Source organism: Candoia aspera, chromosome 3 (assembly GCF_035149785.1).
Source record: "Candoia aspera isolate rCanAsp1 chromosome 3, rCanAsp1.hap2, whole genome shotgun sequence".
In the NCBI taxonomy this organism is placed as follows: Eukaryota; Metazoa; Chordata; class Lepidosauria; order Squamata; family Boidae; genus Candoia; species Candoia aspera.
Window position 1 is genome coordinate 50,562,858 of NC_086155.1, and position 72,089 is coordinate 50,634,946.

The window sequence follows — 72,089 nt, forward strand, 5'->3', positions numbered from 1 at the left end:
CCACCACATTATACATTTTCTCTATGCAGCTGTGTAAGAATACTGTTTCCAAAGAAGTGACAAAACCTGACATGACAGATTTTTTTTAAAAAAATAGCAATGCTTGCTTTTCCTTCTCTTGCCAGTCTCCTACATGAGCAGAGAACCAGCCATTTATTGTTCTTCCCCCATGTACCAAGATAATTAGCGTCAAATGTAATTAAAAGCTGATACATTCACCAGGTGCTAGATAGTAATTTTCTCCCAGGCTGTATGCTAGCTCCTTTGCTTCTTGTTTGTGTCAAGGGATAATTTGCCTCTCCCCCGCCCAACTTTTTTTTTAATGTACCTACATATAGAAGCATTGTTGTGATCAAACAGCCTGACATCATCATTATGGCGGGATTCTATTGGGCCCTTGAGGTGACAGCTTTGCAATGAAATATTGGTGTCTGCAAGTAGTTGCACAGAAAAGGTATTTCAGCTGCCAAGTTTTTTCTAACTGATGCACTAGGAAAGAAGTTGTAGTTATAAATCATCTCTCTTCTAAGTCACTTTTAAAAGTCACCTATTTTATATTGATGCCAATATAGATGGAATATGGAATTTAAAATTTATACATGGAATCAGTTGCGTTAGAATTCGATGGGATTGGCTAATATTGTATTTCTGTTCTGCCACTTTACCTTGTGAGATCTTAAAGGCTTTGAAATCACATCTGCTTATCCATAAAACTATTGTCAGGTCATATATTTAATTTTGCTTGAAAGTTAGGTCTCCTGTATGATTAAATATTAACCCAAGAAACATTTTTTTAGTGATGATACCAACATTAGTAAGTGTCTAATTAGGTCTCTTATACTAGACCAGACTTATTTTTCCCCTAATATTGTCCACTATTGTCCAGCAGTGGGAATTCAAGATCCCAGATAGAAATTGTGTTCCTGTCAATTGCTACCTAACCCTTTTAACTGGAAACACACCAGGGACAGCGTCTAGAACTTATGCAAAGCACGTGCTCTGAGCTATGGTCCATTCGCTAATGAATTTATCCATCTTGTAATGTTTTCGTGAATTGCAAATTGAATGCAGTTTCTTCTAAAGTTGTTCTCCAGCTCCTAATTAAAATAGATTCTGAACATGATTAGCCAGTGTTTAGAAGACCAAAACCATTACCACCTGCTTTGTAGGCACATGTGTAGAATCTCTCTAGATGAATTATTTAATTTCAGTGAAACTTCAATTGATTTCAGAAAATTAAATGTCCTGAGAAACTAAGCAAGATTCTTGTTTGTTAGTATTTTTTTCAAGTTATTCAAGTAATCTTAACTGTTTCTTGCAAATTACTGTCTACCTAGATCTAAGCCTCTTGTTCACTAGTCCATAGATGGGGATTTTGAATTGCCAAGCTACTGTCTACCATGGAAAACTGTGATAAAGTGCAAAAGAGATGAAATAAAACTGGATTCCAAAATACAAGCGATGACAAAATAAAGTAAAATGAATGCCCCAAATACTATCAATCTATATGTCTCCATATTATAAGCTGGCAGAGAACCTTCAGCAAACAGATGACTTTTTTTTCTGAGAGCCTACTAAGATAGCTCTTAAATACTGAACTAGGATATTTACTAGAGGGACGCGGTGGCGCTGCGGGTTAAACCGCTGAGCTGTCGATCGGAAGGTCGGCGGTTCGAAACCGTGCGGCGGGGTGAGCTCCCGTTGCTAGTCCCAGCTCCTGCACACCAAGCAGTTCGAAAACATGCAAATGTGAGTAGATTAATTGGTACCGCTTCGGCGGGAAGGTAACGGCGTTCCGTGAGTCATGCTGGCCACATGACCCGGAAGTGTCCCTAGGGACAACGCCGGCTCTAAGGCTTAGAAACGGAGATGAGCACCGCCCCCTAGAGTCGGACACGACTGGACTTTACGTCAAGGGAAACCTTTACTTTACCTTAGGATATTTACTATCATTAGCTTTAGCATAGTGACTTATAAAACAGAATTAACTTAGTTACTGGAGTTTTGCATGGTCAGTTGATCTTGCATATGCACTAGTGTGTGTTCAGACTGTCCTTTACCACATTCTGCTTAATTATGAACATTTTCCCCTCAGAAATAACTATTTCAATGTGGGCATATAAAACCACTTTAAATTCTAACCATGTGCTTTAAAAATGGAGTTGTGCTTGGTCCTAATGACAAGCAGAGGATAGTTTCACATATTCTTGACTGTCAGGAAAACTTTCTGAGTATCCCACTCTTAGTGTTGGGATAGTAAAACCCAGCAGCCAATCAGGCCTACATACTTCTCATTATACATATTCTTGACAAATTATGGATTATGATAGGGCATAATGTTCATCACTTTTGCTCATTTAATATGGCTTTGCCAGTGGCTTTAATGTTTGGTTTTATATCCATCTTTACTGAAGCATTTAGTAAGGGTTGTCTGCCTCATAGGCTTCTTTCAAAAGCAAAATTCTATATATTAAGATGGAAAGCAGACTCTAGGCATTTTTATTCTTCCTGTCGGTAGATAGTCCCATCCTTCGTCATATTGGTCCTTGTGGAATTGTGATCAAATGAAGTTAGGAAATGCTGAGCCATTAAAAAAAAAATCTAATGTCCTGTTCTATGGCTCCACCAGGCAAAGATAGTAATATTAATAGTAGCAATAATAATAGTTATTATATTTATATACCATTAATATAATACATAAGGTGAGGATCATCAATCTGATATTATGATATAGTAATATGTCAAAATAATATCAGATTGATGATCCTCAGCTTATTACTTGAAAATGGAAGCAAGTTATACACAAACAGAATATAGTTTTACTCATCTTCAGGGATACTCCTTAAGGCTCATAATGTCATTTATTTGCACTTGTTAAAAAAATATAGTCACTAGCTCAATTATAATTAAACATGCTTTCTTGTAGGCATGAAATGATGGTTGGGGATGTTCATTGGAGGAGATATGATTGAAATGAGTCCTTCATTTATTGTGATAGGACTGGGCTTTTAGGATTTTGTTTCTAAGCCCTGACCAGACATTAGTGATCCTGCTTCTAGATCATGCTGAGATATCCTTGAGAGTCCATCTTTTCCCAAATTAAGTTCTACTTTTGTCATTCTTAGAAGTCTACACAAACAGCCTTGTGCAACATTCTGCTTCCCAACCTTTGTGGCCCTGGCTAGATCTTCTTGATATGACCAGGTCTATTCAATCATGTTCTAGTTTTGGTTACTACCATGAGAACAGACTCTCAGTCTTTCTTAATGACATTCTCATCTATGCCTTTTCTGTCATGTCTCCCACTAGAACCTCTTTCCAGTGTGTATGCTTTGAATTTAGGGTGGTTCTCAAGTGCATTAGAAAATGTTCTTACTAACACACCCACTTTAGGCTAGGATTACCTAGGAAATTAATAAACTATCACCATTGGCTGATCTGAGTGTGACTATAGGCCATGCAAGCATTAGAGGAGTGAAGGCCTTCTGCCAAGGACTCCTCTCTTCAACACATGAACAGGAGAAAACAAATAGAGGTTTGAATATATGTCCACAAAATCCACAGAATTCCAAATCTTCCTACATTATCCTGTGAACAGGATAACAAGGAAATAGCTTTACAGATATGCACTATAGCACTTGGAGGATATTTTAATGAGTCATTCCAAAGAAAGATTTGTTGTAAACCAATGGAAAAGAAGGGGAGGGGATGTGCAAATAATATATTTTGTGGGAAAGAAGAAAAAGGAAATACAAAAATCAGAGTGAGGCTGAAAATTAAAAACAAATAAAATCATTCTAATTTATAAAACAATCTAAGGCTTTCCAGAGAGAACTTGGACTATCCCACAAAGAACAATGCCCTTGTGATTGCAGATCAAGCAGGAAAGAAGTGAGGAAGGGAAGAGTTTTGACACTTTCTGGCCCCTTTGGCAACTTGTCTTAAAAAACAGTACAAAACATTGCCATCTCAGATGAAAATTAGTTCAGTCAAATGGCTGGTCTATACTTCCCTCTGTTCTGCATAAGTGGTTGGGAAGATTAGAGATACTCAGTCCTTTCCACTTCATCTTCTGCTCAGCCTTAGCTCTTTCTTTTTAGACTGGGATTACCTGATCTTTTAAAGTGAGAACTACAGAAGGAAGGTAGGTAAAATAGGGGCAGCATCTGGTGTCAGATTCAGAGTTGGAGTCATGTCTTGAATTAAAACGAATCAACAGTTCTAGGATCCTAGGATGATAGGCTGCCCCATTAGTGAACTGCACTGTACAGGTTTGAATAGAATTTTGACTATCAGAGCAAGTGTAAAATTCTTTCCAGGAATCTTTGGATTTATGAATAAAGTTTGCTGAAAAGCCTATATTGATACGATATTTCACATTTATGGGAATTTGACACTCTCTTACTCACGAGAAAGAAAGCCTGACATCATCATCTGTTCTGGGAGATCCTTTCTTGCATGAAGAAAATGTAAGAAAAGCTTTAACTCTGAAGTGATCTAGATCACATTTGTTTAGAGAGTGGCACTGCATTCTAATAATTCTCTATTTACATTACCAAAAGATTAATTAGCTCCAGCTAGATGAGGTTATTATAAAAAATGTAATTGGGCTGCAGAAGTATACTAGAAAATAAAATTCAGGATATTTCTCTGTTGAGAACTTTACCTGCCAAATCATAGACATTCAAAGTATCAGTGTTGGTCTATTGAAGATATATGAGTTAGTCACTCAGAATGGCCTTTGTTTAAAAAGTGCACGGAGGGCAGCTGCACCGAATAATGTCCAGTTATGTCTGCTGCATATTTTCAGAGGCTCATCACCTTCTGATAGAGAGACATTTATCACTAGAATTCAGCATTCATTAATGTTTCCTTTAAAGTCAAGAACTCAACAGAAAGGAACATTTACCATAGCACTACAAAGCCATTTAACTATTGAATTAAATATAGAAACAACATGATCAGTCATTACTCCATTTAAAATATGTTCCCATTTTGCCATACCCTAAAGTAAGGGTGCAAAAAAACTGCAGCCTGGGGAATCTATATTTCTTTTGTGAATTCCCAATGATTGCCCAGAGTGAGTAGGTCCAACTATTTGCTCTCTTTGCATTTCTGGGATGTTTGGGGGATTTTAAGGGACGCTATGGATGCATTAAGCCTTGCAGATGCTTAAGGCACCTATTTTACTTCTTAAAATTCCTGTAATCTGAGTCCCACAATGGGCCTTGCCCCACACACTTTTGGAGTGCAGTCCTCACTGGAGGTCAAACAGAGGCTGAATAGTCATCTGTCAGAAATACTGGAGCAAATCTTGCAGTGACCAGGAGATTAGATTGGATGAGATCTAAGCTCACTTCCAGCTCTAGGATTTTGTGATCTTGTGATGCTATGTCATGCAAAGCCTGGTGCAGTCCTCAGTCTTAGGAAGTTGTACACTCCTGTCCTAAAGCAGTGTTTCTCAACCTTGGCAACTTAAAGATGTGTGGACTTCAACTCCCAGGATTCCCCAGCCAGTACAGTCACATGTCAGATTCTTACAGCTCTCTAGAAAAGGAAACTGGAAACCTCCAATCTATCAGCACTAAAGAGGTGATTGATGACCCAACTCAGCTGATCCAGAATGTATGAGTGTTTCAGAATACCTAATTTCTTCACTCTTATTGCAACTCTGTATCAGATAAGACAACACTATTTTGTAGATGAAAACTGAATCTGAGAAGTGGTAAAGATTTACTCAAGTATTCCCATGAAGACTGTGACTAAATAACATTCTATCATTTTCCAGGTTCTGTATTCCATCTGTAAAATGGGGATATTTGTGACCTGTTATCTAAGAATTAGTTGAACCACTGTAACATAAATTTCAAAAGATTTTCTAATAATTATCTGCATGTTGTTCTATACTTATAAATGGTACTCTTCATTAGCAGTAAAACTGAGAAGAGAGAAAAGGAAGTATATTTCTCTGAAACAATTACTGGAACATTTAGGAGAAACTGAAAGCTAGATCCAGCCAAAAGAAGAATGGAAGCTGGAGGAAATTTCCATAGCGGAGTTTGAAACCCAGCAAATAGGGATTTATAATAGAGAAAACGATAAAGCTGGGAGTCTAGTAAGAGCCGCTCTAATGGATATTAAGTGATTTGTGATCCTGTCACTTGCAAACACAGCTGTAAATAGAGGAGAAACAGAACAAAGAGAAAGGAAAACGCTGATGTGATTTAGTGGAGTCCAATGAAAAATGGGCTGAATGTTCTTTCCTAGGTTGGGGCACTTAAGGAAAAAGCGGGGCGGCAGCCATTCACATCTTTGAAGTACTCCTTGCACTTAATCTCATTTAGCTCGTCAATTAAATGTTAAGACACAGGAGAAGGGCATTTTCTCCTTTGGATTCTTTGCAGATTGAATCGTTTAATATACAGTGTAGCAACTCCATGATCTCACAGCTATTGCATCAAAAGCAATGAGGCAGAAGGTTAATAAACAGAGCCTGTCTTCATTGCCTCCACCTGCTGCTTGCTCTTTCACTTCTGTTCCCCTTTCTGGTGCCCATCCTCCTGTTTTCATTATGCCTTTTCCATTTCATGTCTTTTCAGTGCTTTTTTCCTCCATCCTGTCCTTTCTTCCAATTTACACCTTAAATTTTATTTTCAATGTATAGTCGTCATCATCATCATCTATCCCTGCAGTTCCGGTGTGTTGTTTCAGAATGCCAATGTGCCTGTGGATACTTCTCTTGGGACCTACCAAGGGCCAGTTAACTATTTCCTTTATTGACAACCTAAAAGAAGAACAAACCACCACATCATCACAGTGTCCACCAATTTACTTGCTTCAAAGACTAAGAATAAAAGGGAAATAGACTTGCTGCAGAGTAAAAGGGCCAGCCTCCAGAATCTCCTGTACTCCCAAGAATGATTTGGCCGCATTAAGCTCCATAAATCTTTCTGGAAAGAAAAAAGTTGGGCATCTGCTGATCAGTGCTTAGTTGGTGCCTACTTACCTAGAAGAAGGTCAAAGATATAACAGATATAATAAGAAGTATCCTATGGCGATCATAGCTAAAAGCTCTTGACAGACCTCTCCTCTTTGGCTAACATACATTTTTAAGCCATCTATGCAATTTATTTATTTATTTAATTTCTATCCTGCCTTTATTATTTTTATAAATACCTCAAGGTGGCGAACATACCTAATATTCCTTCCTCCTTCTATTTTCCCCACAACCCTGTGAAGTGAGTTGGGCTGAGAGAGAGTGACTGGCCCAAGGTCACCCAGCCAGCTTTCATGCCTAAGGCAGGACTAGAACTCCCAGTTTCTAGTCCAGCACCTTAACCAATAGACCAAACTGGGTCTATGATTTAACCGTTGACCTGCTGATCACTATTATTCTTGTTTTGTTTTATTCATTTTTGCTACTCTTTCATCATCTACACTGTATAGCCATATCATAGCTTTTATTGTCCCAATGTTAGTGGTAAGTCTCATTCTTATAGTTAGATTATAGTGTTACAGTTGTACAGCTTTGTGTTTCTCACCTCTAGTAAAGTGTAAAATAACAGATTAAACATTGATATTAATTTGTTATTTTATATCTTTAATTCTAATTTCTGTAATTGTATGTAGCATGCTTGTGGTACCAGTGAATTTCTTATATTATGAATATAAGTAATATATATAGTAAATCTATAAAATATGACAATATAACCTAGATTTTTTAAATTCGTTAACTATTTCTAGTTTATTTTTGTTTTGTTTTATAACACTCTGCTTAATTGCTTATACTGTATCACCACATTTTAGTCTTAACTGGACAATCCCATGAACCCATTGGGTCATCCTTTGAGAGAAAGGTAATGCAGTCTGATGTGACCAGAATGAATATTAGATTTTAGGCTAATTATATATATTTTTTATGCCAATGCTGGATGGTCCTGTGATCATCTAAAAAGAGCATATATCATAAATATAAAAATAATTGTGGCAAATGAACTTCAATAATAAATTAATATTTACTTACCTAAACAGAGAAACAGAATGACCATGGGCAGGCAAAAAGGCAGTGGGAGTAGGAGCAACTTCTGACTTCCTGCCAGCTTCCCCATTGACTTTGCTTGTGGGAAGCCAGCAGGGAGCATTGGAAATCACAATCACGTCACCGTGGGGATCCTGCAATGGCCACAACTTTGCAAATAAAACTGGTCTGCACATTGTGGAAATTTCAGTTCCACAGGAGTAATGGGTCCCAATTTTTTAAAGTATTCTTTAAGTCAGCGAATTTTAGGTACTTTGATTAAAAAATTGTTGCAGTATAATGCACCATTTGGGCTAACCTGAGGCAACAAACAGACAAACAGATAAACACAATGAGAGTCTTAGTAGTATATAGACAGTTTTAATATCAACAGCAAATACAATTTTTGTAGTTAGATCTTCATGTTATAAAGGTTTACAGTTCTGTAGAAATCCATATAATTGTATTATTATGTTGTTCTATACCTTAAATTCTAATTCCTGGAAAAGTTGCAATTCTATATATTTTATACTGGTCTACAGCTAACATAAAATTACCTGACTGAATATTCCTGCTAGATTGGATTACTTAAAAGAAACACAAACACAGAGAGAGAGAGAAAAGATCCTTTTAAGGGCAAATAGCTCTATTGACAGGCTTTAGCCATTATAGTTAAATTGAATGTATGGAGACAAAGAAGTAAAAAGATAAACAGTGAAAGACTCAAAACTAGGTTAATCAGCATTCACAGCATTATTAATCTTCCTATACAGGAAGCTACAATGGGATAACAAGAACACAAAGAAGCTGCTAGCCATAAACAATCTTGGCAAAATGATGTTCTTCATGAAGAATTGGAAACGACTAAACAACAGAACAACAAAACTCTGGTGTGAGTATAATTCTTTAAGTTGAGACAGGAGAAAAACATCCATCTACTGCACTTCCATACCTGGGTGAATTCTATCCTAATACTTCCTTTGAAAGTAACTCTAGTAACTTTAGAGCAAGGATACCTAATATAGTAAAGAAAAACTTCCCTGAATTACAATCTCCTAGCTCTATAGCATGGCAAAGCAAATATATAAAGTTTCTGTCAATTTACCCCAAGAGAATGGGAAGAAGTGGGGAATGCTGGCTGGGGAATTCTGGGAGTTGAAGTCCACACATCTTAAAGTTGCTGAGGTTGAGAAACACTAGTCTATGCAAACTTCTTTTGCTCAAATGCAAATTGTCTTTTCCTTTTCATGCCATCAAGGCTCATCCTCTTACAACAGGGCTATTCCCATCTTTTTATTCCATTTATACCAATTGTTTGCTACAGAAAGCTATAGGTGAATTCAGTGATGATAATGATGGTTAATAATAGGCTGCACAAGCTGTTAATTAGAAGTTATGCACTGAAGGCAAAATTGAGTATGGACCCTGCTTCAGTACTTTGGATAATAGGCCATTGGATTCAGATTGCTTTAGGCATGACCATGACCCACTTTATTTCAGCACTGAAACAATGCCTTGCTTAGGAAATCAGAGGTTTTTATGTCTCCACTGGCATATAGAGGTAGTATATAGAGAAGTAGCCTCTCAATATATTTTTTAAAGTAATTCTGACAGTGTGTCAAAACAAACTTTTTGACAGAACTGTATGACATTTTCAGCCCCAGCTGGATGTGCGTCCCATTGTCAGAGGAAGAAAACTTGAAATCACATCTAGCTGTTACTGAAATAAATGACAGATGGAAACTAGGCCTCCTGCCCCAAAGAGCCCATTACATAGTGTGGGAGAAGAAAAAGGCACAAAAACAGATAATTGAATTCAAAATATAGAATTATTTTGTGTCATCCTAAATGGTTCCAGTCTCCAGTCCAGCTTTCTGAGCAGAAGCCTGAAAAACAGGATGAGCCTGCATGTATCAGATAAATAGGAGAGGGAGTGGTTGGACAATTAGATCTCTTTTTGCCATTGCACTCTAGCTTTTAACCTTTGAGGATTTTTTTTAAAAGGAAGTCTGTATATACATTTCTTACAGAATTGGATGAAATGTTCAGGCATAGCAGACCCTTCTGAGAGGATAAATCCTGTAAAATTTCAAAGAGAAATGCAAAGTTGTGCCAGAGGACTCAGGTTCAGTCCCCCAAAATTACCCCCTCAATAAACTTTCCTTTAGGAAACCATGCACAGCTGCAGCACCTAGCAAATGGTTGCAGCACTTTCTTTCGATTGTTTGGTTGAGGAAAACAGCTTGTTGGCAGAGAAGGAGGAGAGGTATGACAGTGGCAAGGACATGGAGACCAAGAAAAGAAGCAAGGAGGAAAAGGAAACAGTGGGGTCAGGGGGAGGAGGAGACAGTGGGAATGATGGGCAGAGGAGGTGATTTGGAAGGAGTTAGACATAAAAGAAATAAGTAGAGGAAAAAGGAGGAGGATGCAATTGTTGATAGTGCTGGAGGGAGAGAAGCTGAATGGTGATGATGGTGGTTTCTTAATGCATCTTGTAGCACTTTGTCTGAAAGTGCTCCTCAACCTGAAAGCAAATGGGCTGTGCAAGAGCAATATTTATGGTTAACAAGGAGATTGGTCTCTTCCCAGTGTTCCCATTATATATAATGCATGTAAGTTAAAAATGAAACTAAAGTAAACAAACAAACCCTAATTAAACTTCCATCTCCCTCCTAATTTTGCCAGCCTGCTTTTTGGAGGAAAAATGTACCCTTTGATACACTGTCTGTACAGTATCTCTTTTATGATGGATCCAGGAGCTCAGAAGCACCCCAGTTCAGTTTAGGCTGCTTCAGGGAAGCCCTGATGATTCACTCTGGAGCATCTGTTTTGTGGTTGCTGTTGTTGTTGTTTTGGATCTTGGCTACATCTAAAGCACATGATTCTTTTTCATATGAATGGGGTGAAGGACTTCTATGAAAGTTCTACATGTCCCTAAAGTATAATCTTCATAATTTCCTTCTAAATCCATCTCACTCTGTCTGCTTCCTTCTTGAACAATGTACCCTTTGATACACCACCTACTTTCCAGATTAATTCCTTTGTTCCAGAAGATGAGAACTAATTTATTAAGAACACTTCCCCCTTTCCTTCAAGAAACTTGTTTCCATTTATGTTAAGTCAGATGGATCTCTCATAATTAGAACAGTGTGCCCCAGTCATCGGAAGAAGGAGCAAAGAGCAGGATGTTACAGTAACCCTGTGGGTTTTCTGTGGGAAATCTATATGGCTGATCAGTACTAAAAAGAGAATGTTAGTCTAAGAGGACTCTGACTCATCAAGACAATGTGTATGTATGCAGTTATGCTTACCCATTGCCATATGCCTCTGGCATCTATTAATGGCATCATGGTGGATGGATCCCTGCCTAATTTCTATTTGTAATTAGTTCTAGTGCTAGCAAGTTATGTCAGTAGAAAACAACATATGTGGCCTTCAATGGGCTGCATCAAAGCTGCTCCCGTTGCTCGGTGCCACTTCTCTTTGGCAACTGTGGGCTGAATGGAGTCCCTGAGCTCTGCATCTCATTGCTTATCTGCTCCCTTGAGCCATTCATTTCCCATCACTATACATGGAACATAGATTTAGTATTGGACTCTTTGCCTGCTAAATAAATACCAAGTAGCTGTGAAGCACAAGGTATTGTGGTGATAGAGAAGACATTCTGAGCAAGTTCAGTAGGGGGTGATGATATTTGCAATGCAAGCAATTGTTGTTGAACACCCACCTTCATTGAGTATAAATGGAATTATTTCATTGGCTGACATTCAGATATCTCATTCATTTGCAAGTATGGCATCTTCTCAGTCTATAAAGCCAGGGCTGGGACTACAGGCTTGGCCATGTTCTGCAGACTGCATTCCTTTGCAGCAAATGCATTTAACTGAACTTGTCATGAACGGTTTTTCTATTCCCCCTTTCTTTTCCCACTGTTTTCCTCAGCCCCTCCCTTTATGCTACAGCCTTTCCAGGGAGCAAATAAAACCCGGCAATTATGCAGAATGTTAAGAGAGAATATTAAACCATGAGAGAGTTCTGCTGAGGATGTAACTGCTTGGCAAACAGAAATACAAAAGCAGTCTATGAAATTCAGCAAATTGCCTTTTGGATAAAGGCATCCATTAACAATGCACTTAGAGCCCTTAGAAATTATCTGAAGAGAAATCATTTTATTTTTTTCCCCTTCTTCCTTTAAATAAAAAAATAAAAAAGCAAATGAAAAGGTTTTAAAATTGCTTCTAAGGAAGGACTCAGCCTTTACTTTTGGAAGATGCCAGCAGCGCTTCCTAAATCAATTCCACTGTCAGATTATTTACTTATTTATTAGGGAGATTCTAGTTTGTTTTTGCCAGTATGCTTCACTCGATTCTGGTTCACACACCGTGCTTGCTAAAGCATAATGCTGTTTGTTTATTTTGGTTTAAGATGCAATGTGAATTTATCCCAAGAAAGAAACAGTGGCTTACACACCAAATGAGAGCTTATAGAATGGCTTTTGTACATCATGCTAAGCAAAACAAAAGTAAAAGAAAACAACAGCACACTCTTTCACACCTTCCAACAAATCCTTACAGCCCTCTGCCTTCCTGTTCTGATCTGTGCACAGGTAGGCTGCAAGGCCACTGAGCAAAAAGCTGTACAAAATTTAATGATATCTCTCTTCTCCCACATGCTCATTTAAGGCATTAAAATGCACAAGAGAGTTCATATTCTATGCCTTTTAAATTTCCTTTTACAAAATCTGCATCCTGGGAATGTAATTTTTTTTGTCAGGAACTTGTATATGTTCTTCAGTTTGAGAAATATGAATAATTTCTTGTTTCCTGCCTGATTTATCCTGCAACACTGAATATGTAGATATTCCACTTTGCCTATTCATGAGGCAAGGCAAGAAGTTATTGAGAGTGTGTGGTTCATTTTTCTGGTATAGGTAGATAAAAGGTTAACCAGCTATTTTCTTTTAAGGAAAGCAGCCAGAAAGCTGAGAGGACAAAGGCAGTAAAGAAATGGAAAATGTAAACCAAGGAAAAGGAAATAACCAGTATATAAAAACAAAAGGAAAGAGAGACGCTGGTAACCTTTGTGAGAAACTAAATGATCATTTAGCAGTTAAGCACAGAATTAAATTAAGAGAAGCAACTTACTGTATCTCCTATACCCTCTGTTCATACAACTTAAAATGTTAATTGTTCATAATCAACTGGTCCTTTGAGTAAATGAGGGACAGAATGTAAGAACAGGAATGTGCTGCGCTTTAGAACTAAAGCTAAAAAGGTACTTCAGAGCAGGCTTTGATATGCATACTGCACTTCTTGGTACCTTCTGAAGCAAGCTGCATTTTTTTTTGGGGGGGGACTCACACAGTAGCCTCTGAATCCCAGGGATATATGCAATTAAGGAGATGCCAACAGGGTACAGCATGCTACTTCGGAATAGGCATGGTTACACTCAAAGCACCTCCTTAATTCAAGCACATATTTTCCTGGGATTGCCCAGCTGCTCTGTGAGCCCAGCAAAAGTTGCAGCTTCTTCATGGAGGTGTCAACAAGTGTAGCCCATGCTTTCTCCAAACCACCTTTTCAGCTTTGGATCTGAGGTGAGCATCCAAAATAATAATGCTCCCCGCTTCTCCATTTAAAATGCTATGCTATTAGAGGGGGGAAATGATAAGAGAGAAATTAGCCTCAATAGAAAATCAAACATTAATATAGGAACTCCATTTCTCATTTTTGGAGTGATGGCAGAGAAATTTTTAAGTATATTTACTTAGCTCCAAAAGAATTTTACAAGCAGTTATGACACTTTTAAGCCAGTAAACCCAGTTTCACCACAAAGGTCATTGAAACTTCATAGTGGAGTCCTGGGTTGCTGCAGTGTGCAAGTGCTCATCTGAATAATGTTCTTACACAGCTTCTCTTGTGGGAAGTTGGATTGTTACTTTGGTAGTGGAGCACTTGGTTGGTGTGGGTAGCTTTCCTGTAGACTTGTGATTCTAACTTACCATCATTTCCTCTACTGATGAGGATGTCCAGGAATGGTAGTGAGTCGTTGTTTTCTTCCTCCCTTGTGAATTTTATTCCATTAAAGATGTTATTGATGGTTTTGTGGGTTTCTTCCAGTTGTTTCTTTTGTATTACAACAAAAGTGTCCAGACACCAGAAAAAAGAAAAAGAACATCTGCACAGCATCTTCCAACAAAATGGATACCTGCTCAACTTTATCAAAAAGTGCCTCACCACCCAACCCACTACAACCCAACCAATGGAAACTATGAAAAGGATAACACTGCCATACATCAGAAACATCTCAGAAACCACCAACAGACTGTTACAACCACATGGCATCACTGTAGCACATAAACCAACTAAAACTCTTCAGAACATATTAAGCAACCCAAAAGACCCAATAGCCCAAGAAGAAAAAACAGGAGTTATTTACAACATACAATGCAAAGACTGTAACAGCCACTATGTAGGACAGATAGGCAGAAGACTAGCAGAGCGCATCCACAAACACCAACTAGCAGTCAGAAGACATGATGAGAACTCCTTAATCTCACAACACATGGACAGACTCAACCATAGTTTCAACTGGGAAACTGTGAACATCCTAAACCAAGCCAAATCCAAAAACGCCAGAGAATTCCTGGAAGCCTGGCACTCAGACAAAGCAGCCATCAACAGACCCATAGAGGTAAACAACATTTACATACCATTCAGAAGAGACTAGAAAAGCCCAAAGACCAGTACACTCCCTTGCCAACAATCAACACCCAGATATGCAAAAATCAACACTAGGATTAACACCAGATGAACCATCAAACAGCACAATACACCCTAATCAAGGAACTATTAACTCAGGCAATCAACCAAGCAGCAAACAACAGCCCAATCAAAGAACTCCCAAGGAGAGAACAGCATCCCTACCAACACAAGCAGGGCAAGCCACTGTATATAAGCTGAGAGCAAGGCCCACTCCCTCTTTGCACTGAAGATGTTGCCTAGTCTGGCAATGAAATGTCTGCAAGAAAACAACAAGGCTCAGAGAGCACCAAGGACTCTACAGTTCAACCCTGAGCTACAAATATTTGCTTCGATTGAAACTTCATAGTAAACCATTCAGAATCTTATTCAGTACTACCTGATTGGTAGGCTATCCAAGTGACCATTGAAATGGTTTTAAAAATGAAGCAGGGTACAAATGTTGTTGTTGTTAGTTGCTGCCGAGTCATTTACAACTCATGGTGACCCTATGTATAACAGAACGAAATGCTTTTCCGTCTTGCACCATGTGCCTGACTGTTCCAATGTTTGCATCCATTGTTGTGGTAATTGTATCAATCCATCGCACTGAAGGTCTTCCTCTTTTCTGCTGGCCCTCGACTTTACCAAACATGATGTCCTTAGATGTTCCCTAGAGGCGAAGATAATTAGGCTTAGACTCTCATACTTTGGGCACACTGTCAGGAAAGACCAATTGCTTGAAAAGGGTACAAATAGCCTTTAGAAAATCTCCACCAAATTAGTGGAGAAAAGAACTTGAGTGAACAATTTTCTTGATTTCTCCAGGAGACTAAGAAACAATTCTCTGCCAATTTCTGAAGAGCAAACGTCTCCATTAGCAATGACAGTAAGTATTACTGAAGGAGTTAAAAAAGAAGGGAAAAACTTCCCTTATAAGGCCTTTCCCTGGCATTTAATGAAACTTGAGAAGCTTGAAAGAACCTACAGCTGGTCACTGGGCAAATGACTGAACTGTGGACGTTAGGATGCTCATCTACCTTTTGGTTACCTCATCACTAAACAAAACCAAGAATAGCATACTTCTACCTCCTCTGAAATAATTTCTAAAGCAAATATTCTTTTTTGAATAAATTGAGAATTTCAAGGGAGAAACAGCATTTTTCTGGCTGAGAGTACTTTTAAAAGAAGAATTAAAAGAATGTTATGGCTATGAGACTGAAAATACAATCTCTGCATTCATGGGTAATATATCTCTGAATCTGAAGTGTCAAGAAAAAAAGGAACATTAAGGCCCCACTAGCAGGTTTCCTGAACATATTTGGCGGTTAGAGATAGAATGTTGGGAAAGGCAATTTTCTGTCTGATTCAACAAGGCTTTTCTTATGTTCTTGGTTTTGGTAGAAGGCAGGCAGATGCCCCTAACACTTTAACATCTCTCGACTACAAAAACCAAGAAATCAAACATCTCTGAAAAAGACAATTCAGTCTGAACGTTTTCTGACTGCTTTATTATTTATTTTGATGGGATGCCATATCTCTATCTATCATCTACATCTAATATAGTTGTTCAAAAGACTAATGATAAATTTCAGGAAAATATTCTCAACCTCTGAAATGTATGATGCAATTTTTGTCTTCATTTCTTCCACCCTTCCCTTCCTTCCCCCATCTATTTCTCTCCCTTTCTTTTTGTAAAAAATATTTCTTCTGTGTTGAGAACCTAAAAGAAATCTCATTTCTAAAGTAAGGTAGCAGTTTCTGCTAAAACATGAATTGGAATGAAAGCTTTGGGAGATATAAAATGTACCATTCATCTCAACTGAGAACAGTTCCAGTTAACACTGAATCCTTGGTTCTGAGGTCCAATGGAAAGAGTCTCAAATTTAATTTTGGTTCAGCTGAACAGGGTTTAGCCCTTCTATAGCTTGCTGATCTGTGTGATTATTTTTGTTACTCAATATTTTTGTCCTATATCTAGGCTGAAATTCAATTTCCCTCTTTGCTTGTGTTCATCTCCTTCCTTCTCTTATCTTACTAGCATTTTATGAAGTTTTCTTTCAGAAGCAAGCTCCAACCTCAGGAAGAAACATTGGCTCCTTAGACAAAACGGCACTGATCTTCTGTGCAATTGAATTGTCTCTGGATAATATCTGGCTTTTTTTAGAGCACAATATTTTTTATTTGAGTTTGGATTTTACTTATTTATAAACCCTGTAAAAGAGGAATGTATTTATGTGCACAAACTATCACATTTTGTTTATTTATGTTTTCAACTAAGGCATGTTTAGGGCAACAGGATCAACTGGAAGGCTACTCTAAGGACTACCGGAAGAACATTGAACTTCACCAGTTGTGCAGAGAAGATGAGGAAGTGCTGGGAGATCAGCAGCAACTTATTTGACATCAAATAGTAAGAAAAATCTTCTTTCTCATTCATATCAGGTGTTTATGATGCTTAATCTGGATTAATTGATGTAGACATGTACTTCATGTCATATTCATGTCATCTCAGTATAGGACTCATAGGAATGTATGGAGTATTTGTTACTGGAGAACTTCTGTATAATAAATGTTGGCCATGCATGGCATAAGTGCCATGCCATTGAATTTCCAAAATGTTGTCCTCCTTGAACAACTGCATCAGGTTTTTTCATCTTGGTTGCAGAAGAGTTCAATGGACAAAACTGTCATTTTGCAGTCTGATGCTAGAGCTCCACAGGGTTTGGGGTTTGTGGGTGGGTGGGAGAGATATTCTTGCTTATATAAGCAGCATGGGTCAAACTGTTGCTTCACCAAACTGCAACTGAGCGATTGTGCTTTCTTCCCACAGATACACCTAGAAGCTGTATATAACATTCTCTAATCATGGTTGAGCAAAGTGGCTGGCTGTTAACAACTAGCTACATGGTGCTGTTGAGAAGATTTTGGTTTATTGGTCATGGATTGCACTTCCTACCTGAAGAACTCCTGACAAGAGACAGGCTACATCTTGTAAAAGCAGAGAAAGATGTGTCTGATGGGTCTCTCACCAGTCTCATCAGGAGAATGGTAACCCAGAGCAAAAGGGGTAGGGTGGCAAAAGCTTAGAACAGAATGTTCAGTCAACAATGCAAGAGACAATGGGAAAAGCACGAGGGATGGGGGACTTAGAATTTGGCAGGAAACTACAAAAGCAAAGCTTTTGCTTAGAAAAGCAAGGGGCTTTTCTAAGCCACTTATAATCTCAGATTGCTACTTAACCAGTTCACAGAGTATGGGAAAGAAACAGGGAGGACTTGCAATCCTGACATAGAAGGACAACATCAGTATTATTGAAACTTGGTGGGGTGCAATATATGATTGGAATATAGCCTTGGAAGGCTACAACTTCATCAAAAGGAGCAAACTCAACAGATGTCAGGGCAGCCTTGCTCCAAATAAAACGCGGACTCACTTAAAGGGTTTAAGGATTTCCGGGTTTATTGAAACAGAGTGCATGCGGAGAAAAAGACGGGAATGTGGGTGTGGTATCGGGGTCTCCCGTTTATACCCCGGTGGCAGACCTTGTTCTCCTCCACCCCCTATTGTCCCCCAAGCCAGGTCCGGATGGGTGATTAGCGTTGGTATGGGTCCGACAATGGGCGATTTGGGCGATCTCCGACGTTCCCCTTTGTCTCCTTGTCTTTGTCCGGTGCAGGTGCGTCCCCCGGGGTAATGGGTGGGAGTTCTCCCAATCTGTTAATGGTTTCCAGATCCTGTCCTAGGTGCGATTCATTTGTCCTGTTGATTTATTTATGGGTTTGGGTGCTTAAGGGATGATGTGTGTGTTTAAAGGATAATGGTTATCCCTTCCTCTTTCCTGATGTGCATGTTCCCCGTTGTGATGCACTTATGCCTTGCAACGGGGAACATGACAACAGAATGTTGCAATGTTTATAAAGAAAGCAAGTGGTCTCTTTATGCAATAGAACTTCACAAATTGGAGCATGGAGATCCTGTTTGGAGCATTTGGGTAAGAATAAAAGGAGAAAGAACCAATAGTGATCTCTTTATAGGAGTTTCTTATAAGAAACTAGAGATGTGGGAAATATGGAGAAGACCTTTTGGAGTCAGGTGACCAGATTTTTAAAGAGATGATACTGCAGTTTTCAACTACCCTGTCATTGGTTGAAGAAGTAAATGTTGTCTCTGTCTTCAAAAAAGGGAACAACAAAGACTCAGGAAATTACAGACTGGGCAGCTCAAGTCTATACTGGGCAGGGGGCTTGAGTAGATTATTAAACAGCACAATTGCCCCAGGAAATGGTATGTTTACTTCACCAGAGGTCTTCAAACAGATGCTAGATAGCCATCTGACCACAATTATTTAGATGTTGCTGCACTGAGCAGGGAGTTAGACTAGATGACTTCTGAGGTCCCTTTCAATTCTATGATTTTAGGATTTAAACAATTGTGAAAATGCATATATTAGGAAAAGTGTATGCATCTATATCTATATCTCACAGGGGAAAGTTTGGACAACACTACAGTATCTCCCTCCAAAAAAAGAACTTGCGAAAAGTGTGCCCACAACAAAAATGTATTTCAGGAGAATTACACACAGAGTAAGTATAAATATTTGTATGGACTTTCCAGTATTATTTATAAGCACCAATCTCAAAGAAATGTCTTTGTTTTAAAGATAGCAGGGGTGTCTACAGCAATCATATGCATTGCATACACATAAAATTGGGTGGGACTTTGATCACCCAGTCAAGCCTGCCATTTTGACGTCATGGACAGAAGCTGTGGATGCTTTGAAAGATAGCAAATATGAAATATGTCGTCATGTTCCATCTTAATGATTCATGAGATTTCACAAGTTATTGGCTTTGCCTGTTCCATCCAGTTTTTAAACTAGTTCCATTCTATTCCATTTATTTGGTACAGTCTCCTGTCTCTAGTTAGCTCTAATTGGTGGAGCTGTTCAGCTGCTTCATGCCATGTTTTTCTCTCTATTCCAACTATCTAGGAAAAATGGCTTCCAAGATTCCAAGCAGAGATCTTCCCATCACTAACTACCTGATTCAGTAATCTAGTGATGCTATAGATTGAATTGCAGATGTGACCCACAATGTCCCCATACATATTTGTTTTTGTTTTTGATCCATCCTCTTTCTTTATCCTCCCAATTCTACTCCTGTATGCCTATGTGAAAGGAAGTTTCAATAAATAATTGTAGTAATGTTGCTAATATGATCCATCTTAGAATGGGTTACATAACTTGGTGACCTAGCAAGGCCATTCACATTCTAAAGCACAGGTTGCTTTAACTCTTCACTTTAAGTGGCAAAAGGGTTTTATATGTCCTGTAAGAATATAACATGGGTTTCCATCTGAAAGGTATGCATAAGTAAAGGAAGCTGCTTAAATAGAAGGTGGTTTGATCCATCAGCCTTCCATTGCAGCTTAACACTGAAATAGAGGAACCTGAGAGGTGTGAAAAAGGAGGCTTTTGTATGTTAGTATCCCTTGGAATAATTCAGTTCACTGGCAGCAGCTTTCAACAGGACTAAATAAAGTTTAAAAAGAAAAAAAAAAGAAAGGGAAGAAGCAATATAAGCCAGTTTGAGAGGATCAGTTGTAAATTGAATAATTCATTCCAGATAGAAAGGAGTATTAGACATGTCAGTCTTATTTTGATTTTATTTATAGACAGGAACTTTTGACAAGGAAATTGCCAGTAAACTGTTTTCATATTATTTTTTTTGCCCCACTGCCAGAGAAATAATCAGAGAACAGATTTCCTTCAGCCATTCAAAGGGATGAGAATGTTTGATGGATTTCTGGGTTGAACATGACCTCTAGTGAACTTTTATTCAAGCTCAAGAGGAGCAGGTTCTTTGAAGGAAATAAACATCTGTCCATTACATGGGAACACAACACGGTCAAGAACAAAACAATATATAGCTTACTTGTTCCTTGCTTTCCATCAATGCTTGACAGGATTAAGGCTATGGATTAAGGAATAGATATCAGTGGGGTCTATATTGCTGTGGCATGGCAACATAGGAAAAGCAGAATGGAGCACTGAATAAAGACATCTTCTTTGGGGGAAGATCAGCTCTGAAGCTATGTTTGAAAATGCAGGTGGTAAAGCCTGCCAAAATCTCAGTCCCCCAAAATGTCAGTGAATAAGATTTCCAAGATTTGGGACTAAAGCGGAAGAGACCCGGGGCTTGTAGAAACCCTGGCTTCTTCCAACATTATTCACTGGAGAATATGAATGATTGACAATATTGAAAATTGTAGCATAACATATGCAAAATTCAACATTTGTGGAAACTAGAGCTATGATATCTGGTGCATGCATGAACTGTAATGGCAAGACCAAGCAATCTGTGAATCTGACACAATTTTTAATGTCAAGAGAGCATTCCAAAGCATTCTGAAAGCACTGTGCACCCTTCACCTTCATCTGGGAAAAAAACAAAACAAAATAGAAGACAAAACATAAAATACAAGTTCCTTGTTGCTTAGTGAGAAAGTGGTTATAAGCAAAGTGGTGGTTCATAAGGAGGATGATGCAAACTAAGTATTGCTATGGGAAACATTAGTTAAGAACTGCCTGGATGAGTATGCAGTTCCTCCATGTGTTGAGATGCTGAACTTTAGGTGGCGACTTCTCACTGAAAGTAAAACATCTTCACTTCCTGAAATGACTTTGCCCACTAAGTTGACCATAAGGCAGGAAGCAATATGTATACATATACCTTCAGCAACATGCTTTGTATGAGTTCTGGTTTGCCTTCCATTCATGGGTTCTCCTAGCTCTTACCTGGTTAGATTCCAAGTCCTTTTCTCCTGGTTTGTTCATCAGTCTAATTCTTTGGTCCCAATTTCTGGCTTGATAGTCCAGCCTGCCTCTTGATTATTTTTTTTTTTTATTCTGACCTAGTTCTCAGTCCTGCTTGCTGGCTGCTCTCACTGCTTTTTATTTCATATATATGGCTATTCCCAGTCAGTTACCTGTGACTTAGTTCTGACAGCATCACAAGGAGACTGCAGGTAAGCCATAGAAACCATTAGTTGAGTATTGTCAATGAGCAGCTTTGGAGTGGCTACCACTGTCCAGCATGCTGAAGGTTATGCGGAGGTGCCCCTGGCACCTGACAGCAACATTGGGGTAAATAAAGATACAGATTCTGTTTAACAATAAGTAAAGTAACAGTTAGTAAATAAAGGCACTGGTTACTCAACGCATGTAACACCACTACTCTATGAGCTGCATTGGTTGCCAGGGTGCTTCCAGGTGCAATTCAAGGTGCTGGTTGTCACCTTTAAAGCCCTTCATGGCTTAGGACTGGGTTACTTGGGGGATCACCTCTCCCCAGTTGTTTCTACCCATCTGATCTGGATGGGCATGCTTTGGGTCCTGTCAGCTAAGGAAAGCCGGTTGGCGAGGCCCAGAAGAGGTGCCTTTTCTGCTGTAGCGCCTGCCTTATGGAACATTCTCCCTCCAGAAATCAGGATGGCCCCAACCCTGCTGGCTTTTCCTAAGTCCTTAAAGACCTGGCTCTGGGCCTGGGCCTGGGGCCCCAGGTGTGTGCAGGGACCCATTTGTGGTTAATTTAGTCACTGCAATGGGTGCTTTATTTTCAGCTGCTATGTATTTTAATATTTGTATTATTGTAATTGGGTTTTTAAAATTTTAATTCTGTTCACCACCCAGAGTCACTCATTGAGATGGGCAGCCATATAAATTGAATAAACAAACAAATTAAATCCACCACTGAAAGACTAGAACTTTTGTTCCCTCTCACTCTACCCCCACCCCCGATCTCTTGAGTCCTCTGAAGCAGATTAGGCCAGGTTAGCAGATTTATTGTTATAAGAAAAAACGGGGTGGAAAACTGAACAAATGAAAGCACAATGATAAAACTTTTTTGTACCATTAACAAGAAGGTCCCAGGGAGGAAGGAGAGAGCACTCGGAAACTGATGAGCCTGGGCAGTTCAATTTAGCTGACAATAAGGCTGCAACTCTGCACCTTTTATTTTTCAAATGTGAAATCTGAAGCCCTTAGTGCCCTCCATGTGAAATTTGGTGTGTCTGAGGCCGTATGGATGCAGAACAGCAAAATCAAGCCTAGCCAAATCTTCTATGTAAGAAGAAATAAGCGTGGATGCAATTCAAGCAAATGAAGACAGAACAAATGAACCTTTGAAAATGAGAACAAATGGAAGAAGGACGCATTTTCTTTCCTGCACAGCCCAAGGCTGAATTCAACATCCCAAGTCTCTGCTGCTGCAGAATGCCCTGCCCTGGGCTCTGCCTAAGACCAAGGCCCAGAGTCCTGCAGGCAACTCCAAACATTAGTTTTCTACAGCAGTTTCCAGGGACTGAACCCAAGTTTCTGTTTCTTCTAAACATCTCACAGTTAGAAGCAGAGCCACTCCTTCAGTAGGCAGGGAGTACAGTCCAGGAAGATGGACCAAGAAATTATTTGAGCATACAGTTGTTGCTGTTGTTGTTGTTGTCATTGTGTTGTTATTTCCTAAATGACCACTCTCTGGCTTGGAAATAGTAGATGAATACCATAGAAAACACAGGCTTATAACACAAGTTTTGTTCATAGAGGAAGAGGAATAAAATGAAATGGCTCTTTTATGAGCTAAAAGAAATATATTTTGATCTGTACAAGTAGCATACATTGTATTGTGTTGGTAGCAAAAGAAAAGAGTGATTTGTTCTAAAGCAAGGCTGCCAGGTTAGAAGTGGAACTTCACTGAAGAATGAGTCAGCTGTGAGCCATCAGGAAAGAGAGAGGAAAAGAAGCTAGGGTCAATCATCTTTCTGGCAAGTGCTGTGTCATTTGCATGGAAGGACTGTCTGTTGTCCTCAGTTGGATAAAAAGAAAAATGTGAGATTGTGAAAGAATACTCCTCCACACACCACACACTGTCCCAGAGTCCTCTAGACAGCAGCTACAACAATCCAGAGAGTAACTCAGTAAGTCTGATCTTTCAGAGGGATTCCGATCTGTCAATGACACACATTCCACTGGTGGACTAACACCACTAGATACAATCTGAATAAGTGGCCCATTTACGATTTCTGTGGTACTGGGTCTCTTTCTGTACAACAGCAATTAGTGACATGATAAAGCCTTCACATCTGTGAAATATGCCCTTCTATTTTCAGCTGGTTTTGTATCAAGTTTACAAAGGCCAGAAGTAGAGTTTAATCATGGATGGTACTACATGTGTATAGAGAAAATTGTGACTCTGCCTCTCATTTTTCTAACCTTAAATACATTCCTTAAGTTTGTTCTTTTTTTATTTAAACTTTTAAAAATTCAAAGTAGATATGGATATTAATATACGTTTATATGCACACTAATTATGATATTAATATGTGTTTTATATTAGTACTATGCTTCTAATATGAACGCATCATACTCACTTTTTCCTAATATGCGTATCTGCAAGGGAACATCTCTAATACCAGTTTTTCTCTTGCAGATTTACACCTCAAAAATGTACACAATTAAAAGAATTATGAAATTCGGAAAAGTACAAATATTGGCAAATAATTGCATTCTAATTTGAATATAAGTTCGTTAGAAAATGCAGATTGAAATATGAATGGAACAGTTTTATTTCCCATCCTTACCAATGCAATTGTAATGGTTGCCTATCTTAAAGTATTCTCAGACTCACAAGCCAGAGCTTGAATAAAATCTGGTTTATTTAAGAATAGTATGCAAGTACAAAGAAAGCTGAGAATGAGCAAAAGCGTGCCAATTACAAACTAAAAACCCTCGGTGCGAATGTAAGCCGTCCCCCTCGTACAACTGTTTCAAATTCCCCATCCCAGGTGCTCCTAACAAGTTCTGCTAATCAATGGGTAAAAAGGACCTTGAACACAAACGATAACCCAAACACATTCCATCCCAGTGAAGAAAGATAGAAAGCCTGGTACAAGGTCTCCCAGCAGCTCCCTCCCAACCGGAACGCGCGTCAGCACCATGGCATGCGAAACGTTACGACGCACATTAAACATTGCAATGGCGCACATGACAGCTATGATGTATGTGTTTCCAGCAGTAGGATTGCCAAATCGTATTTATTTCTTCATTTTTGTAATGAACTAGATTTAGTGCTGCATTATATTAGTCTATATCTGATGTGCACTCATGTTTGCAGAATGGAGTTTACTCATTAAGCAAATGAAAGTTTGCTCCACCATTATCGACTGAATAAGCTGCAATTAGTTGAAACCATCCAACATGCTAAACAAAATAGCTGGGTCTGTGCATCACACCAAGCCAAAACTAAACAAATCACATTATAATTTAGTGAAATGTATTAATCCTACTGATAAATAAACCTGACCTGATGTGACTCAATATATCATGGAAAAAAGACCTCATAATTTTTCTTGCTGTTTCTCTCAAATCCTTTGTTCTGTTACTACTGTAATATTCCATATCTATAGTGTACCTCTGATCCCCAGTATGTTCCATGCTTCATTTAAAAATATGTCTGCTTCTGAAATTTTCCAATGGCCTTGCATCCTTCTGCCCTTTAGAATTGTGAAGCTTCAAGGCTGTTCTCTGGGAATGATCCTGTTACTTCTGTTTGTAACCTGCCATTGGAATCTTCAATCTGTAAAATATGATGATCTTGGTTCGTGTCTTTGACACTATATTTTTCTCATTAATACGATCTGAATGAACAAGAAAGGAATACCAAGACATATATCTAAGGTCCTGATGTTCTAAAGAAAACATACACCCTTGTTAGCCTCAATAGTGCCCTATTTCTTGACACTAAGGGAAATTGCTAAGTTTTCTTAGCAAAATAGCTGATGCTATCTATTATGTGAACAGTTCCACAATTTTCATGAATTACTGCTTGCTTGCCTGTTTTGTGTGTCTCTTTCTTTTATCAGATGGCAAAGACCAGTGAATTGTGCTAGCTGAATCTCCCACTTACACCAAAAAATATCATCCCAGTGTAACATGAAATGCTTGCTTTGAACTTTTTTCTGAGAACCTACACTGCAGCTCAGCCTTGAGGATAATTAGGTTTTGTAGCACAGCTATTTGGGGAAAATAATTTGTTTTTAGAAATACCTACCATTTGTTTAATTTAAATTTCATGCTATTTTTAAGCTATGATTGTCAACTACATAGGCATTATTGGGTCTAATTCCTCTCTAGTAACAAAGCTGATGACAACAGTCCAGCTATATTGGGCTTTGATTTTCACCATCATGTTGCTTAAGCATTTAATAATAATAATAGAGTGAAGGGGATATATTCAGTATAATAAGTTGCTGACTACAGAGGATGGAAGACTTGAAGAACAAGAGTGTCATGGTCCCTGTTCTAATGTTCCTGGAAAACATCATAACGTGTCCCCATGTCTTGTTGGTGCTGACACGGGTTGCTGTACAGGAGGGGGCTGCTCCTGTTCCCTTGTACCAGGCTGTGATGCGAGGAGTGAAGAATTCATGTTTGGGTTATCTTGACTGGTCAAGAACATTTCCTGAAGACCGGCAGAAACCGTTAGGGGCACCTGCAGGGAATGGAATTGTACTGACTCTGCGGGGAGGGACTGGACACTACCTGGGTTTTTACTGGGAGACATCCCACGCTTTTACTATTCTCAGCTTTGCTTGTGATCCTGCATACTATTCATTATTAAATCAGATATCCATGAAAGCCTTGTGTGAGTCTGATAGTGATTTTGAATAGGCAATCATTACAAAGGGTTTCTAAACCATTTCTGATATCCTTTTGTTTGCTTGTTTTCTTGCTTGCTTGCTTGCTTTTACAATATTGCATTGTTCAAGAATGGCTAGTCTTCTGAATATATGCCTCATTGTGAGGTCCTCATTTTTGGTGTTGGGGTGTGATCTCTTATTTTGAAAATGTCTATATGAGGTGTGTGCATAACTTCTGAGTTCTACATCTTGGTTATCTCACACCATAAGACTCTGTTTGGCAACGGGGCCAATTTACTTCCAGCTTAGTTGTGATACAACAGGAACCATTCTAAAGCCAGTTTTAGTTTTAATATTAGTATTCAGAAATGCTCTGAAAGATTAGTGTTCAGACTCTTTCACCACTGGATGGAATTCTTATCTTTCCTTTCTTCTTGGCTCCTGAGATTTAGCCCCATGATAGGTCCTGTAAAGAATATACTGCCTTGCAGCTTTGCAGCTCTTCCTTAGTAAAGTGATCAGGAACAAACAAATATGGCCATGCTTGAAGATAATTACCACGTTGCTACAGTTTTGAAATGTTAATGTGAACTATATGAATTATTGGAAACATAAATTGTCCTTTTTTGTGAATGTTTCAATACATGTTCAACTTGAGAAAGATTAGCAGGGAGGACAACAAAATTGTATGTATTCACTGAAAAGAAGAAAGGTGGCTTTAATAAAAATTGAAACTAGATCCAGTATTTTTTTCTCCCTCTTTTGAATAATTAGGCCTTAACTTTTAGAACAAAAACAAATTGATTTTTTTCTTGATCATTTGATGGGTCTTCTAAATAATCTTAAATAATGTTTTTCAAATAAGCACTATGAAAGTAGCAAAAATACGATGTATTTAGCTTGCCCCTGAAATTGAATCATTTTTCCAGCCTCTCCAACAGCATGTTCAAGCAAACCAAGCTTCTAAACTTATGGACACTCCGTGTTCAGTGTAAAATTATGATAGTTGAAATTTCTGAATTATGCAAGGTACCTTCACATTTATCAGAGGCTTCAAGTTTCAAACATTACGTCAAACATGTAGACACTGATGACAGAGCATGGAAAAAAATTGGCATGCTGTAGGTGAGGATGAAATATTTTCCCACCTGCTTCTTTCACCATGCTTACCCAATTCATTCAAGTCACACATAAAAGGGGATATTGTTGCAGTGATGTTTTCTATCCCAGTGATGGTTTTTAAATATTTACCAAAAAAAAAAAGGATCCCAGCATGTTAAGTAACAACCTGGAGATATGCTGGGGCCAAGAAATGCAGCCTGTACAAAAATATTCCTAATTGGTCCTGAATACTTACTATTACAACCAATTAAGCAGATTTCCTTTGTTGAACATGCACCACAATAGAATAGGAAATGTATGTCCCTTCAATCAGTGGGAACTCCAGATGGCAACAAATGGGCTCTTGGAAGGCATGAACAGCACTTTCCCAGGCCTGGACTACAGTGAGGTTCCAAAAGAAATCCCCAATGCCTGCCTTTTATACCTTCCCATTACACAAGATGTTTATAGTATATTCTACTTCCCAGCCTCAAATCAGGAGCATGACCTGACCTTCAGTGTCTGCCAAAGCAATTATATGAAATGAGAATAGATAAGATGTGAAGAATTAGATGAGAAAGATAATCTGCCAAATTTTCGGACAAGTCAGATGAGGGAAAACAACAATCAGTCAATGGAATGGGTTTCAACCATGCAGTTTCCTTGGACAATAGTCTTCTGCAGTTCCACAGTATGATATTCATAATCACAATAAGATCAGAGGAATATGCTCTGAAAAAGTTACTTCAGGGTAAGTTTAAAATATAACAAGTTTAAGAGTAGATGTAAGACCAGTTTTCTGGGCAACATTTTTTGGAAATGGTTTGCCCTTGCCTTCTTCTTCCTAGGGCTGAGAGAGAGAGTGACTGGCCCAAAGTCACCCAGCTGGTTTCATGCCCAAGGCAGGACTAGAACTCATAGCCTTTAACCCATACACCAAAATGGCTCTCCTAAGATGCTGTACACGGCATATAAAACATTTTCTTTTTGTATGCATTTTGTATATCTGTGTACAATACATTTTTAAAAGATAAGTAAAAATGGTTTTAAATATATAAAGCAAATGCATCTACAATCCAGGCTTTCAGACTAATTTATTATATAAAATGCATTATTTGGATGGTATTATGCTATAAAAACGTACACATACCCCAATCTACTGTAATTCAATACATTATAACTGTTTAAATAGGAGGACAAATTTCCTTCCTAAAAACATAATCCATCCAGAAATGTGTTTGACATTCAGCATGTACAGATTACCTGGTTATTCAGAAGGGAGGGAGAGAGGAAAAAAAGCCTGAAATATCTGAAAGTGATAGAATATGTAAAATTAAAATTAAAATATCCTGTATGTTCCTTATATTAAGATGGATTGATTTCAGTGTTATAAACTCATTGTGCATTCCTTCTTCAGAGCAGTAGAACCCAAATTATGAAACTGTGAATGAATTTAACCAAATGCATTCATAAAGCCCCAGTTGTGGTTTTATTACTTTTTTTTGCTATTGTCTTGAAGTGTGCCGCTCCAAAACAGCAAAAGGTTATGAGCAATCCATGCAAACTTTTCAATGAATCCACATTTTTAAGAGATCAAGAAAGCTAAAAGGAAAAAAAAAGTGTCCCTTTCTTGATTTGTGAATATTTCGCTTGGTTTAAATATTACGTTTCCTTGGAGAAATGTTGGCAGCACTTGAAATGAAATGTTAATTAATGAAGGAGGCACTTAATTTAGGCTTAATAGGATAATCCTTTGCTGTGTTACATAAATGCTAATTGAATACTAAGAACATATTACTGTTGAATTAACTGCTATGAGATGGAGGCACATTTTTATGGCGTTGTTTTTAATGGCTGTGGCAGCCTTCTTTCGTTGGACACAGCTAGAAGGATACTGTTCTTAGTATTGTGAAATAAAAAGCACAGAAAATGAGTTAGCTATTTGTAGGGCTGCAACATTTCACTAATTAAAGACTTTCCAAATGATTTTTTAAAAGCTCTTGATTAATGGGGTGCCTTGTAAAAGAAGAATTTTCCTTCTCCTTCCCTGTTCTAATATAAACTTTTCCTTTTCTTCTCCCTATTCCCTGTGTTTGGGCAAAAGAATCAGGGAAAAAACAGAGCCTTTCTGCAAATTTCAAGGCTCTCCTTCCCCCCAATTTGCTAATATTCTTCTGTTATATATGGATAATGCTGTTTTGTCTATGTAAGCAAAGGCTTTCATAGCTAAACATGAGCAACAGAGGGAGTGATGTGCAAATCCAAGAATAGGATTTAAGATCAAAGCCACAGTCCTATTGCTTCTGCTTGAAACTTTGATGCTAGCAAGGGAGAATTAATTATTTCCCTGCACACATATACAGTCTCCTGTAGTGATTAATATCATACTCCATATGAAACTGCTATTTGTCCCTGAAAACAGCAGCACCTAGTCAGCCCTGACTTAATTTGTAAAAGCTCAGCAGGGTTGGACCCGATTAATACTGGAAGGGAGACCACCACAAAATCCCAAAGCTGTGGACAAGACTGGGAAGCCAATAAAACATCATACAGCAAGGCAATGCCAAACCACCTGTGAATTATCACCAGGAAAGCAACATGGGCATGTCCACATAGTTATCTGGAATCACTGTTAACTTGAGAAAGACAGTTTATTTATCCTTGTACAGAATAACCCTTTCTCTAACCATAACACCTTTAACTTCTTCACTCCCCTCAGACCTACATTCCTTTTCCTCTCTATCCTTCCTTTCTTTTCTACTTTGCAGGCCCCATAAAAGAATTTCCCTTGAATTCTTCAGCAGCTCTTCAAAGGGGTTAACCCTTTCTTGCCTACAATGGTACAGGGCAGTACCCTACTTGTAATAAATGTCCATCACCACCCATGACCTCACTAAGATTTTCCACAGTCCTACAAGTAGGTATGTGTTTGTGCTATTAAGGGTTTCTGTGGCTTGATTAAAAGTTCAGGTTGTTGAAAAATCATGGAAGATCATTGACTAGAATTTTCCACCTCGTATCTGGATTTGTTCTCACACAATTGCTTTTGGATGCATTTCCCCAAAATTGCCCACTCCCCATACTTGAGAGGCCTCCCAATTTTGGCATGATTTTAGTAAGTAAAAATGGAAATCTAAATGAAAACAGGGTGAATTCTTAATTGTGAAGATATATGCTGAAGAACAAGTATATATTCATGTTTTTATGAATGAAATATTATTTTCACAGCTGTCATGGGTTGATGAATATTAGTATAAAATCAAATATATCAGTCTGATAGGTTATAAAACTCAATCTTTAATGGACTGCCAATGACACTCTCACCCAGGGCCTCAAAAACACTAAGGCCACCACCACATTTCCCCATTCTACCAATGCTGATTAAAAAAATAATAAACAGAAGTTCAGCAGTTTAATGTTACTGACTTTTTAAAATAATATATTAATCATTTTTAAAAGAAAAAAGAATGAAGAAGCAAGCAAAAGGAGAAAAACAGAGAAACATGGTACAGAAATATAGTATCTGTGAGTGGACAAAGGAACTACCAAGATTGTAGGGTTAGTGCTCAGTGTATCTTGGATTATACATTAGCCATAAACATATTAAATTGCATTTAAGTATATTAAATTATCTTAACAATGTAAGAATTTAATCTCTGAGCTAAGTGCCAAAATCTCCACTATTTGGTATTTAACAATACAAAAAAGATTAAAAAGAAAAGAAGAAAAGAAAAGAAGAAAAAAGTACTAAAACCATGTTAGTTTCTAACTTCCCCTTTGTCATACTCTGACTAATGTACAATATTTAGACATCTAAAATTTTTTGTGTGTCGCTGATTTCAATTCTTTCGTCAGTTCTTTTTCCCCTTAAAAATCATACTCTAAATAGTTATATTTGTCTGTAATATAGAATGTATGGAAGCCATTCTTGCTTAAATTTGATTCTGTTGTGAATATATGCTGTTAATTTTGTCATTACTGCATATTCTTGAAGTTTAAGTTCCCAGTCTGATATCTTCAGTAATGTATGTCTTTTCCAATATTGTGCTAAATTTATCCTTGCTGCCATAAACATGTACCTTAATAAATTGTAATATTTATTGATAGTATATTTTGGAATTATGCCTGGTAAGAATAATTGTAGGTTCATTTCAAATTTGATTTTTAAAATTTTCTGAATAGTGGTGTGTATTTCTTTCCAGTACTTTTGAGATTTTTTTTTAACATATCCACCATGTACAATAAAATGTTCCTTCTGTCTCATGTCATTTCTAACATTTATTACTATATGATTTGTCTATCTTGGCAATTCTTGACTATAAAACATTTTATCAGTTTTTTCTTAAGTTATATCTTGGAGTAAATTTTATAGATTTTTTCCATAATTCTTCCCATTGTTCTGTTACTGTTTCTTTAGACTTTTGTATCCACTTAATCATGCAATTTTTTATTTGTTCTGCCTCTGTGTCATATCTGAGTAATAGTTTATATATACACCTAAGTAGGTGGTCTTAATTCTCTATGAGCATTTCAAATTCATTTTTCTTAGAAGCCCTCCCTCATCTTTTATTGACTGATTGATTATGTGCCATTAAGTCATTGTTGATTCTTAGCAACCACATAGTTAGATTTTGAGGTCAGTTTTTATTATCAGTCCTGATACTAAAACACCAGTAACACAGTAATATTGAATGATCATGTTCTGTCTCAGTTTAAATTCTTCAAGCAAACAGAATTTCCCAATCATCAGTTTTCCCCCACCCTATCATATGTCATATATCATATCATATACAGTATCTTCAGATAGACAGATATACTATGTGTGGTGTGTGAGTGTGTGTGTAGGTAAGAGCCGAAACAAATGACTAATTCGACTAATACTTAATACTTATTCTTTCAATAAATGTACTTACAGTAGTTATTACAGTACTTATTACATCCATTAAACAATAATAAAATATTACATCCATTAAACAATACATTCACTTAATAATGGGTATCTACATTGTCCCAAATCATGTTTGAAGAGAATGACATTTAGTGATTTGCAAAATGCAAGGAAGATTGGAATCAAGATACTGCAGGGGAAAGTGTGTTCCAAGAATGGGGTCTACTACCAGGTCTACCTCCTGGCCCACATCTCATCTGCCTCTTGTTGAGGATGGGACCTTCAGCAGGTCCTCTGCAGTTGTTTGGACCAGCTAGTCAGAGTCAGATTTGGTAAGGCAATTCCTGAAATATGCTGATTATTTCTTTGAATTGGGCCCAAAAATCTACTGGGAGCCAATGCCGTGACTGCGAAATCAGTGTTACTCTGCTACAGAGAGGAGTCCTGGCTGGACTTCTGGCCAACTCATTCTGGACCAACTGTGGCTTTCAGGTCATCTTTAAAGCAGCCCCACCTAGAATGGTTTTAAGAGTATGAATGATGAAAAAAAGTTTGCTCAGAGAATCAGATAAAATTTTTTTAGAGACAAACATCAAAGGATGGCTGTATTCTGGATCACATATTGATTCAAGAAACGAGAATTGAACAAAATATTCCCCCAGCCCTAGTTACTGCAGCTGACAGACTTAGTCCCATTCTTTCACTGAACTACTCCTTTACTGAACTACTGAGCTACTAGCAAGTGTCATCTTCATGCTGTAAACAATTATTGTATAAAGTTCATTGCCACAAAGAGATAATTTTAAGTGAAGAGTTTGTGCAGAATTTTAAAAACAATTGTCTATGGAAGCTACTCTTGACATACAAGTCTGTATTTTCATGATGCAAGGACTTTGAAAAGGATGACGATCTTCCTGATTTCAGGCAGAAGGCAGACATAAATTAAATGGAGGGAAGAAGGCAGAAGGAGAAGGGGAAAAAAACTTCTCTGAAGGCAAGTGATCTCATAAATCATTCTTGCTGGTTTTCATATACCATCCCACAGCATGTGCTATTGGCTGATGCTGAGAAGGGAGATGGATGAGGCTTTGACCCTCTCTGGCACCTTCTAAGGTGCCAACATTAGGTAATAAACAGGTTTCTGTATTTTTACTCCCCCACCCACCCAACATGGAATCCACCAACTTGTATTAGTATGAGATTTATTGCCACTTGCTCAATTACATTGCCGCAGAACCCAGGAGATAAAACTCTCAAATTGCTCAGCGCAGAACTTGTTTTCAAGAAATAATTACTGTGTTTCCAAACATGGAGTTATTCTTCACTAGGGGAAATTTAAGACTTGAAGGATACTTTTTTTGTGGTGATTTAGACTATGCAATAAAATAATTACACAATTAGTGCTAAATTATCTGTATACTCAAGTCTCATACCTCTTTTTTTTCCCTATCCCACTCCCTCTTTTTCTCCCCATGGACTGTTATTTGTCTTTGGTATGATATCTCATTGCTACTGCAGAAGTGCTATATGGCTTTCTCAGGAAGGCTTTCTCTTCCGTGGTTCTAAGGGGCTGGCTTTCTCAACTGTACTTTTCCAGCTGACAATCCGCACCAACAAAGAGTAGATTTCTTGCTTTGTCAGGTTTCTCTGTCCCTCCCCTTTACTACTCTAGCTTCAGTGGAGCATTCCCCTATGTCTTTAAGTGAATGTGCACTTGGCAATATTTCCCACAATGGCTGTACCTTCTTACAATTAAGTTGCTTGCTTATGACTATATTGATATAACATACCAAACCAGAGGCTTAATAACTTGTTGATTTTGGTTTGTGTTAATTTTGGGAAAGGTTTGTACTGTATACCCCCAGATAATAGGTTAATTCAGTAACAAAACTGAGCATGTGTGAATGCAGCCATTCTTTAATTGCATATACCCTTGCAATATATTTTGCAATTTTTTTTCTTCTACAACTGTAGCTCTTCTTTTCAGTCTTCTCTATGCAACATGAGCAATGATTTGACTTTGCATCAGGGACATCCACAGGGAAGATTAAAGAAGTCAAGATGCATAAAGCTGTGCACCAAAAGGTTCAGGGCATCAACCACACAATTGCAAGCTGCTATCTATTTGGTTGGCACCTCCCCCACACCCTGATGCCTCTGCTTTGCATATCCAAACTTCAGCTTATCCAGCCTCCAGAGCATGGAGCTGTCTGAAGTGCACAGGTGAAAAAGAGAGAGAGAGAGAGAGAGAGAAAAGGCAAGGTGAATAACACAATCCGATGGGACTGTATGCATCACAACGCAGAGGAGTGCGCCATGATAGAAGATTCCCATCCATTGGGAAGTATGCCATGATAGAAGATTCTCATCCATTAAAAATCTCACCCTTAGAAAGCTAATCCACCAGGGAAACCAATTTACATCTATCCTTTCCACTGAACTGCTGGGTTTCAGCTTGTAGAAAGTTTTCCATTTGGGAGGTACTGAATTTCTGCCTGCTTTCAAAAGGTAGAAAGGTTGTGTAATTCAATCTTTCTAAATGCTTCTGATGGCTACTTGTCCTCAATTTCTATGTTCTGAAATAAATACCTGGTAGCAAGGAGGTATTAAATTTTCTTTGAAATATTAAATTTTCTTTGAAACTACTTGGGCAAACCTTTTTTTGATAAGAATTTTATTAAGTTTCAAACAAAGATAAAAGCTACAGAAAAACAAAAAACTGCAAAGAAAAAGAAAAAAGAAAAGAACTAAAAAAGTGTGAAAACACAAGAGAAAAAAAAAAAATTTGAGTTACAAAAAGAGGTGACTTCCGACTTTTGATAGCAAGGATATACAGTACAACAATTTTCCCTAATCAATCCCTTACTCTGTATTAAACCAAAATCACATTATATCTATAAATCATTCCATTGGCAGATTATAAAAATCACTAAATACAGTTGCTCCATCCCCTTATATTAAAAGAAATACACACACACACACACACATATATACATACATACACACACACACACAGACCTACCTAATCAACTATCCCAAGGATAACATTTATTTAATTATTTCCTTCCTACCACTATTCTACACATTCCTGTCTACTTTAATAAAGATCAAACTAAAAAGCATATAAATTGTCTACCATTATACTTGATAATACAACAATTTTAATAATCTTAATCATATTAAACCCAAAACCAAATAATATTTTTATACCTTACTAATCTTAATCCAAATCATTAAAGATAAATGAAATCAGCCAAACCCTTAAAGCAATCCAGATAGATATTCTTAAACCTTTATCCCACTTCAAAATAGACCAAAGCATTTACATGTCCCCACAATGAGCACAGAGATTTTTTTCTTACAGAAATCAAACAGCCCAACTGCCCCCCTCAAAAACACCAACTTCTCTTCAGGAAACCTCCCATACATAATAATCCCTTCTTTTCCATGGCGTTCCATCAAAAGATCAATTTCACTTATGGCTTGCAACTCAATCTCTCCCTTTAATTTCTTCAACTCGACTATCCAATCTTCATCCAACATTTCAACAGAGATCAAAGAGATTTTTCTGTTGCTGTTAAATTCTTAAATTCCATTCATGACATCCCCATCCAATTAACACATTTTAAAGCTAATATTTTTCACAATGTCCTGAATGCCTTGCATAAAAACTGTTGGTATTATTTGTTTCTGCTTGAACTAAGCTGCAGAGAAGGTATCCATGGAAACGTTTTCTTAAGTGTTTGGCACAGTCAAAAGGTCAGGCCTCATTTGGTTAACAAGGTTTAAGTGTTCAGTGACCTTATATGGGAAACTAAAACCATCCTCTGCTTCCTTGCTTGATTTGCATTTAAATAAGCCAGCTCTGCCAGAGCCTCTTCCTTGCAGCCTCTCTTTTGCTCAGCACGTGTGCGCATGTGTGTGAGGTTGTAAATATGCCTTTTTGTATTTAAGGACTTTGCCCATCCAGGGCTCTGGATGAGGAAACTGTTTATGTACTATGTTTTGTTTGAATACAATTATTTTTGTTGAAATGCCTGGTGTCTTCTTTCTGATCTCTTGGGCCAAATGCTTTCCAGCACTCTGCACAAACTCCAACAAAAACTTGGTAAGAATCAAAACGAATCTGTTTGAAATCTCAATGGAAGTCAGAGGAAGTTTGCTTAAGATCCTCCATGCCTCAAGCAGTAGATAATGGCTCCCCCTAGGAGCTTAACCAGCAAAAATTGGGGATATAAGTTACAGAATATGTTTACACAAGTGAAAGTGTTAAGCAGACAGATTCCCAGGGAAAGTAGAAGCAGAAAACTGAAAGTTCAAAACAGCTGATTCAATGTGTAAGAAAATGCTAATATCTTCAATTTTAGTACAAAAATAATAACAGGGAGACAATTATTTACTCTCAATCCTTCTTAATATTTGGATGGAAAACAAGCCAAAACTTAAAAAGAATTTTTTTAAAAGAATTAATCCCAAAAATAACAATAAGCATCAAGAGAACTGCTTCTCCTTGCTGTAGAAAGCCTCTCTTAGGATACATATACTGTAAAAAATATACAGATTGGGTGATTTAGAAATGGGGTGGCCAGTCTTAATGTCCCTTTAAGGCTACAGAGCAGCTTGGAAAATGATGACGTCCCAGCCTCCCAGCTACTCTTACCAGTTGAGTGTGAACTCTGTTTGTGGGCTGCAAGCTGCCATCTGGAGGACAAATGGAGTAATTCCAAGTGTTTTCCTTTCCTGGAAAAACACTCCTGGGCTTCAGGAAAAAACCGCCTGAGCCCCCCAAAAATGTTGCGTTGTCAGTTCTGCCTGCTAAGCCTGCAGGCACAGCTGTTAAGTCCACCATGTCCCCACCGGAAGTCTGAAACTACTTGGGCAAATCTGACTCCCACTTGACTTTTAATATCATTAAGAAAAAGTATGAAATTTTCAATGGCGTGCACAATGGATGAATACCATTCACATAGTAAGCTTGGGCCACTTGTTTGTTTCCTACATTTGTGCTGAAGTGTCATAATGCTATGGTGGGTTTTGTTCTCTTTTTGCTGTACCCTATTTATTGTCTTGTTTGGTTGCTGTGTAGCAAATATTATCATTTTATTTATTTCTCCTTTGCATTTTGGCACCATTTGTGCATGTTTTTTTTTCCCCAAAAACCAAAAATTTATGGAGGCAAATGATTGAGTAATTTGGAATGATGTTAAAAAAGCAAATAATGTTGAAATGGCAGTGCTTATGAAATAATATGTGCTTTGGTCTCAAAATAAACATTAAGCTTTTCTAGTAAAAATGTTCTTGTCACTTTTTTGCAGTCTCGGTAATGGTTTTAGTCCTTCTAAAAATGTTGGGTAATAGATAGTTCCTTTAAAAAATAATCAAATCTGAATGCTCAATATTTTTGTGTCCTGTTAGCTTTCTTTCAAACGTTATTAGAGTTATGCTACTGAAGTCCAATGAAAATGGGCTTGGAATATGAATGTATTCAGCTTCTAATATCTGAAGATAATCCAGGTGCACTGCCCTCAGCTCTAAAATGAAGCACTGCTGCTGGCAATTTAAACTGAGAACAGGATACCTTGGGTGCATCTACGCTGTCTGTATTCCTCTAGCTGGTTCTCAAAATGGCAAGAGTAGCGTTCACTGGTGCTGCCTATTCACTGATTACCGGAATTGAGTTGATTTTTGAAAAAACAGTTCTGTAGTTTGCAGAGCAGTGTGCATGATTCTGGAGTCCTAAATGAAGGAATCAATTTGTCAGAGAATTGCCAAGTTAGGAAAACTCAAGTATGTTACAAGAGCGGATGTGTCTCCTACAAACTTTGGCCTTAAAAAAAAGAAGCAAATGACAAATCAGGATGTTCTGTGTGGCAGGAGCTGGGACTTCTGCCCAGTTTATCCAGTGTCTCTTTGCCTGGCCTGGTAGAACAGGGTGTCAGCAAACAGCTTGGATCCTGCTCGCTGTTGAGAAGGCTTGACTCAGGAACAGTAGTGTCTGTAGGGAGAATGTTCAAAATCAACAAGATGGCAGACAGGGTCCCACCCCTTTTGGACACAACTCAACATTGTGCGCATGTTCAAATGGGCCAGAGTTTGCCTGGCAACATTTTGTCTGCCACCTTGCCAATTTTGTCCCACCCCTGATGCTGCTCAGGTCCATCCCTAGTTTGTTTAATAGGAGCTTTCCAAGACCCTCCATTTAGTTGATGCAGTGACAACGAAGACAAGTGAGACCATGAAAACAACTGAGAATTCATGCAATGGCTATACCACTTATATTTAGCAAGGTTATATATTTATTAATGTTTACATCCAACCACTGCAATTGGGTTTCCAAGTTAAAACTGTCTGATCCAGACTAGAGACATATACTGGTAATTTACAAATGAAATTCCCACATGCCTTTATAACCCTGGCAGATAACTTCAACCAGATTGTGCAATCCAGTTGTGGGGCTCCCAAGAACTGTTGAAAAACTTCAGATTGCTATTAGCACAAGACAGGACTGAAAATCCAGATCTAAGGTAATTTTCTTGGGCTCTAGAACCAGCAAAGTCCAGGGTTTTTTTTCCTCTTTTAATATCTCTCTTCCCCAAATGTTGACTGCCCTGTTTCAAATCTTCCACCAATCTGTATTTGATAGGAATATCATATCACTTTACTCTGCTGACGTTGACCTATTCTTTATGTGACTTTTGTTGTGCTCTAAATGTGGCTGCTTGTGTGCTTTTTTTAAAAAAAAAAGTATTGTAAATCTTATAGAGCTCATTTGTTTTCCTTCCTTTGGCTGTTTATAGAATAAATAAATAAATCTTCCTGAGAATACCTTCTTTAGAATTGGGGCAGCCACTACCACATTCAGGGGAGTGCCCATAAGCCACCTACAAATCATTGGAAAATGGAGGTTCAAGGCATAAAAGAAGTACATACAACCTGTAATGGTACTGTGTTATTGATATATTATTTCCACCACCCACCCATCCATCCTCCAGTAGCTCTAAGCAAAGCGCACAAAACTGTATGGAAATGCAGCAATAAATCTTCTTGGGAACACAGCAGACTCAGTAATCAGAATTTTGTGCTTACCAGGTGACAAATTAGCAAAACATTAGAAGTGTCTTAATCAAACAGTTTAGTGCAGTAAATACACAGTTAACTAGAGTAAATGCAAGTAACTGCTTTAACTGCAAAAGTTCACATGCAGCACATGAGCAGGGCCAGGCATTTGCATCAGACCAGCCAGAGTATTATCACACATCTCTGCCTCAGAATCATAAATAACTTTTTAAAATTAATTTTTATTAAATAATTTTTTACAGAGTAAAAACATTTAAAAGAAAAAGAAAATAAAGGAAAGTAAAGTAAAAGAAAAGTGGTGAGGAAAGAATAAAGAAATAAAAAAGAAAGGAGAAAAAAAGAGAAAAACAAAAGAAAAACAAAATATAAAGAAGTGGCTTTCGATCTTCTCTACAGCAGTTACAAATGCATACAATAATCATTCTCTTCCAAGGTCCTTGCAACTTCCATTTCTTCAGCCACTTCTTCCTTGTTAATAAAATATCCCCTAATTCTCTCCTCCATTTTTTTTGACAATTACATTCTCTGCAAGGCATGTCAAGAACTGTTGGTCCTCCAACCTGACAGAGAGTTTGATTCCCACTTGATGTCAGGATAGTTGAAATCCACTATTACCACAGTGGTGTGTTTCTAGACACCTTGACCATCTGATCTGTGAAAATTTCATCTGTATCTTTTGCTTGTTTGGACAGCCTGTAGTACACACCCATAAAAGCTTCATTTTTCCTTCTTTTCCTCTTGATTTCAGAAAAGGACAATGAGAAAATCAAGTCCTATGAAGAGCAATGGGAAGTATGACCTTAAGAAGAGAAGACTAAGAAGAGATAGGATATTACTTGTAAAATACCCAAAAGGGGAACAGACTTCTGGTGAGGACATGGCAAGCTAGACATCCTTGAAGGAGTGGGATCAACATTACAGATGAGAGAGGTGGCCAGAGGGTGGATCCTGGCTGGCAGAACCTCTCCAGAGAAAGAAGAGATTATGAGATGCCCATATGTACTCTGGACAGCTGCTCCTTGCAAGCAGACTGCTAGAATCAAGGTTTTTGCAGTCAGCTGGTGAGCGGAGCAGCTGGGAGTCATGGGATTCCAACTAAGCTCACAGTCGTAATGGACAATAAGTTCGGCTGAGCCTCATTTCTTGATAACTTTTGGAATTACTTTTTTACTGTTTTACATGCATTAAAAACTTTCAGAATGGCAAGTTTTATGGCATTCACTGGGTGAATTTCCTTCAATCCTTAATGAAAGAAGTTTTAAGTACAAGTTTAAGGACTTAGAACAATTCTTTTTGGGGGAATAAACTGCAAAAGTGTGATTAGTATATTGATTTTGGAAAGTTATAAATGGACTAAGGGTCCAAATGGATTTGAAGTAAGATTTTGAAATTAATTGGAAGAATCCTTCCTGTGGGAAAGAGCTGTTGTTTTGAATTCTGAAAAAAAAAAATGATAGGATGGGACTTTGAAGATTGGACACTAGAGGGAGCCAGAAGGTTTTAAAGATTACAATTAAAGGAGAAGAACACTTAAATTTAACTTGCTAACATAGAATGGAGCAGAATACTTTAACATTAGATGTATTGAAGGATATTTGTGAACAATGGACTCAAAAGTTAATTTTAAGAATGTATGCCATCATAGACAGACTGTGTGTAAATTATGTTGTGGAAGAGGAAAATGTTCTACCAGGCAAGACTGAAATAGATTTGAACTCAGATTTTAAAATGACAGACTACAACAATGATCTGGAAAAAGACGATATATTGGATATACAAATAAAACTGGTTGATGTTTTAATAATTAAAAGGGATATACAAATAACAAGCCAGAAGAGTGACTTGGATACTTTTGCTATATTGAATTTACAAAGAAGACCTGCTAAAGTTTTGAAGACTTAGTGAGAAGGGACAAAGAAAAAAAAAAGAAATCAAGTCCAAGGACATTATTTGAAGGGATTAAAGACCAAGATTGTTGAAAGTAAAGGGAAGGAATATAAACTTCGTTTATTTGATCAAGGTTAAAATAGGTGTTGTTATTTCTGGTAACCCTTAATGGATTTTTGCTGACCAGGACTGAATGACAAAGTTTTAAGAATTTGTTTATAGATAGGACATGAGATATAGGATGAAGCAATTGTTTGTTGTATTTTAAGAGAAGGTGATAAGGTGTTAAAATTGTTTATACTTGTGATGAAAGGGGAGTCATTTCCTTTTTTCATATTTCTTTTTTCTTTCTTTGCTATATTCTTATTTTTTCTTTCATCTCTATTTTTCTTTTTATATTCTTTTTTCTTTTTTTATGCATTCTTTTCTTTTTATTCTTTTATACTTCGTAGTTTGTATTAGTTTTTATCTGTATAATTGTAACCCTGAATAAAATTATTTTTTTTAAAAATGTAAAATACTCAAAAGGATGCCATGCAGAAGAAAGACAAATCCTGCTTTTTTTTGTTCCAAAATGAAAGTCATGGAAAGGCAAATTTCAAGTGAGTATTTGGAGCGCGGGGAGGGGGGTAACAGTAAGAGCAATTTGACACTGGAACCAATTACCCTATTTGTTGGGAAAACTGTAATTTGGATTTTTGCTCTTCCATACTGATTCTGTAATTCTTATGTCTGTATAATTTATGGTGGGGACAGAATTTCCTGGAGAAAATTTAGCTACGTGGTCTCTAAGAGTCAACACTGACTTGATGGCACATAAGAAATCAATCAAGCTTAATAATAGGGAGCAGGATCACCTTTAAAGTCCTGCCTCTGCCACTGTTGTTTCCTTCTATTCTTTTCTGATTGTTTCCATTTAAGAAGAATAGTGAAAAATGCATTCACACCTATAGCTGGATCCCAGTACAAGATTATATATCCATCTGTAAGTCAGTGATCACTGCAATATGACAGTTTTTTTCTCTACTGCAATAAACCTGAACTTTTTAAAGAGGTTTAACTACAATATGCCTCTTGTACCCAGTTTGTTTTCATACATGTTACAGGATTTCAGCCATCATCTGCCCTTCTGGGTCACTGGCAGGCTGACCTTTGAATCCTAACATATTGGCAAGAGCTGTCATCCCACATTTTGCATAAGTTACTTTTCAAGTTTAGACAGCCTGTAAAGGCAAAAGAAGGCCAGGATGGATAGCTGAACTGGCCCCAGTAGAAAGCATTGCAGCCTGAAGACATTCTGACATGTCTAATCAGATTTCTCATTTTTATTGTCATGTTGCAATGAAAAGGTTGGCTGTGGTTTGCAAAGTTAATTCCCTCTGACAATTTCAGAATTTCCAACTTCTTGATGAAATAGATAAAAGCTACTTTTCCTGTGGGAAATTTTCTGTAAACTACATTTTGAGCTGCTGGGAATGTTATTTCAGCCATTTGTTTCAGTGAAATGACAACAACAACAAAAAACCCTTCCCAGCTTTGCTTCTTTATACATCTATATCTATCCTCAAAATTAGGTGGAATTTAGGGTGATCACATTGGGGCTGCAAAATTCCAGATGAGCACTAGAGTTAGGCTGAACTTCTTTATTGGCATCTAGTGGTTATCTAGAATTTTGTAATAGAGATATGGTAGCCCCAGTGGAATTCGACTTCTTCGTGCTTCCTCCATGAGCAAGTTTACACTAATAGGGTTGCTGAGTTTCATATTTTCTGGTCTGGAAATATGAAATCGAGTTGTTCAGAGTGCTTGTCTGGAATGAAAAACCTTGTGGAAAAGGACTTAAGTTTCCTTTTATTTTCTATCTCCCATGTACTACACAAGATCCTTCAGTGATGGAAGGGAGAAAGGGATGCTGCTACAACTGCATGACCTGGAAAATGCCAGATAAGATACCATGTTATGTATCATCTTGACATTTCAATAGCCACCAGCTGTGATGCGGAACTGTGGAATATTCATAACATTCTGTCAGGAGGGACTTTTAAGTTACAGCCCATTTCTAACTTGTGCAACGAGACAGTTGTGTCCCATATTAGACTATAGAGGATGAAAAGGCAACTCTCCATAATTATTTTACGATTTTGACAAAAAAAAATAGTACTCATTTAAATGACAGCCATTGTCTTCTTTGAAACCTAGATGGTGAAATTGCAACTGCATCAGTTGGAAACAGGGAGGAGCTTTCATATTAATATGGTTTATTATTACACACACACACACATACCATACAAAAATATTACAGATACAGATGATACAGATGATACAGAATACAGCCAGTGGTGGTCCAGGAGTAGGAAACCCCAGCTTCTAGTTGACCATCAGCCATAGAAGCTCATTGGGTGACTTTGGGCCAGTCTCTCTCTCTCTTGGCCCATTCTACCTCACAGGGTTGTTGTGGGAGAAAAAATAGGAGGAGGGAGCACTATGTATGCTGCCTTGAACACCTATATTTAAAAGGTGGGATTCAACTCTAATAGATAAATAAATAATAACAATTCTTGAAAAAAATTGTTCATGTTCCTTTCACCACTGCATGCATTTGGATATCGATCTTCTAGGGCCTGTTCATTCTCGGGCCAGCTGCAAAACTGGAGCTATTCCACAGATGACTCAGTGTCTGAAGTACTGGGTCAGTTATACCTCAATACTGATGGGGGACTAAAATCTGTAAGATTTGTATCTGTGTTTGTACGCAAAATCTGCCTCAAACCTGAAACATTTTCCTCTCACTTAAATATCATCAAGTGGATATATGTATCAGCACAGAAGGAGATTATTTAGCTGATGTTTTAAAAGCAGGTTCAGGAAAACTGGAGAGGAATCTACAAAGCAAGTCAACATATTTCACCTGTAATTCAGAACCTGCCACATGGAATAGTTAAGGTGATAGACAGAGGAGTCTCCAGCAATTCATCTCTTGGTTAATACCTTCAAGCCGTGGCTAAAAGTCTTCCCCAGCAAGGAAGGAGTCTCCATAATATCAGTCCTGTCACTTCCAACCTGTAAGTCTAGAGGCTGTGATTGCCAGAGAAGTACCGTAGCCTAAAATCACCTACATTCAGAAACGCTGCTTTGGCTATTTTAGAATGTTTTGGTTTTATACTGAGACAAGATTGCAAACTGTGTCAGGGGAAGATACAAGGACTGGGAGCAGTGAGAAACAACTGGAATGATTTGTTAGAGACCCTGATAACCATCTAACTTGATGATATACATATTGTGCTCCAAATTTCTGCTTTTGCACTGCTAGCCAGACTATAAAAACCTTGATATTGTACTGCTCACCCCTTCAATGATCATATAGGACACCATCCTGCAGTTGCTCTCACTTTGCAGCTACCTGGGGTTGGCCCTGTGTACCAGAAGAGTAAATATGCCAAATTTCATTTGAGAAGGATTTTTTTCTGGACCACAAAGCAGTTGCTCCCTCATCACAACTGGTGAGGAAGGCATCTATTGGATTCCTTTGCATGATCCAGGAGTTGTTTTTGTTTTTGTTTCTTTCTTTATTGCTCATGCAGACAGCTCAAAATATGTTTGGTTATGGAGTACACTAAGATCATCATATATACACAGTGCATGCATACATACGTTTCATGATGTTTTTCTAACCAGGAACTGGCAACAGGAAAACAAAATCAGTATGCTTCTTTATCCTGCACGATATGGTGATCCTTCCAAGAACTGGTCCCAGAAGCAATCACTGCACAGCAGTAACAGACACAGCAAAAGACAATAGCATTGAAAGAGTCTCTCAAACCCGGTAAGTAAGAATATGCATTTTATTGGGAGTTCATATATGAATAGCTTTTTGAAGAGGCCAAGATGCCAAAGTTTCACAGTGCCATTTCATGGTTCTGTGGAAAGATCTGCAGTGGGCAGTGCTTTTGAAACCATTGGGAGAAAATCAGCACTGATCTTTTGATACAACAAAAGGAACAAAATGCCCTTTCTAATCTCTCCTCCAAAACCACCCATCTCTCACTGCCACTCCCTAATCTTTTTCCAAACAATTTTACTTAAACAAGAACACTGGAGCCAATTCTTGATAATGTTAAATCAGGAACCCAGCATGGATGTTTCAACAGCTATGGCAAACAGAGTATGATTACAGGTTTAAGGAAATGAAAAATATAAGATAGGCATGGTGGCTCTGTTCTTAAAACACTAGCCTTAGCTGGTTCCCCAGCACGTGAACTCCGGCACAAGAACAGAACCAGTCAGCACATCAGTTGCACCATGTCTCAAGCAGAGGAAACACTGCATTTTTTAAAGTAAAGGAAACAAGTCTAGAAATGGGAGCAAAGAAGTCCACACCAAATATATTACACTGATACAGAAACTTGAGAAGAAATAGTTACATGAAATCTCTCTTCTTGCTAAATGTGTTAATCATTTTGCTGAAAGGGATGTGAGAGTATGTTTGCGTGTATGTGTGTGTGGTCTAGAATATATGTGAGAAATTAGTCTGCTTCAATCATTGCCTTTCTCTGGAAAAGTACTTAACACTACATTCTCAAGTAAAATTTGTCTACTTTATAAATAAGGTGGGCTTGGTGCAAATATTCAGATGCTGCCCATTATAATAGAAGCTCCAAATAAATGACAAGGGAAACAGCTATTTTTTTTCCCATGCTAGCAGCCATTATGAATTTTCCAGCATTCAAAAAGCACTTTTCTGGCGCTTTGGGAAAAAAAAAATAATATAATCAATGGTTGTAGAGAAATGTGATACTTAACAGTGAATAGAAGGAGTCCTTTTAAGATAGAGAACTCAGAAAGGGCAGGAGCAGCAAGTAGTTGAAGTTTCAGGCCTGTTACAAAATCAACAGACCATATTTTTACTGTTAATTAAATTATTGCTGCATACATTTATAAAGAATAAACAGCAACTTCCCAAGAAGTTTGTTGTTGTTGTTTATTCGTTTAGTCGCTTCCGACTCTTCGTGACTTCATGGACCAGCCCACACCAGAGCTTCCTGTCGGTCGTCAACACCCCCAGTTCCCCCAGGGACGACTCCATCACCTCTAGAATATCATCCATCCACCTTGCCCTTGGTCGGCCCCTCTTCCTTTTGCCCTCCACTCTCCCTAGCATCAGCATCTTCTCCAGGCTGTCCTGTCTTCTCATTATGTGGCCAAAGTATTTTGGTTTTGCCTTTAATATCATTCCCTCAAGTGAGCAGTCTGGCTTTATTTCCTGGAGGATGGACTGGTTTGATCTTCTTGCAGTCCAAGGCACTCTCAGAATTTTCCTACAACACCACAGTTCAAAAGCATCGATCTTCCTTCTCTCAGCCTTCCTTATGGTCCAGCTCTCACAGCCATATGTTACTATGGGGAACACCATTGCTTTAACTATGCGGACCTTTGTTGTCAGTGTGATGTCTCTGCTCTTAACTATTTTATCGAGATTTGTCATTGCTCTTCTCCCAAGGATTAAGCGTCTTCTGATTTCCTGACTGCAGTCAGCATCTGCAGTAATCTTCGCACCTAGAAATACAAAGTCTTTCACTGCTTCTACATTTTCTCCCTCTATTTGCCAGTTATCAATCAAGCTGGTTGCCATAATCTTGGTTTTTTTGAGGTTTAGCTGCAAGCCAGCTTTTGCACTTTCTTCTTTCACCTTCATCATAAGGCTCCTCAGTTCCTCTTCACTTTCAGCCATAAAAGTGGTATCACTACATATCTGAGATTGTTAATGTTTCTTCCAGCGATTTTAACTCCAGCCTTGGATTCCTCAAGCCCAGCATGTCGCATGATGTGTTCTGCATACAAGTTAAATAGGTAGGGTGAGAGTATACAGCCCTGCCGTACTCCTTTCCCAATCTTAAACCAGTCTGTTGTTCCATGGTCTGTTCTTACTGTTGCTACTTGGTCGTTATACAAATTCTTCAGGAGGCACAGAAGATGACTTGGTATGCCCATACCACTAAGAACTTGCCACAATTTGTTATGGTCCACACAGTCAAAGGCTTTAGAATAGTCAATAAAACAGAACTAGATGTTTTTCTGAAACTCCTTGGCCTTTTCCATTATCCATCGGATATTGGCAATTTGGTCCCTAGTTCCCCTGCCTTTTCTAAACCCAGCTTGTACATCTGGCAATTCTCGCTCCATGAATTGCTGAAGTCTACCTTGCAGGATCTTGAGCATTACCTTACTGGCATGTGACCCAAGAAGTTTACCTGACTCTAAAAAACTATTCAGTGCTGAAGGAAATTGTCTTGGTCAGTCCCTCAAACTGCTTAGAAGTGATTTTTAAAATAATTTTTTAATATGGGGTAAATCACACACATTTCTATTCATTCCATCTGAACTAAAGGGAGAACATAGCGATTTGCCCAAAGACACATTTGAATCCATGGCAAAGGAATAATTTGAGTCCATAACTCTAAGATTTGTGTCATCCATTCTGCCCATTTATCGATTATTTCCATTTTTCGTCATTTGTTTAGGGATCCACTAGTGTTTGTTCCTAGCATTCCTCATTCATTAGTACATGAATTACATTTTCTAATAAATTGAATTAGTAATATTTGAAAAACTCTTTACCACTGATCAAGCAAAGGGTGAGAAAGATGTCAGGTACAGCCAAAACTATGAACTGGACTCAGAAGGTAAGAGGATTAGGATAGAAGCCGTCATAGAAAGGGCAAGGCAAACAAGTCCCAAAGAGTAATAAATATCAGTGATGCTTGGGTGATCTAGCAGGGACTAAGGGAGCATCCCAAAAGCAATTAAATGCTATCCTAGGGGAAGCAGTGCATCAGGGAAAAAATGTGACACGTGGGACCTTTCTAGTTTCTCCTATCTTTAATAACCTTTCAGGAACATGTTCTGGCCAGCCGCTGGCCTTCAGGAGCTTTCAAAGAAAGCAGGCAGTTAGGTGGCAGGAGTGGAGGTGGAAACAAACTGCAAAGGAAGTCCGGGCTAATGAAGTAAGAAGCAGACAGAGCTTGATCCAAATGAAGGCAGGATTTCTTTTTAAGTGTGAAGCATGTGCTTTTGGATGTCCTTGTTCACAGTCAAGGCTGGTTGAGTTGGCAATGTGATTCATGTCTAAAAGCTTGTGTGTTTCTTGATGATGAAAATTTGGGGAATAAAAGATTGTACCTGAGTTCAATAGGAAAAGAGCTGAGCTGTTTGTGTCTGCAAGGTTTCTGGAGCCTTGTGGGTACTATTCTTTTATGCTTTAGATGAGAAATCCACTGCTGAGTAATTGTGTGTGGTGGGATGTGTGTGTGCAAAATGTGATAAAATGGTGAGCACTGAACTTGGTACAAGGAATCCAAGTTCTGAGTCTCTGCTCAGTTTTGAAGCTGACTTTGGGCCACTTATTCTTTCTCAGTATAACCCATTTGCATGGTTATTGTGTGGATAAACTGAGAAAAATCCTCATCTGTTCTTTTTTCAAACCTCTTAAAAGAGAAGCTAAGACCTAAATGTGATAAATGGAGGAATAAATATATAATAAAACTGTGTGAATTCTTCATGTATGCAGTTTAATCAAAATGGGTAGATTCTACTGTTGAGCTCTTTGGGAATCTCAGATGTTTAAGACAAATTAACATACATTTATGTAGGGCATACAGCCCTAGAAACTGTATGCATTTCACAGTTCTATAGTATGCCTTTCTTTCCCTTCCTCTTGGCTACAGTTTTCTGCCTCTTACCAATCCACCTATCCATCAACACAACTTTGTATCTGATCACTGTCAAAGTTGCAGATTACTTGATCTTGGAGTGAAACCGACAAGAGAACACAGATGACATAGACAGTTTTTATTAATTTACTTTTTACATTCTCAAGTTAAGAATTAACTTGATCACAAAATTTAAGCTTCTGAAATTCATTTTGTCTTATTTTGATCAATACATTTGGAACATATTAGATCTGTCTCTCCATAAGTCTAAGTGGCTTCTTAAATTGATTATACCGCTAACTAATCAAACAGTTGCTCCTGGCATCACGCAGCAATGTAGGAACATTTTCTATGCTTTGAGAAGAAGGTAGTGTTGATGCCATACTTTGTAAGCAGAGACAAAGAGAACAATGTAACCTATACTGACCCAGCACAAGAAACAAAGGCAGTATGTCAAGGGCTACTTGCAGATCATTCAAACTATCCAATCTTTGAAAGAAAGCAATACATGGCTGTATTCCGTGCTCCAGCATATGAACAGAGGTTTAGGTGACCTGAATGTAACTAGTGAAATCATCAAGAATTATAATTATGTGGCCTGGAAGACGATCTGCCTAGCCCATTCTCTTTCACAGAAGTTTTTCTTTGCATGTAATATAAAGCAAATTTGTGCAAAATGATTAACAGACCTCAGCAGTCCTGTTGCCCAAAGCCTGTTGCTACAGCTGCCTGCACTAAAGTATGGGTTTTAAAAATTATTTTCAAATCACTCACTTTGGAGCTCTCAGTTCCTGCTTTGCAACCCCCGAGCATCCAGAGATTGTGCTGCTGAAATTTGGCAGGGAATAAGTTGATTTTCAGCTGTAGAAATAAGGCATGTTAAATCTCTGTAAAACAAACATACCAATTTCACTCCTAGCTTTTCCAGAAAGTGGGGAACAGGTTGAAAAAAAAAATGGTCCCAAAGTTTTTGGCTATGGAGGGCAACTAAAAAAAAGAGTGGAAATTAAATAAAAGTTGTTCAATCATGTCTTACTTTGTCTGGAATACCTGCTGGTTATTGCTGAACTGCTCAGGCAAAATCAGCTGGATAATATTGTAGGCACATACAGAAATGTCTTTAATCAGGGCCATCCATGTGTGGGGTGTGTTCAAAAAGTCAAGATAGCAGCTGCAACTTTGTGATAAAAGAAGGGCTTCAATTACACAGTCACAGTAACCACTTAGACTATTTTTGACACCTTCCTCTGCAAATGCCCCTGTTTTTAATGCTTCTCCTCCCCTGACCCTGGTAGGTTCATCGGAAGATGTCTTTTATGAAGGCAGGATAATATTGGTTCATCAGGCTCACCAGGAATTTAGAAGACTGGAATATCTCTCAATTTCATTCCTGAAATTCTCACTGACTGCTCTGAGCCATGTGAATTAGGTTTTTAAAGTTTATCTTTTTCTCTTAGTGAAATTCTTGTTGTTTGCTGGCTTGACCATCAGACTAAGTCATCTTTTCTTGGATGAGGACATTTTCTACTTGGGTTACTTATTCCGGTGTGTCTGGCTCCTAATACCTTTATTTTCTGGCCTGCCATATGGGATAAAGGTTGGCACTTCCATGAAGTTTTCTTGGTAGCATTATGGAATTAGTTTAGCCCTGCTTGCTTCTGGATGTTTTTTCATCCCCAATCCAGCTGACAGTCCTGGAATTCCCAGGTCTTCCATCCAAATATTAACCCAGACCAACCCTGCTTAACTTCTGACAACAGTCAAGAACAACTAGCTACTACTACTTCCTGAAGCAAAATATAGGATGGAGGGCAAAAAAATAAGCCTGGCTCAAAATGACACTAAAATGTTCGATGTTAATAAAATTATATAATTCCTATGCTGTTTTAGTGAAACCTTCCTAGGGCCACAGAAATTCCATTTATTAAGTTTTAATAGTGAGGTAAGTTGTAAATTGAACTCTTATACCCTTGAGGAAGGTCTTACCAAAATGATTGTACATTTTAGTATTTAATTAAAGCTCAATGCATTTTAAGTAGCATTTTGGCCTACCACTTTTTTTCCTCTGTTACAATTAGTGTTGCCCTGTCCTCCCGCCCCAACTTTTTTTTTTGGTTGTTGTTTTGCTTCAACTTCCTAAGTAGCTTAGTCAGCTCATAAAATAAATACTGCTGTCTTATCAACGGGCCCACAATTTTTAGGAACATAAATTCTTCCTTTAATTTTTCCACAGTTCCTTCAAAGAAAATAAAAAGACCTAAATGTTGGTCCTGGTGACTTCCAAACCTTAACATAATTTGCCAAAATCCATCTATTTTCCTCCCATGACTTAGAAATGTTTGGAGCACAGGTAGAATACTGTATTTTCAATAAGACTTTTGAAAAAGCAAGCCAGACATCTGTTTCATCATGTCAAGAAAGAATTTTGTTCCATGAGAATCTGTTCAAATTAGGTAGGAGGTCCTCCCATAAAAGCTCTTCAAATCTGCTAATCTCTTTGCAGTTCCCCAAAATAAGGAATCCATTTCTTCAAGATCAAGCCTGTACATTTCAAGTGCAATTCACATTTATTTGAATAATAAAACCAACAGTCTGTCTCAACAGGAATTAGCCTTGTCTCACATTCCTTCCCCACTATAGAGGCTATTTCTCAACCAGGGATTTATAGTACGGTATCTCCACAGCATCACCCAACCATCACTGAAGTGCTGTAAAGCCTCATTACTGTTATTTTAACACAAGGATGGTTGGATGATGGTTGGAAGATGCTATTAGTCACTAGAGGAGAAAATACTTTATACAATGTGGTCTGTAAACAAAAAACCAAAAAACCAACCTCTATACATGACCTTATTTGAGTTAGCCTAGACTACCTGCACCTTAGCTGAACTCTCTTGAACTATGTCATCCACACATTTGTTTATCTTTTCCACAGGAAAATATCTTGTTTTTGTAGTGGCTCAAAGAGTGTGATGGAATGTGTTACTGAAGGAGGGGGTGATGTGGCAGATTCCAGCACTGCTGCTGGTTCCCAGGGAGGGAACACATTCCAGACAGATAAGAGGTTTTGCAGCCCAGACACTGTTGCTGGGAAGGTTAAGAGGTTCAAAGTAGCCCTGCCCTAGAGCCCTTCTAGGTTATTTCCCCTTAGGTTAGTTGAGTAGCTTTAGTCTGGCAAGATTCTGCCTATATGGTGAGAACAATAAAGAACTAGAGTTGAAGGTATCACCTCAGCGTGGTTCTTGACCTGGTTCCTGACAAAGAGATCCCATAGAAGCAGCTTTATGAATACTCATTCTGTCACCCATCACCTTTCCTGTCTGACTCATCAACTTTCCCCACAACTATGCCAGACTCAAGACTCCAGCAATCTTATAAATGAAAGTATGATCATGGCTGTCTATCAAGACTGCACTACTATGGTGCACCATTATAAAACAGATGATTTCCCCAGGCTAGCAGGGAGATGAACTTTTATGAATTTTTTCATAACACTTTACCTATGAAATACCTGCCCTAGTGCTTCACTGGCCAGCTAGCACAGAGCTTCTTTTTATGCCCATTGGCCTGCGACTGTCACTGCTGACTGGACAATTATTTGGAGTCTCCTCAGGACCAAAGAACTATATCTCAAGGTCCAACTCTAATGATGCCAGTGTGCTTTCATCTGTACTCTCATATGTGTATATACAGTACATATATGAGCATGTCATCCCACCAGCTAGCAATCAATGTAGCCATTGGGACCAAAAAGATTGTCCATAAAGTCTGGTGTTCTGAAAAGGTAGATGATAAAAAAGTTAACTTTAATTGGAAATACCTCTTTATGATCTGCCCCAACAAGGGATTGTGAAATAACTCTGCTAAAGCCCACCGATGTAGGTTCATTTGTATGCATAAGCAAGCATCTTGATTTGCCATGGCAGCTGCCACTACATGGATCTGAACATCTGTTTCCTGGCAGGTATGAGTCATATTGCCCCCTTCTTATAATGAAAGATATGCAGTATTAATCAGGGGATGGAATATGCTAGGTTAGCAAGAGCAAACACATCTTCAAATGTCCTTCTCATGAACTTGTGTGCAGAAGAAATTGAAGAAATTTCTTTTCCATTTGAGGAAGTCTTAGTCTTCCTCTGGAAGAGCTATCCAAAGAGCAATTAATTCAATTCTCCCCTGCAGAAAATAATAACTGCCTTTCCCCTCTACTCCCCACCCCAGAGAAACATAGGAGTCTCCATACCAGGACATGCAATGCTCCCCAGATTTTTTGGATAACATACTCCTAGAGAATAGCTAAGATTGTTGGGAACTGTAGTCCAAAACGCTTAAAGGGCATGATGTTGCATGTCCATGATCTATGCAGACTGGCAATGACTTGATTTACTGTTGCCTGCACTGATTTGCAGCTGCTCTAGGGTCTTTCAGACTTTGGAACCTTGTGAGGGAAAAGCATGGGCTTTACTGCTGAGCTTCAGCTTCCTGTTAGTACAGAGGAGGCAGCCTACAACCCTCAAGCTACTGGTATGAGCTCGCAGCCTAATTTCAAAACTTTTCAATAAGAGATCACTTGGCCTCTGATAAGAGCTCTCCGTTTCTTCTATTCTGCCTGCAGCTTAGGAGAAAAGGCAGAGGAGGCTAGAAAGAGAAAAAAAGATAAGGAAGGCTTGTAGAGCATGGCTTCTTGAAGTCTTTTCTCTCTCTTTTTTTTAGATATAATTTTATTAAAGGTTTTTTTTTTTAAAAGATAAAAACTAATACAAACTAATATAAAGTGAGAAAAAGAAAGGAAAGAGAAAGCTAAAAGAGCAAAAAAGGAAAGATAAAAGTTTAAAAAGATAGAAAAGAAAAAAAAGAAAAAAAGGTACAAAGAAGTAGCTTCTAATCTTCTGTACAGCACTTATAAATACGATTATACATTTACCTCTTACTCAACATACCTCTCTTATTTCTATAATTTATCCTGTCTAATCATCAAAACCATAAATCATAAGTTCATTTTTTTGCTTTTCACGCAAAAAGTCCGTAAGAGGTTTCCAGTCAGCAATAAATGTAGATATGGTCTTTTCTCTGATCAAAGAAGTCAATGTATGCATCTCAGCAAGTTCCATCATCTTCACCAACCGTTCCTCCATTGTGGGTAGTGCCGAATCTTTCCATCTTTATACATACAATAATCTCACTCATTCTTAAATCAGTGCCTTTATCTAAATTATTTTCAAAAAAATTCCTTTTACAATCCTCCACTATTGCTTCTTTCCGTAGCACCATTTTATTTAGTCTCCATCCAAAAGAATTAGAGTTGTTTCTTGAGGTATTTCCAATGCCTTTACCACCCATAGGATACAGTTCTCTGTATTTTCTTCTATGTGACAATGTAACATGAGATACATATTTGAAGAGGGGGATGCACTCTCCTCATGTTGCATTTCTGTGTATGCATGCATTGGAAAAACAATGGAGTCAGATGCATATAGTTATTCTGGATCACATGACCAGGAGAGAAGGAAGCTTAGAATAAAGCAGTCAGCAGCATTCCACCTCACTTTCCAACTGACTTTCCCATAGGTATGCATTAGGACGATTTTTTTTCCCTGGATTTTGTTTTTCAACACAGCCCAAGCTGGATGCAGCCCATTTAAAAAAAATAAAAATGATTTCGAAACAAATTTGTTATGGTGCTGATTTCTCCCACCATAACACATTCGGTCCCATTTTGTTTACTTTTCAGAGAGTTATCTTGCTGATTCACAGTCACTCAGATGGACGGACCAAGTTCTGAACCCCTCTACATTATTTCTTTCCTACATTCCATTGGGGTGGAAAGAATAAAAAAGAAGGGATAGAAAATAGATGCTTCCACTTTCTTTGGGCTCTGGCCCAAGTCTCTACTTGGCTTAACCCTGCTGAACATGAACACATGTCTCTTGTCATAAATTTATTTTATTTATTTATCATATTTCTTCCCCGCCCATCTTGTATTACGACTCTGGACAGAAATACTGTCTGCCTGCACTTTAGCACAACCATCTCTACACATTGAAAAATTCAGATCAATTTTTAGAATAACTCTTTGCATGCCTCATATATTGGCACATCTTCAATTTTGTATCCCTCACCAGCTGCAGAGGTTGCTGCAGAGGAAAAAGTGAGAAGGTGGAGTCCATGTCCTACAGAGATAAAGCAGGTGTGTCAGCCCTAAACTTTATTAGATGAAGAAATATTTAAAAAGTCCACTGCCCATGTTTAATGAAACTTAGCAGTTGGGCATAAAATAGAAGGAAACCAAAATCCCCTGCAGCACTGGCCTATTCACATCTGTCACCCATTGCAATTAACTCACATTCAAAGGAGGGACAGGTCTTATTTCCAGGTTGACAAGGAATTCCTGAAAGAAGACCAGCAGCAGTGGTTAGGGTTTTTCTTGGGGAAGCCAGAAGAGGCACGTGATTGTGTTAGCCATCTTGCCCCCCAAATTCAACCATGGCCAACCTGGTCCAGTGGTTGGAGACTAGTCAGCAACATATCCAAGTGCTCCTGAGTTGGCTCCCCCCTTCTGAGTAAACAATAAGACTATAGCCATTCCGCCACTCACACTCACTCCTACTTCACTTCAATGGCAACTTTGGAGTAATTTGTTCAGAAATTCAGCATTTCCCTCCCAGACAACTTGCCTTTATACCCCTTGTCACCCAAAGAAAGGGAATTGCCCAGGTCTTTCCCTACTACAATGGTTAAATTAAAATACCATTACATATAAAGTCCTACCGCACCAAAATCTATCCTTCAATTTCTTGAAATTTTCTTCCCCTGCACAAGAAGTATCTGTCTCATTCTCATGATGCTTTAGTTTCTTTTCAGAATTTCTTTTTGGTAGTGCTCTTCTGTTTATTTTATTGTTGCATGATAGCAGTGGTTGCTATCATTACCATATTTTCCTTTTATAGCTCTTCTTCCCTCTTTCCATCTTAAAAAGCCCATGGAAGGAGATCAGTCATGATGACAACTTTCCTTGGAAAGCAATTGAAGAGTGGGAAAACATTCAGGTGTAGACTGATGAAGAGTTGGTGGGGCAATGAAAGAATGACTACTTCCACATATCCTAGGCCACTTCCTCACTAAAGTATGTGCCATAACCCTATACCTAACCCTTAGATGTGGGCAACTGTGGTTGGGGGGAGGAGCAAATGATGACATGTGCATGATGAGATAATCACATGAATGCCACAACTTGCGTACTTGCAACAAAAGTCCAGACACAGATATATAACTGCAGCATAGGAATGGTTATATCATTGTGCATGTGTCATCATGCACAACATCTGTTCTGGTCATTAGTTTCCATCTTTGATAGAAAGAAATCTTGTGAAATATGAAAAAAATAAATTAATTATTTCAAAATAGTACCTCTGTGACATTGGATCTCCAAATCTTATGAAATTAAGCTCTGGAGATTGATATTTTTCACAACACAAGCCTCAGAAGGGAGTAATTTATTCACTTCCATAGCAGAACTCTCTTTCTCTGTTCTATTTATTCCTTGATTTCTTCAAGGGTTCAGGATTCAACCCCATGCTCTCCAATGGCTGCTCATCTCCCTTTCCTATTTCCTGATATCTGGTAACAATTCTCTCTTGTACTGCTGGCTTCCAGAGAGTTTTGCAGCTTGGCCTGCCTGAATAGATACCAGCAAACGATTAATTAACGTAGTAATTGATAAGTTGTTGTTTTTGAGAAGGGAAGTTGCACTTTTGTCATTCATATTTTAAATGAGCTTATTCTTAGCCATGCACTTTTGCAAATATTCTCAAAGCCTTAACCAGGCTAAAAAACAAAGTTCAAGACACATGCAAGTGATACAACAAAAAGAAGGGGGAAAGACTGGTGGAGCATATACTTTGGACACAGAAAGTCACTAGTTTAATCCCTGAATTTCCTAAAATGAGATCAGATGAAGAACTCTGAGCTCTGGTGCTCATTGGATTGGATAGTAGGAACTAGATCATGGAGGGATGATCCACCATTTGCATGCTGCTTGCAAACCCGCTGCCTTCCCCCATCCCCCCTAAAATATGCTAAAAGGGAACCTACAGAGCTGCTGGTGGCAAAATGGCCAATTTTCAGCAGCTTGATTTTCTTTTCTCCAAGAATAAGGGTGGGTATGGAAACAAGAAGGCTCTGAGAGGCAGGCTGCTCTTCATACAACCCTCCAACACTGCCTCAAATGGCCCAAAATCATTTCCTCAAAGTGCTACCATTTTTGTCACTGAATTTGCAGTGGCATGATTCAGCACATTGTTGTGAGGCTGGGATTTTTTTAAAGGCAGAAATAGGAGCAGCTTGCTTCTGAAACTACCTCTGTTTCTGCCTTTTTAATCCATCCCCCAAATTCTGGCTGGCTGCCTTCTGTTAACCATACAGATCCCCAGATCTCCTGCAATTCTCCAAAACGTTGGGGGTTAATTGCAGCCCGCAACTGCTTAAAGTTCCCATCCCCCTTGGTTCAATAGATATTCTTATCTGCTGTAAATCCCCTCAGCCTTGATTATTTATAAAATGATTTTATTTATGCAGGCTTAATTAAGCAATCATAACATGTGATCCTAGCTGGACACAGAAAGTGGGATTCCTACTTAAAGAAGTAAAATATTAACTATTTTCCCAGGAAAAGGCCCCAAATCATGGTAATATGTCCACAATGTCATCTCATAAACTGCTTCTGAAAAGAAACCTAGCAACATTCCAAAGCTTCATTGGGGCATACAGAACTAATTATATTATAGTTCTTTAGATCTTGGCCAGACTGTAAGTCATGTCCAAAACAAGTTCTGCCCAAGAAATTATTATCAATTCTTCGGTTTAAGCAAAATGAAAAGAAGGGGGGGGGGAGGAGGAGGAGGAGGAGGAGGAGGAGAAAAAGAAGAATGTAAAAATTATTATGCTTGTCCACCTAGTTCAGCATTTTTATTCTGCCAACAACTATAAATAAGATGCCCCAGGAAAGTTTAAAAGAATATCTCACTCTTGACAAGATGAATCCCTCTTAACCGATGTAAAGTAAAGTAAAGATGATACACCACAGAGGATTTTAAACCAATAATTGAGAAATAAAAATTAGCACTACTAATAAAAAATAAAGTTTTTTGAAGCTTATGGTAATTTAAATTGCAAATGGTTTAACACACTCATTATATGAATAGTCCCATGGTTATATATTAAAACTATACTTCAAAATGTACAGATATAATCTGAAACAAACTCTGAACTTTCTTTTCCTACCAGACTGAAATATGTCTGTGGCCAACACAGTATTTAATTTGCACAGTATTGTCAATTTTTTCATTGTCCTCCCACCCCACCCCCTTTGGTTATAGTATCATCCCCTTTTTCCCCTGCAAATCTTTTTCTGTCCTGTAGCTGCGAGAATGCTCCTTGAGGACATTTCCAATTTCCTAATGTTCATTAAAAACAGTTAAATTTTTGTCTTAGGGTCTTTGATATGAGTCTGAATCTGCTGGTGGGTTATTACCAACTGTGCAAAAGGATGTAAGATATAAAATGTTAATGTAGGAATAGCATTAAGTACTATCCAAGTGCTACACAATGTTCTACCAAGAATGTGCTTGCTTGATTCTTATCCATTCACGCTTATAAAAGTAGCCAAGGATGGATTGGCAAGGTGAATAAGAATAGTGGTGAATGACCCCCCCTCTCCTCCCAACAATCTAAGGAAGCATGTAAAATTGAGAGGTAATTATTGACTTAAACACATCATTCTATGAACTTCATGGCTCAGCAAGAGGTCTCCCCAGTCCTAGCCCCAAAATGTAACCACTGCACATCAAAGTAGCATATCAGCACTTTTTTTAGAATTTTATTAAATTTCAAGACAAAGATAAAAGTGATGAAAAGACAAAAAAAGAAAAAAAAACTAAAAAGATGTGAAAACACAAGAGAATTTTTTTTTCAACATTGCAGAAAGATGTGACTTCCAACTTTTAACAGCAAGGATATACAAAAAAATTTCCATAATCAGTTTCTTAGTCTATATTAAACCAAAACCAGATTATTTCTATAAATCATTCCTCTTTAGCACTTTATAAAAATCACTAAGTACAGTTTTTCCCTCCCCTGATATTAAAAGAAAAAAAGAAGAATTCATATAAACCTCCTAAACAACTTCCCCCTCCCCAAAGATAACATCTATTTAATTATTCCCTTCCTACTACTATTCTATACATTTCTGTCTACTATAATAAAAATCAAACTAAAAAGCACCTAAATTGTCTGCCATTATACTCAGTAATACAACAGTTTTAATTATCTTAATCTTAATAAACCCAAAACCCTCCAAGTAGACATTTTTATACCTTATTAATCTTAATCCAAATAATTAAAGATAAATGAAATCAGTCAAACTGTAATGACCAGAACACTCGAGCATTCACTCAATGACAGTTCAGAGACTTGCACTCTTTTAACTGTTTAATGAAGCAAAGTGTCTGATACACAATCAAAGCTGTGAATGGCTTTTTCCCACGTGTTCTACAGTTTAAAATCAAAAAGCCTCTACCCTTACTACCCACAAAGTCATGTGACCCCTCCCTGCGCCAGCAGATGGCCTGGATGGTATATGGCCAGATGACCTTGGGTGATAAACACCTAGCCCAAACAAAGTTATTCACACTCCAGTCCAGCTCCCCCTCCCTGCTGGTGACTTGAAGTCTGCTGACATGGATTCGATGAAGATGGATGCGATTCCGATAAGGTGTTCTGGGAACATTTGATCAGAGAATCTGACATAAACCTTAAAAGCAATCCCAATAAATATTCTTTAACCCTTATCCCACTTCAAAATAAACCAGAGCATTTACATATTCCCATAATGTGCACAGAGCTTTTTTCTTAAAAAAATTGAACAGCCCAACAGCCTCCCTCAAAAACTCCAAGTTCTCTTCAGGAAACCTCCCATACATAATAACCCCTTCTTTTCCATGGCACTCCACCAGAAGATCAATTTCATTTGTGGCTTGAAACTTGCTCTCTCCCTTAAATTTCTCCAACTCAACTATCTGATCTTCATCCAGCATTTCAATAGAAATCCCGATCTCACTCTTAGAAAAAACGTTTAACATGTTGCTGTTAAATTCCTCAGTTCCATCCATGACATTCCCAACCAGATTTTAAAACTTGTATTTTCCACAATGTCCTGAATGTCTTGCATAAAAACTTGGTAGGAGTCAGAAAAGATTTGTTTAAAATCTTGGTGGAAGTCAGAAAAAATCTGTTTAAAATCTTCCATGTCTCACACAGTAGATTATAGTGTCCCCTAGGAGCTTAACCAGCAAAAGTCAAAGATATGGAAAAGTTCCAGAGTGTATTTACCCAAATAAAAGTGAGATAAGCAGACAGTTCCAAAGGGAAAGTAGGAACAGAAAACTGAAGGTTTAAATCAGCCAATTCAAAGTGTAGGAAAATGCTAATATCTTCAAATTTAATAAAAAAATAATAAGAGGAAGACAATTGTTTACTCTCAATCCTCCTTTATATTTGGAAGGAAAACAAATTCCAAAACTTAAAAAAGATTTTTTTTAAAAAAAAGTAGTCCCAAAAATAATGATAAGCACCAAGAAAGCCAGCTTCTCCTCACTGTAGAAAGCCTCTCTTAGGATATGCATACTATATATATATATATATTGATTTAGAAATGGGGTGGCTGGTCTTAGTCCCTTATGGCTACAGTTGTGGCTTGGAAAATGGTAATGTCCCAGCCTCCCAGCTAGCTCTTACCAGTCAAACACGAAATGCTGTTTGTAATCTTCTGGCTACAAGCAGCTGTCCAGAGGACAGATGGGATGATTCCAGGTATTTTCCTTGATCCAGAGAACACTCCTGGGCTTCAGAAAAAGCTGCCTGAGCCCCCCAAAAAATTGCCGTGTTGTCAGTTCTGCCTGCTAAGCCCACGGGCAGAGCTGTTCAGTCCACCATGTCTTCACCAGAAGTCCGCATATCAGCATTTTTTATTCCCATCTCATCCTAAAAATCCTAAAATATCTAGATTGTGGTGACATGTCTTGCTAATGGGCTGATGCTACACAACTCTGTTACCTAGCTGGCCCTGCATGTGTGATAGGGAACATTTCTAAAAATGTATTTATTCCTAGTAATCTCTCTTTTTCTCCCTATCCTGAAATTGAATTTCCAAGTGTCATTGGTGCCAATTTACATTATAACAGTAATATCTCTCAGATAAATAAGCACAATTCATTGGCCAAAAGCTTAATCCCAAATAAGCAAACTATTGTAACATGAATATGCATCCATATTGCTTGACATTCAATCCTTATACTCCCACAGATCTTAGTTATTTGAAATATGTAGAAAAACCAAAGATTTTAGAGGCAGGAGGTACTAGGTTCATGGCCTTAGTAACCTATGTGGTAATCAGTGATGAAAACAGCCCCAAACCTTGACCACCATGTGTGGATTATGTAAGATATTGTCATCCCAGCCTGAACTGAAAGCATTCATTTGGGTTTGGGTACATTTTACAAAAGACATCTCACCCTTTGCTGATCAAACGTGCGTTGACTTTGGGATGTTCAGAGCCCCTAGCTGGCATGCCTCTGGCTAGTGCACAGTAAATAAAACCTCTCAGTCAATCTGTCTTTTCTACTGAAATTAATTATTATTAGGTAGGGTGGAGTGCAACTGTTTTAATGAAATGTTTTGGCTGGCTGCACAGCAAATATATTCATTTAATAGTCCCATTATTCCTCCTCTGCAACTAGCCAAATTTTCTATTGTCTCTTATACTCTGCTGCATTTGAAAATGTAGTCCTCATTTTTTTTTCTCTCTTAATGCACAATCATGTTGCTTGTTCAAAGCACAGATCCAAATGAACAGTCCGAGCTTATAGAGTGAGTTCCTTTTCCTTCCTTAATTATAGTATGGCTGTTTAGAGATCTGGATTTAAAGAGCAAAGCCAGATTTAGGGTGGTTGTGGGCATATACAAAGCACCTGTCGGGAACACTTTAAAGCAGTGGTGACTTTTCCTTGGTTTGTGGAACTGACCCCCACATCTGATGATGAGTGAGCCTGGAAAAAGATACATTTTGCTTAAGATGTGCCCAACACACCAATATATTGCTCAGAATCCACTGGGAGTCAGGCAGCATATAAATTTAATTTATTATTATTATTATTATTATTATTATTATTATTATTATTATTATTACACACAACAACGTGAAATCACAGCTGCCAGTTCTTTAGCTGATGTTGGCCTTCAATCACACCAAGTTCTTCCTAAGAACCTAGGATGTCATAATGTATCGGCATAGTATATGTGCAGATCCAAGCAATGTGGCCTTTTGTAACTGACAGATGGAAATTTTGTCAAGATTTTCTAAGTGCCATCCAAGGTTTTTTGGAATGGCATCCAGTGTGCCAATAACCATTGTGACCACCACTGCCAGTTTATGCCATAATCTTTCAACATCAATTTTCAGATCTTGATACTTTATGATCTTCTCCAATTTTTTGTCTTCTATTCTACTATCCCCTGGCATTACCACATCAATTATCCACACTTTCTTCTTTTCAACCACAGTTAAATCTGGTGTGAATACAAGCCTTTATCAGTTTGTATTCAGAAATCCCATAATATTTTAACCTGCTCGTTTTCGACTACTTTTTCAACTATATGTTCCCTCCAATTTTTCATCACTGGCGAATGATAATTTTTACAGATGGTCCAGTGAATCATTCTGGTGACTGTGTTATGTCATTATTTATTGTCAGTTTGTGCAATCTTCTTGCACGAGCTGAGTATATGATCTACTGTTTCTTCTGTTTCTTTGCACAATCTGCACTATGAATTATTATTACTATTACTATTAATATTGCTGAATCACATTCTGCCCTCCAAAACCAGATTTCTCTACAGCCTCAATCAGCAGCAAACATTCTGATGGTACATACTTTTCATATGCTATTCAAAAACTTCATTCAGTGGTGTGGAGCACTCAGATTCAGTCTCTGAGTAGGATATGGAACTTCTGCTGGAAACCCCAGGAGATGTTGTACTCAGTGCAGACAATACAGAACTAGCTGGACTGATTCAGTATAAAATAGTTTTCCAGATTCCTTCATGTAATTTCTACCTGGACTTCTGTTCTCTATTAAATAAATACTATTCATTTTATCAAGGTCTGTTATCATTTATCTATTTATTTGTTGTGCCTTTGAGTCAGTGTTGACTCCTGATGACTGCCTAGACAAGTCCATGCAGTTTTCTTGGCAAGATTTTAGAAGTGCCATTGCCTCCTTCCTAGGGCTGAGAGAGAGTGTCTGGCCCAAGATCACCAAGTCGGCTTCATGTCTAAGGCAGGACTAGAACTCACGGTCTCCTGGTTGAGCCTGGTGCCTCAATCATTACACCAAACTGGCTCTTGTCATCATTGCAAGCAACTTATCAGTGGAACTGGTAAATTCCTATATTAATGTTAACTTAGCATACTAGCAAGGATCAGTAATTCACAATTAAGCCAATGATATAAAAACTCTTGCCCCAAATGCCTCATTTGTATACAAACATTACCATAATCTATGAACCTGAACCAGAATGGAATCTGAAAAATCTATGCTCTCACATGGCCTTAAAAATAGACATAATCAGAGCACTTGTTAGATTTCTCAAAATATTTCCCATTAATAAACTAATAGAGCAAAGCGAACATTCTCATAGAAATGACTTATATACTCAGTCACACACTATTTTAAAGCATATACTTGAATGATTAACAACACAAAGTATCCTGCCTGTGATCCTTTTTTTTTTTAACATTCCAGGAAGTGCAAATGTTGAAATAGCCTTTTAGTTAAAATTTGGAGCAATCATAAAAGTTAAGCTCATCAGCACCTAAAGCATGCAAATGACATCCTACAGTGCGAAAACTGCAAGATGTGTGTGCACATGAAATAGCACAGCTATCTCCCAAACTTTATAAGAGGATGGATGGGAACACTGAGATTCCTAACCATATCAGCCATGCTTGGAAATGCTGCCCAAGGAGGAATTTCAAGCTTTGTGAGCAAAATGTAACATAAAAAATTGTATTCCTAGGTGCTATTTTTTAAGCTAAGTTGCAAATGGTTACTGAAAATGCCACTGCTAAAGTCAGATTCAAACAGGTTCTACTGGCTTGCAGTTATATCTGCTCCCTTAATACCTGCTGGAAGCAGAGCTTAAGTGAGCAATTTAGTCATTCTCATCTTTTCTTTTTGTCCTATCAATCCACTTCTCAGAAGTTTTGCTGAATTTATTGAAAAGAAGAGTCTATTAATTAGTGGAGTATTCTAAATCCTTGGAACAATTTTTTCAGTCATAAAGATGGAGATCTGCTGGACAAATCTGCAGATGGATGAGAATAGGAGAGCACCCCGATATTTTGATCTCTCTTTGGCAATGGGGGATTCCCAAGATTTGTCACTCAGAATCATGGGATTTAGAAGGAAGAGGTTGGGGAGAAACCTGCTTCACCCACTAGAGTTATAGCTTATGGCAGGAAAGATTTTCCAGGCATCTGAATTTAGTGTTGACTGCTTTTGCCTCTTCAGTGCCTATCTGCCAGCATCGCTATGATTATTATTGTGTGGTCTCAATGTTTAATTCATTTTACTTGGGTTTTTGTTAGCTTTTATTTTAATTTTAATGGACTGCCATCCATTCTGAGATCTTTTGGATAGTGAGTGGACTTAAAATATTTTAAATGAATAAATAATGTTTGCTAGATGGTTCCTGAACAAATAATATGATGCCAGACTGTTGAAGGTCCTGTAATGTTCCAGATGAATAAAATTCTGGCTAGGGAGATAAAAGAAAATCACCGTAGATTTCTTTTCACGACAAATGACATGACCTACCTGAACTGAAATCTGTTGCATCATGAACAAGCATATAATCCTCAGAGTGTACTATGCTTCTTGGCTCAAAAAATATGTATAAAAATGTGTGTATTTGAGGAAGTTGCATGCAAAAACAACAACAGCTTTTTTGAAAAGCAGCATCCAAAAAAAGGAAATTTGGGGAATTATTTACAAAAATTATATTTAAGGAAGCTATGTACAAAAACATATACATTAATGATACTCACATTACCAAAATGTATAAATTAGAAAAGGTTGTATAGAAAACTCATTTGGAGAAGTATGTATGTATGTACAGTATGTATGTATTTGACAGGGTTTATATCCCACTATAATCCCACTATAATCATAACCAATTCTGTCTCAACTTTTATTTTCTTAATATATGCTCAAATACTGCTATATGCAGCTTTTCTATATACAGTTCTATGGAACCCTGAAAGAAGCTAAGTTGGTTATGTGGTTGTTCTGTAACAACCTCTGCCCTAGTTTCTAGGATGGCTAGATAGATGGATGAACAGATGACAGATAGATAATGCTCTAGCTAAAAAAATCCTTCAATATTATCTAATTAATGGTATATCAGAAACTAGATGACATCGGGATAATTTTTCTGCATGATTCATTCATTAGTTTTTAACAGCCGGAAAAGAAATCCACTATTTATCAATGACTACAATAGCAATTAAGAGTAATCAGGATTAGGACACATTTGTGCACATGCCTGTATGAATATCAGTCAATCAAATGTTAATCGAATACAGTGTTCTGTAATAATACTCTTATCCTTTAACTAGAAGCATTGTAATCTCTTCAAATCAAAGATCTTACATACAGATACTAAATTGCTCAAGCCAGTTAGTAGCCCAGTAGAATCAACTCCAAGCTACCTGACTTCAGCTCAGCTTTTCCCAGCCTAATGTCTTCCAAGTATATTGGTCTCCATCTCCCATAACCCCAAGCCAGCATCTATCACATTTCTTTTTTAAGACCATACAGTGCAATTGAATATATCAGCAAACTTCAAATACTGGTGAGAGTTCATCATTTCCTCTACTTCTAGTTATCTGTTGCGAGTGCTACCATTTCAGTAGCCAAAAGCAACATTAGGGAGGTATCAAACTATAAAAAGTCAGCAGGAAAAAAAATCCAAAGGAGAGGGACCTCAAACACAGATAACAAAGGCTGAGAGTGATTAATCATCAAAGAACTGGCCACTGGTGGACTAAGGAAGAGAACAAATTAAATATAGTGAGACTATAGAAACATATGGCCTCCACTCTGAGTTTCCTGCATTTTTCCCTGTTTTTCAGCATACTCTGTTTGATATCACTCATGTGCAATTTTAAGGATGGCTCCAAGAATAGTGATATAATTCAGTCCTCATCTTATTAAACCTCCAGATTTACACAAATCAGTGAAATCTGACGCAAGGCTTAGAAGGATCTTCTGACTAGGTTTTCTATAACTGACCACTGTTCTGTTTAAGAACCTTCCTAGCACAAAGCGTATGGTCAGCACTTTAAGCTAATCCAGTTGGCTAGCTTGCACACAGAACATGGGGGGTGGCTTTAGCATGTTCAGTATTTTGAGAACAACTGGATAGAAATGCCATTACCAAATCAAACGAAACTTGATATTTAAAACCAAGCAATAGTACTGAGTGGTAAAATATCAGAACTAAAAACAGAAGGGAAACTGAAATTCAAGACATCTTAAGAGAACTTATCAGTTTTCACTCCACTTGCCTCTCTCTAGACTGACTTATCTTAATGTTTAATAAAAAAATCTTATTCCTGTGAATTTCATGTATGTGTAAGATTGGACCCAGGCTTAGTCTTAGAGTAGGTCTATTGATGTCAATGAATCTAAAGTTAATAATGACTAATTCCCATTGATTCCGATGTATCTACATAAATAGATACATTGAACATGTCTGAACCCAACTCACAATGTTCAGTTAAGAGGCCCTAGTTATTTTTACCATTAGTTGAACTATTGCTAGCATGAAAAACTCATTTTGTTTTTAATGGCCCTGATAATCCTGTTTCCTATTTCTCCTAATTAATATTTCAATCACTTGCACATGACCTGCAGTTCTTATTTTTACCCCCTTGATCCAGATGCTATCATTGCCCTTGGTTCACCCAATTACTAGAAGCCAATATGTCAGTATCCCATTTTTGTTGTGGCCTTGCCCATCTCACATTCAAAACCTTTAAGATAAGAGCTGTGAGTGCAATACAAACATACATTTTTTCTTGTTTTTACTAAAACAAGTCCCCTTGTGAAGGGGAGATGGGGAGTGAATAAATTTATAAAATAAATAAAAAATAAATAAATGTCCAATTCTTCTTGGATTCACACAATTAACAATTACAGCCAGCATTGTCCTTTAATTTACTTTTTCAGGTTTTCAAAATTGCCAAAGGAGTAAAATTCTGGATAGTTGTTCATGTCTTATCAACCTGAAACTTTTAAATGTAAAAAAATGATGAGCATTTCAATTACATCTGTTCAAAGAAAAGATTACAAAACAGCTACCTGTATCAGAATAAGCTGCATAGAAAAGTTGCACAGAATACAGAATATGAATGAGCACAATGCATGCATCTCTAACAGATTTTTTTTCTGGGAAAAAGAAAAGGATTGATCAGAATTTTGTTTTACTAACAGAGATAGTAAAGATGGACCATATTTACAGTGACCCAGGTATCCTTCTTGGTATGAAGTACGTCTGTGATGTGGGACACTGGATATCTTGTTTCTGATGTATCTAAATCATTGTATTTCCATTAAGTTGTGTCATCTCTATTCATTTCTCCAATGTCAAAGGGTACACAACATCAACTAACAAAGACATTTATCTTACAAATACCTTCATTAGAATTGCTGGTGGCCTTTAAAGGTAGTTACAAGCAGTCTCCCTGACTGGAAGCTAGATTAAGATGCAAATATTAATTTCTGTTGTAGCTCAAGGACTTGTGGTTATAAAAACATGAGTTGGACTTATGACCCTGATTAAAATGTATTGCAAAATTAATACACCAAATTTTCATCTGGAAACTGTCATCTTCTGCATCAGGAGATGGCATTGGTAGTTGAGCGTATAGGATTTGGCAGAAGTTGCTAGTGGAGCAGCAACCAATTTCTCCTCTACCATAATGGGTATATAGAATTGCTTGGCATTGTGGAAGCTCAAAGAAGATTCCATTCAAGGCCAGATGTCATAAGAAATATAAGGTTTTCATCAGGGACCATTTAATTTCTAGAGGATGTTGGCTGGACAGGATCATTTTTGTCCTGATACTCTTTTTTCTGGGAAATCTTCTGCATATACCTGGCAATAAATACCTAGATACCTATCAAAAGCACAGGGTTGATTAGAAGCATCTTTACTAGCTGTGGAGAAGAAGGAATTTTGGCAAATTCTTTTGCAGGGGCTGAAAAATCTGCACTTGCTGAAATTTTCTCAATTTTAACTCTTCTTATTATGTTCGTCAAACATTGGTAAGTATTGTGGTGTCTTTCTCACCTTTGTTTTCACAATATTTCTGCTTCCCCCACACAAATATACCTTTGTTAGGTCAGCTAAGAAAGCTCTACTGCAATATTATCAACTTTTCAGGTAGCAAGACTGTGTGGGGGAAAAAAATGGTTGCAGCATCCAGAATATGGCATTTCCACAGGAAGCAGCATCGAGCCAACCTTAGTTAATCCTTAAAAAAAGCTAAGCAGGGTCAGACCTAATTAGTAGAGCTATGTACACACTGAAAGTAATTTGGAAGAAATGCTTTGACCTTTGTGCGGACACCTCTGCTATCCATAAAAGCATTCTGCTTCTTTAAAATTTCTGTGAGAGACTGAAAAAAGGGGTCATGGCTTTACATCATCCAGTTACTTAAAGTTAATATAGTTCTTAAAGCAGCAGCACCTTTTTTTTCCTCAGGCTTTTGTGGAAGCCTGAAAAAGGTCAGGCTACTTTAACGATTGGCAAAGAAGTGCTGTTTTGCACAAGGTCTATAGCATTTCTTTCTCATCATTCTCAAAGCAGGCACAACCCTACTACATGGTACTAGGTTGGGAGATCACAGAAAACCCCACAGCTGAAACTAGACTGGAAAGTTGAAAAAATATTCTGGAAGAAGGCAATTGTAAACCAGTGCCATATAGTTGCCCAAAAGAATTAGAGGGAAATGCTCAGCTCAGTGACTGACAGATCTGTCCTCAAATAAGATAATTGCTCCTCTCATTACATCATAGGATGGGGAGAACCTGAGAAAAAATTCCTAGCTGAACCATTTGTTCACCTCACTGTCTCTCATAGCCCATCCCTTCAAATGGTGAGTAAATTTTGTGGTTGTCTTATGAACCAGATTCACTTAAAGCCTTTTTTTTTTATTTCTCTCCATCCTTGTCTTTAAGAGTAGGTCCAATCCACTCACAAAGAAATATCATTATTTTTTTCAGTACCATCTCTTCCTTTCGCACAAAAACAAAAACATAACAACTCCCTATTTGATTATAATTTGCTGCAGATATTTCTCAATGTATGATTTTTGCTGCACATTTCATTAAAAGTACTGGGCACATTTTAATAAAAGTTATGGGCATTTTTTAATAAAATCTGGATTTAAAGGAACACAATTTGAAAACCCCTGAACTGATGTCTATTATATATTTGATATGACTCATCCCTTAATAGCTGTCTAATATGTATAAATTTGGTCCCTTTCATTGAAAAGCAAAACAGTTACAAACACTTTTTAATAGAAATAAATTGTATAGGCATGTAGCTCAAAAACTACACTGATGTCAATGAATTTTGTTATGAATCCTCTGCCTACAATGTTCAAACTTCCCAGTCTGATTTTTTTAAAAAATTGTAGCCATACTAAACAATGAGAGGGTGGAATTTCCAGTTTCCCAAATGATGCTCAAAAATTAGGCCAAGTTGGGAGAAGCCACCTCCAAGAATCAATGCAATGTGGCATGTCTACTTCTTGAGTTGAAGCTCCAGCCACAAAGGAGGTCAATTGTTCCTTTCACAGTCTTAATATTAAGACTCACCTAAGCCTCCTCTTTCTTCCAGTCCTCAGAAGTGAGAAACCCAGCTTTCAGCTAAGATTTATATTGGGGATGTGGGTGGGGACCACATTCCAGATGTATTTGGTTAATGTCAGATGCCATTTTAAACCCAGTTAGGAGAATTCTCAGTTGAATGATTGAAACAACTGGAAGTATAAATCCAAACTGTGAAATACTAGCCATGTGCACGGTCATTCTGCTTTTCCTTTCTTCAGGCATGACACTGTAAATCCAAAGGTTTAGCACCTAAATGTCTAATCACGTTGATAATGTTAATGACCACAGGTGCCTGTTTAAAAAGAAGATGCTTCCACAGCAAAGCTAAGACAAACATGTCAGGTGACAGTTCTCTCAAACAAGTGAGATTAAAGACTACTGTACCTATGTTTTGACATTTCTATTTCTGCATCCCCACCTCACTTCACCTATGAATGATAGCTCCAATGCTTCTTAGATTTCCCACCACCACCACCACCACCCAATTTGGCCTTCTAGCATACTGTAAAGACCAGACCAAGAATGACGCTGAGTCAGAGTATTCTGCACTCCAGTTCTTTATTGCTCTATCCTAACTAACCTATGGGGAAATAACCTGGGAGAGTCTAGGGTGGGGCTATCCTGACTCTCTTTGACCCCCTGCCAACACTCCCTAGACTGCAAGCCCTCTTATCAGCTTGGAATGTGTTCCCTCCTTCCTGGGAATCAGCAGCAGCACCAAATTCCACCGCAGGACCTGTCTTTTTCCCTGGGCCCTGGGGCCAGGATGTTAATGGAGCTCTGGAATTTGTGGGGGTGTCATGTTAGCACATGTTGGTTTCTTAATTGATCTGGATTATGGATTATGTTTTTATCTTACTTCACTGCCCAGAGTTCCTCTGGTGAGAAGGGTAGCCATGTAAATTTGATACATACTGTACATACATACATTTCTGTAACCAGTACTTCTCAGTGGAGTTTGGATGAAGGGAAGTTGGAAGTTAAGAGAGAACAATTGTTTCTTTCTTAGTAGCAAACAGGTTTTACAAAATAGCTGGATATAATAATATTGTTCTTTAATAAGTTATATCTACTATGAGGGCCTATATGCCGGTAATATGGACTGTAATCTATGCACATAGTTTTTGTGCAAGTTGGCTATCTGTAGAGAGTAAGGAAGATGACCTTGATATTGATATGCAGGAATAGTTGCCTGGTCAAAAGCAGCTGAAGCACTTTTTAAGTCCAGAACAACAAGATAACATTCTGAAGCGATTCAGGCAGATGCCTCCTTCATTCACTGAACTATGAGGAGGAGGAGGAGATACAGCACAATCAGACTCACAAGATTCTGTTACTATAGCCAATCTTAATAAAAGTAGTTTTAGCCTTCCTGTGGAGTAGATTTCCTGGTCTGGTCTACCTAGCGGGGCTGACGCTATCTGAACTCATCAGATGATCCACCTACGCTAGCTGATTCATCATGTGTATGATCTTATTTGAGCTATTGAGGCCATAGCCCTCTACTGTTCCACCTGCCCAAACTTGGTAAGGCAGTTAGCAAGGTTCTTGTGAGCTCATTTAGTCAAACATGTTTATAATCTTTCCTATAGCTTTCAGTGCTCAGACATTGGGGGCAAAGCTTACGTGAGCATCTTCATTCCTATTATAAACATAAGCATATCCAGAAGGTTCAGTTTCTCTTAAATTATAAAGCATGGAGAATCATCTAGCTTAAAAGACCTCCAGCACTCTGTCTTAAGATTCATTTTACCTAGGGCAACACCAGATTTCAGAAACTATACAGATTTCACTTAAAATGAAAGGTGCCATCTAGACAGCTCCTCTAGCCAAGAAAAGAGTCAGCTGACTTCTTTCTTGGATACTGGCAGTAGGTTCTCCAAACCAATTCTTAAAATCTCAAGAAGGTGAACCATTCCTTCCAGTATGATGGATAGTATTACCGGTAGACCTCACTTGTTA